We start from the raw sequence: 71,677 nt of genomic DNA on the forward strand, positions 1-71,677 counted from the left end.
AATGACCAATGTTCTTTTTTGCTACAGTATGATGCAGTGCGAATAAACCAGATATATGAACAAGCCCGTTGGGCCATCCTGTTAGAAGAAATCGACTGCACGGAGGAAGAAATGCTGATCTTTGCGGCACTACAGGCACGTACTTGATCCAAGTTGCAAAACCTGTTTCCACAAGAGGCAGGCACAAGCTAGGACAAGACTAGGATAGAGCACAGGCCAAGAGCTCTGCTTGGATTGGGGGTCTGCTATTTGAGTACAAAACAATAAGCAGCATCCATCAACTAAATTCAGTAGCAGCACACTATTATTCAAACTGACACATACAGTTATGGAACCATTTACTACCATTATCTAAAGCAAACCCTACCCAGCATGTAACTTTGATACCAGTCTATTCCAAAGGGGATTACTCTGAAGTGTTCCTTCCCATACCAGCTACCATCCTTTCACATACTCTTCCTGAAAATTTCTCTAATACGTGAATACGTACATTCACAACAGACCAAAAAAAGCTACAGCACAATGTGAAGGTACGGACAGTATGGAGTACGTAGAAATTTTAACATGACCTAGCGTGGCTTAGTCCCTGACTGTAGGTAGTAAGGCACAAATGTTTATTAATAATAAGTTCCTTCCTTTTAAATGTAAATGGAATTGCCAAAAAATTCACAGCCTGCCACTGTGGAACACCACAGAACCTTGCTGCCAAGTTTCCACCTGGTACGGACAGCACTTACAGCTGACAGTACTAGGGATGCAAATGTTAGTACTAAGTCAGCCTCACAGAACAGGGACAATTATACAGGGAAGGAATAAAAACACTGGCAATTAAAACAGGAAACTGTTATCAGTAATTGCACTGGAGATCATAGTGGACATACCTGCTTCCTTGTGAAAAACACATGGTTCTGTGCTGCAGCACTTTATGCAAGACCAAGAAGACCAAATGGCCTATTTTCATATGCTGTGATTGTGTGTTGCTAATTGATATATTGACTATTTGATATTGATGTTTTATTTTAGTATCATGTAAGCAAGTTATCGTTATCATCAGAGGCGCAAGATTTCACCTGTGAATCAGAAGTAGATGAAGTAGAAGCTGCACTTTCTAATCTGGAAGTGACACTAGAAGGTGGAAACGCAAATAACATTTTGGTATGTCCTTTCGGATCCCAGAATTGCTTTCACTGTGTCAAATGCGTTGACTCTGATGAGCCTGCCTGGTTCCTGATTTTTTAACAGAGTTAACAGATGACATTGTACTAAAATTATTCCTAATTATTCCTGATAGGAGGACATCACAGACATCCCGAAACTTGCTGATAATCTCAGGCTAGTTAGGTGAGTTATTAAAACTAATAGTAAAACATACAAAACACAAAGCTTAACCATACAAGACACCCCTTGAGTTTTTCATTCGAATCTAACGGTAGATCCTACGGTTATAAATTAACAGATGCACCAGATAGGTCTAACTAGCCTAATATCCTCTTCAAATCTTTCTCTTACTGCTTCTGAGCAAGATTCTTAGCAAATCTTTCTAGCTCTTGAGGTGCTGGGGTAGCTGTATTTATGCTTATTAAGAGATCAGGCTCTTTTTTCCTAGTATTCTATACTAATATCCTAGTATTTCCTAGTGCTCATCAATCCTCAACTCTAAGCAAAAGAGTCTACAGTTTTGATTTCAATATTTTACTGTTTTTTGCCAATGAAAAACTAGAAAAAAATTTCATCTCTCCTTGAGAATAATTTCAGAAATCAACCCTGGGGATTTATGTATTTTTTTAAACACAAGAAACAAACAAGTTACCCCTTTGTAACCAAACATGGAGTCTGTCTGTTTCTAATACGGGTTTCTAATGACTGCAGTGACCTCAAGTCTGTAATGCCTTCTATCACAAAACAGTCTTTGTGTTTTAGAAATATAAAGATTTCTATTGCACAAATATTTACCAGATTCCTTCTGATGACAAATCATATTGTAGTCAGTGAACTGAGAACTGCACCTGAAAATTGTTAACTGTTGTTAACTGTTACGAATTGTTAATTATTAATATCCAATTAGGAATTTATTTGACATTCAAATTACTACGGTGGCTTAAGATGAAAGGGAATGTAAGCCTTTTAAGTTCTGTCAGTTACTTACCTCTAACAATGGATTGTTTATTTTGCCCCAGCAGTAGAGCTGTTTGCTTTTAAAAGCATTCAGCGGTTATTTTTCATTATGAAAAATTTCCTATATACATGATAAATCACCTACTAAACCTAAGATATTGTAGAAAGTAGGTAAAGTGTAGAACATTTCTTTAAAGGAACAACAACATTTTGTTACAATAATTATTTGCTTAATTGTAAACCTAAATGCAAACTCTGCATGTCATACTGCTGACTCTATTCATATAGCAAACTTTTATTCACTTTTATTCACAGTGTGCACTACATTAGCACACTGGTAAATACTACTTTCAGGTGGGTGATGATATTGTGGAGAATTGCAATATTTTTGTCAAAAACAAGAACAAAAAGCTTTCAGCAACTTTTTTTGGGTAGAAAAATAACTGTTAGTCTAAAAAAATTATAGTCCCTTATTTTTGAAGAATGTCACTGTATTGGAAAATTAAAAGCCAACATACTTGGCAGCTTTGAAAATCCAAGCTTGGGTTTTTTTAATGTAAACATAAAAATCACCATTTTCTAGAAAGGATTCTAAACTAGGATTTCTAGAAAGGCTTTGGAGAACACGAGAGTGGGCATAATAATTTACTGTTTTCCAGCTAGCTGTATACTCTTTGTACCGTCATCTTAGATTTAAAGGGAATTACTAAATAGGCAGTGGAATTTTTTTCTTCTTTTTAACTTCATTGTTGACCTTTGTAGCTAGTTGTTAGGTATTTCTCTACTAGAGCACTGCTAATACCTCTGGCTTTCTCTCCTGAAATATATTGAGCCTAGGATTTTATTTCCCTGCCCTGCCTGTTGTGGCTTTGTATTCTTAGTAGAATTAATTATGATTTTTATCTCTTACTGATAAAGAGAGGTGGGGCTGGCACAATGATTGTGTTTGACCATTAGTAGCTATCAGTTAATTCTGAACTCCAGAGTAGATATTTTAAAATTTACTCTATGAAAGAAATCGGTTTCCATTAGCAAAGTGCTGAAGTTAAGTAAAATAATTAAAATGAGGATTATGTCCATCTATATACATGTGTGAGGAGCTAAGGTAACACTGCCCTAGTGGAAGAAGATGGTTTAAGCTACCACCTTTTCTTGGAGTGCTACAAAACCTCTATAAACGTAGTGAAGGAATAGAATTTTGTTGTGTTAGATACTATTCAGATAAAGCCAAAAAGGTGGTGTCTACTCCTTTACAATGTAATGAATACAAGTTAGTTTTACGGGTGCGAATTTTTTAGATAAGGAGCTATGAAAAACTGAAGCTAATTCTAGTGCGTGTGAACAAACTAGTAGGTTACATTAGCATTACTGAGTTAATGTAAAAACCAGAATTAGTCTGCTAGAAGGGAATGGCTTTGATTAGGAAGGAAAGGGAAAAAAAAAAGTAAGAAAAACCTCATAGAAGAGAAAGAAAAAAACCCCAAGAGAAATCATAGATGGGATTTAGCTAGAATCTGGGGTGAAAACCACATCCATACCTGGAACAACTTGAGTGCAGTGTTGGTTACAGGCACTTGCCAGCCCCCTCACTGACACAAGTATGACTAACCCAACTGAAGCCATGCGTATGACCTCAAAGCAATTTGAGATCCACAATAATACTTGTGAGTGACTTAGCAATTTCTACATTTCAATATAAACAAATGTGATTTCTTTTTTTCTTTTAGGCCCAGGAAACTGTCGCTCAAAGCTATCAAGCCATATTGGTTTGTCTTTAAAGACACTTCAGTATCTTATTTTAAAAACAAGGAATCTGCACAGGGAGAACCTATTGAGAAACTAAACCTAAAAGGTAGGTATTTCGTGTTCCTTTCTTTCCTTTTTCTGTTGCATTTGTGAACTGAATAAATCATGATAATCCCTGCAAGACTTGGGAAGGCAAGCATGGTAGCATTTAGCCCTGGAACTTTTTCAGTTACTGAGACTCCTAAGCAGGCAGACCGCAACTGCAGAAGAGGCCTAAACAAAGAGGATTCAGTAGCTCAGCCCAAACCAAGATTATCTGGACCTGACTTATAAAATGCCATGTATTGCTGAATTCACTTAAAGATGAGTCAGATAAAGAATGCGATCTGTGTGACACTTATTTCCAAATATATTTACTCTATGTTAAATAGCAGTACTCACCTCTGTCCTTGGCAAATGTATACTGGTGGTAGAGGATTATAGATGATGCAGTCCACAAGAATGCCAGAGGTTGCACCTACATCCTGCTGTGCCAGGACAGCTCCAAGGCCTTCTCTGGACTATGGTTTTCGTGCATGGGGATTTGCGTAGCTACAACCAGCTTTAGGTACTTCTGGAGGAGAAACCCTGGGTGTACACACAGTGAACACCAGCACCACAGTAAACACCAGCCTCCATCTACATCTACTCCTGCAGGGACATCATTTGTTCAGTGACAGGGAACCACTGATGCCCAGGATTCATCCTAGAAGGAACCTTTGAAATAGAAGATTGACCCTTGTGAACAAATGGCTCTGCAAACCAATCTGCATATCCTCAGTAGGTCAGATAAATGCATGGTAAAACTAGGTTCCAGGGTGGCTGGAATCTCACCAAGTAGCCCACAGCCTTGGTGTCCCTTGACAGAAAGGGGAACTGTAGGCATCCTCGACTCCAGCTGAATCCAGAAGGCCTCTAATAGCACCATCAACATGAAATACTAGGTCTTCAGAGTTCTCTGGGATCTCTGTGCTGGCCAGCTCTGTTGTAGATGTCATCTACATCTGATTGTCAGTACTAAGTTGCTTCTGAAAATATAATGCAGGCTTTCACGTCGTTTAGGGGAAAATTTCCAAAAGCGCCTATCTCACTGGTTCCTCTCCATTTTTAAGTGTTGAGCATTTCCTGAGATCAGGCTGAGGTTTTGAGAGCACTTGCATCCTTTCCCTTCCACATTGACTAACATGCTCTTTGAGCTCAGCGCACACATCACTCTGGCAAGCCAGACTAGGCAGTGAGCTAGGACAGAGACCTTTCATTAAACCTAAGCTTCAAAAGTCTTGGCCCTTGATCTCAAAGAAAAACAACCATTAAGTACTGTTCCTTAGTATTAATCAGTACTTAAAGTTACTGAAGTGGTAATTAAATAAATTAATTTCTTTCTGATTCTCTGTTATCTAGGATGTGAAGTTGTACCAGATGTAAATGTTGCAGCGAAGAAGTTTGGAATCAAATTACTAATTCCTGTTGCTGATGGCATGAATGAAGTATATTTGAGATGCGATAACGTGAGTAATAAGACAAGGGAAAGTTTGTATTCCAGATTTATTGGCAGACTGTCTAAAAGGCCTGTTCTAGAATTTGTATACAAAAATAAAGATGCTGCAGAGAGTTTATAATATACATGTTTAGTAAAATTAAAGAATGATGTGGTAGTCTAACAAATACTTAATGCTTGAGGGGACAAAAGGACAATAATTCTGTGTTTATCATCAGTTTCCAAGTAAAGCCGCTGGAAAGAAAAAAAGAACGAACTATCAAAAAAGTAAAAAGAGGTTACAATATTTTATTCCAGTGTTTTCAGAGGGTGGAGGTTTGGGTTTTGTTCTCTTCTTTTTTCTTAATTAGAACTCTCCCCATCCAGATGAGGGTAGTGTGATAAGGATCTTACAGTAGTTTTCAATTTCGGTTTGTTTATTTATTTATTTATTTTAATTCAATTAATATTGAAATGTATCAATCCAAATTCTGTAAAAATGTTCATTAGCTGGAAAATAGTCATGCAATAAAATTTCCCAGATAATCTCTTCCAAAATACTGGATTTCTCTGAAAATTTAAAACCTAACTATTCTGCAAAAGCAGTCCTCTAGGTGGAACTAGCCCAATCAGGGAAGAACAACAGTACTATGGTAACTACACATCCACGCAAATTAAGCGGAATAACTCCAGAGTGGTTTTACTGCACAGTGGAAGATGCGTGAGCAGTAGCCATCTTCATAAATGGTTTGTCCAAAAATATAAAACAATTATCTTTGTTGCAGGAGAATCAATATGCTCGGTGGATGGCTGCTTGCATTTTAGCCTCAAAAGGCAAAACAATGGCTGATAGCTCTTACCATCCTGAGGTCCACAAGATCCTTTCATTTCTAAAGATGAAGAACTGGACCATGTCTCCCCAGGGTGTCTCTGATCCAGAAAGCATAGATATGAAACCAGAATGCTTTGTCTCACTGCGTTATACCAAAAAATACAAGTCCAAGCAGGTATCCTGAGCATGGCTTGATGGGTTGGGGATGGGGCATTCAAATGATTGCTTGGGGTGAGGCTGGATCGAAGCAGTATTTGGAAACCATACAGTAGAATCATCTAGCAATACTCATTTGTCCCTTTGATATTTAGCAAGAGGCCTTTTCTTTAAAATGAACACAGAGGTGGGTCTCTCAGCACTTGTTCAGAGTACTCCTCCTACATCCACACCACCTCCTAAGTCACTCACCATGTTCTCCTGATAATGCTGTCCCCGAAAGTCTCTTCAGAGTAAGAAAGGAAGGTGTTTAAGGACAGGAAGTTACTGTCTGCATCTTAAACAACAGTGTCTTCCTGCTCTCTTGGACTACATGCCTCTCCTTCCTCTCCACCTAATTCTTTTGCTGCAGAAGAATTCAGCCTACCATCCTCAGGACACAGTCTCCAGAGCAGTATGCTGGAGCTAGACCCAGTGCAGCACAAACCCACACACTGAGACCTTCCTGCACTGTTCTGCCCCTCATAGCTCAGGATCTGTCCCCAGGTGCTCTCGACAATGAATGGTGACCATTAAGTGTCTGAACATGGCATCAGAGCTAATGATGTTTGATTTAGTGAAAGTAAGGGTATTTTTGTTCTCCAGTTTACGGAAACCTTTCTCTCTTCCTGTGTTTCCCAGTTGGCTGCTCGTATTCTGGAAGCCCACCAAAATCTATCCCAGATGCCCCTCGTGGAGGCCAAGCTACATTTTATTCAAGCATGGCAGTCTCTCCCTGAGTTTGGCTTATCCTACTACATCGTAAGGTAATCGCACTACTACAGTGACGTCAAGCTGCCATAACATGTTCACGCTCAGTGATTTGCAGGAATTTCTTTGACTCCCTGTTCTGGAAACATTCTCCATGTTTTTCCCCACAGACCTTTTTTAATTCCAGTAACTTCCATACTGCTGGGTTTTTCTATAGCAGTAGCAGTCAGTAGCTCCATTCCTGGCATGAGGCTCTCCATTATGTCTGCCTTCATAGAAACCTGTCGGGTTTTGCCTGAAGTAACATATCACTAGGATTAAGCCCATACTGACATAAACTCACTAAAATGTAAAAAATACACGTCTTTGGTGGCATTCTCAGGTTTGCGATATATTTATTCACTCCAGCTCTTGCTCATTGGATTGATCAGATTTTATTATTAGATTTTATGTTAAATTTTATGATAAATTTGATCAGATTTTATTATAAGATGCTTTTTGTTGAGCATAATTTCTTTGGCATTTCATAAAGAAAGCAGCAAACACGATCGCTTTTTTAGGTGAATCTAGAAGAGCAGTCAGCACAAGAAAGGTCCTGTTGTGTTCACAGCGGTTTCCCTGGACTCTTGAATATGGCAGGGTTCTGACCTGCATTCTTCCTTCTTGACAAAACACCAAAAAACTGAAAAGTGCTGGCACAACCATACGTGGAGTTACCTTCCTCTAAGTGTTGTGCTTAACACCTCTTCCAGGGCTGTTTGGGAATCATCTGCGGTATAAACTGAACCAGCTGGGAACCATTCTCTGGCACAGAGGCCAGCTGGCTTAGAAGAGCCCACATCTGTACTATTAAACTCTCTGACTTTCCAAAACCCAGTAGCCTCATGTGAACTACCAGATCATGTTGGTCCTTGGATGTTCCAGCTCCTGAGCCATACCTGGGAGTCATTTGAGAGAGTGCTGCCTGGTTGCAGCCGGAATTCTGCCTGGGACCCCTCTAGCAATTAAAGAGGACATGAGTTCAGTGCCTGGGAATGTTCCCTGTCACTATTTAATTTACTAACATAGATATAGATGTTTTGCCCTATCTGGCAGCACTAATTCTGTTAAACAAACAAACCCAACACCTAAACTGCATTTTGTAAGCATGAGTAAAACACCTTGTGGTGAATTACTACAGACTGATGGGCGGTATCTCAGTGGGGGCTTTAAGTAAGGCACTAATTGTGGTCCAGGTCCCATTCTTTCCGTAAGGGCCAGCTTCATCTAAGGAGAGCAGGTTCAGAAACAGGATCAAAAATATTGAAAATATTAACAGCAGACAGATGAGATTTCTTTCAGCTTTCAACATGAAGGTAGTTTCTTTACCAGAGTAATCTTTTCCTAGCTATTCCCAGCTCAGGAATTTCTGTCCCCCAAAAGTTCTGATACTTTTGTATTTATTTTTCATCTCTAATCAGAAGTTGAAATGTTAAAATGGCTTAATATTTTTGTAATGTGATTTATACTCAGAAATATGCATCTATTGCTAACAGAGTTGTTTCAATAAGTTAATGTGATATATAATTTAAAATATTAAATCTATTTTGATATGCTTCTATAATTTAGGTGACTATCACTAGAAGAACATGTTTCAACATTAGTGAAATGAAGCAAGGAAAAAGATTGTTGACACTTTTCCAGTAAAAATATAATCAAATTCATGCATTTTGGCAGAACAGTATTTTTTAGCAGAAAACAATGAATTGGAAAGATTTCAGCCCAATTATTTTACATCTTACCATGGTTCACCAGCCTACATTTTTGTTTTATAATAAATGCTACTCTAAAGAAGGGTCCAAGCTCTCCTGAATCCCAGGCTGTTGTGACTTTTCCCATGTTTTTTGCACTTTCAGAGGAGGGCAGGTGAAATACTTCTCTAGACAGAAATCACTGCAAACCAGATCTTCTCAAAGGCTTTGTTGGTTGTTTGGGTTTTTTTAGGTTTAAAGGAAGCAAAAAGGATGATGTGCTTGGGGTGTCCTATAACAGGCTGATACGAATAGATATAGCCACAGGAGATCCTATCACAACATGGAGGTTCTCCAACATGAAGCAGTGGAATGTGAACTGGGAAATACGCCAGGTAAAACTGGAACGGCTCTCTGCATTCAGTCATTACATTTCAAACACTGGAGGATGCTTTCAGAAAATCTTTTTAAACCTCAGAGTGAAAAGATTTCGAATGTGTTGTGACATGTTATAAAATAATGTGTCTAAATTTTTTCTTAACGGAGTCTAGTCACAATTCAGAAACTAAAAGTTCTCCAGTTTAAAAGGTTCCTACCAAGATTATTCTGTATAAGTTGCCCATGATTTTGATGGGGTGAAATACAGAGACTCAAAGGGAAATTCCAACTCATTATGTTTACTACTCTGTCACAGTAAAAATCTCATTTTAACTCTCTGTATAGTCTAGCTCATGCATCATCCTCTAAATTGTGGTGATTCAGTCTCTGTTATAGACTGAGGATACAGGAACCCAGTTTGCCTTTCAAATCCCAAACTGAGATTGCAAGGCCACGGAGTGAGTTCCTCTGTGCCAGTGTGCGGTGCTGAGGAGGAAGCTCTGTTGTGTGATTTATACGGGGGCACTCCTGACCCTGAAGCAGGCTGCTCAGTGGGGCCAGCTCTTGCCCAGCAGTCCACCGGAGAGTTTGGGTTTGAAAGCTTGAAGCCAGCTTTGTAAATTGTAGATTTCTGGGCTGAAACTAGTGTGACCTGATATAAATTCAAGCAGCCTGGAAACTGTTCCCGCTTACATGGTTTTCCACATCCATCTGTAGGAGCCAGGAGAGATCAGATACAATCCCTAATATTCTCCTGCAGTACTCCCTATGCCAGAACCTGTAATGCTGGGTAAAGCTGTTGGGTTTGCTTTAAATCCCTCCCAAAAAAGGCATAATCCAGTCAGCAATTAACCCTAGTTTGCTGGGTTTTAGAACTGACTGTAGCTGGAAATCAAAACCTGGCCCCCAAAAGCAGATTTAAGGTCGGCACGTAACAATGAACAGTATTAGACATTATTGGTTAAGTGCACAAAGAGTCAGGAGTGCCATTCCTGCTCTTCTCACTGTTAACTTTATATGCCATTAGAAAAAAATAGTTAAAAGCATGTTTTTGTTGCCTGCTTAGACAAGCAACAAGATTTTGACCACAAGAGGGCCCTGCCATAGCAGAAAATCAAGAAACAAGCAGCTAAACACTCTCTACATCCAGCAGACCCAGAAATCTTTACAGCTCTTGGTTAGCAGAGACAGGTACTGCTTTATCACAATGTCTGTGGTCCAGCTGTGCTCTCACACTTCCTCTTTTTTCCTAAATGCAGCTTATCTCTGTTCCTGATTTTGCCATATATATTTTCTTTAGGTTGCAATCGAGTTTGATCAGAATGTATCTATTGCTTTCACGTGTCTGAGCGCAGACTGCAAAATCATCCATGAGTATATTGGGGGCTACATCTTCTTGTCAACCCGCTCCAAAGACCAGAATGAAACACTGGACGAAGATCTATTCCATAAATTAACTGGAGGTCAGGAATGAGGTGAAGTAAACTCTTCCCTCTGCCTGCTTCTCCCCACTGCTAAGAGGACCAGAGATTGGACAAAAATCTCTCTGATTATTAATTGATGGCTAATAAATATATTGTACATGTCAATCCATCTTGTAATATGATGACTATTTACAGTTGTTGTTAAATATTGAAGCCAAAGTCACTGGATGCGGTATGGCAACTCCATCTATCAATACTAGGAAAATTAAGTTTTCTTTGTTTTCCTTTTGTACAGCTAGCATTTTTTAAATAAACAGTGTCTAGCCACTGGACATTTTTGAACCTAGTATTTTTAATTGCAACAGTCTGTTTCAGCATCCAGAACAAGTAAATTGAGGATACCATACAGCGAATTTTCTTCTCTGTTACAGCCATGCAACTCCCACTGTTAAAAAGGCCAGGATTTAACTGAACTAAAGCTGAACAAATACATATTTTAAAGCTACAGTACTTGTCTAACACTTGCAGTGGGAACAGAAAACATTCCATCAATCCAACAGTCCTGCAGGCTGAGCTATCACAACCCAAGTAGCAATTACACAGTTGTTCAAAAATGCAGCACCCGTGTCTACCTTCATCCACGTACGTAGTTCCCTTAAAGCCAGAGGAGCTACCAGATACCTAAAACAAAGCATTAATCTTGGCAAAACTGGATTCAAAATATTGATCTTTTGAGGAACTTTGTTAATTTCCAGATTGAAAAAAAATGCTTTAGGTACTATTTAAAATTATCTGCTTGTTAAAAAAGCCTCTTGAGGGTAGGCCTTTCTATTTTCTGCCCCTGTTACTCTGTTTCACTGTGAGATCTAACTAAACTAAACTTGTTCATGGGTTAAGAGCTGAAATGCCTGTAGAAATTATCTTACTCATGGATCTAATGCAAAGAGATTACTCAGGGATACTGTGTCCGAGGAGCCAGCTCTGTAGCGGCCAGCTCTGCCTGCTGGAGGGAGCCACACACATCCACCCAGCTGAAAGCAATTTGGTTCTACCCTGCAATGCACAGTGATCAGTAAAGCCAGGAGAGGATGAAGCTAGGAGGATTCATGAAACTGCTGGACAAACCAAAACTGGTTTCACGTGTCTAAAGAAATACAATGGACAGGTCTTATCAGCAGGAGATGTTGCAGAAATGGCTGCATAATTCCTAACTGTCACTGGGACTGGGTAGCCCGGACTTTTCTCTCACGTCCTCTGCTTTTCTCCAGTGCCTGTCAGTACGCTGCAGTGAAATCACTGGCAATTTGTGCCAGTTGAAACAAACAACAGCTTTTCATTTTGCAAAAGAAAGAGCCAATACAGCCTGCTTCACAGCCCTCTGTACTTCCCTCTCCTCAGCACTTCTTACACAGGAGCTGAGGGACCATCCAGTTTGCCTTCAGTCGAGGACTTACCCACTTCTCACTTGCTTAACACAGGCCAAGTATTTTCCTTAGAGTGTGAAAAACACCTATAACAGATAGTCGAAGTCCAAACACTTGCAATATTTAAAACCAGCTCATGGGTGCTGTGGGAGAGCTGAATGCACATCTTCGTGCCAGCACTTCTTCCACAGGCAGCCCCTCTTCCAGACTCGGGCTCCGCTTAGCCTTCGCAGTTGGGATCGTGACCAGGCCTGCATTAAAGCCATTCATTTGGCAATGACAGACTCCCATGAATTGTTCAGCAGGCAGCACAGCCCCGTGCTTGCCACTCCCCGAGCAGAGACTCTTCCAAGGAAGCCCTGTAGTCGCCACCAGTTGTCTAAATGATCTGAACACATGAATGCAGCGATTTAGGAACTTTGCACATAGTTCTCATTAGCAGAGTGTGCGGCTCATTTTACTGCTAAGCAAACACGCCTACTTACAGTCCAAGTTGCCTGGGATGGGATTTCAGAGAAACTACCAAATATTTCCGTTTTCTTTCCTGCCCCTCCCTCAGTCTCACTCCATGTGTCACTGCCTTTCAAGTAAAGACTCCTGCTGCTCTGCAAGGAGGAGATCTGCCAGCTCATCCTGGCTGGCTGTAAGCCCCATCCTTTGTCATTTTAGCTTTAAGGGAATAATCTCTTGCTGCTGTCCTCTCTCAATGTTTATTTAGCTCATTAGCCAGCTTCCTCCTCCACTCACCTTGCAAGGCTTTTCCATGATAGGTAAGGAACACTTAGGAAAGGAATCTGATTTTATCCAGCTGCTTTCAGTGCTGCATGTGACTGTAGCTCCACTTCCTACAAGCAGCCCCTGCAGAGGTCAGAGCACGAAGGCACAACCCAGGGCACTCCTGCACCTCCGTAATTCCAGGCTGTATATGGTGGGCAGCTCTTGAGAGGAGGCCTGTACCAGCCTGCTCCACCTTGCACCTGCACTAGCCCAGCTCAGGGCCAGCCACAGCATTGAGTCATCTTTCATCCCACCACACGTCACCGTCACCGAGCGTGTCCCAGCCAGACTCCAGACGTTCCCCTTCATGCCCATGGGGTACCACACCCTCCCTTACTCATGCAATAACCCCGTTAGACTTGGCTTTCACTTCTTTATACCACCTGATTTATACACAGAGTTAATGACCACAGCCTCAGTGGTCTGTTGTAACCAAGTTATTAATTGCACAGTTCCAGATGTGTGAGATGTGTTTTACAGAGAGAATGAAAGCAGGACAAGGGCGCCTGCCCTGAAATTTCTCAATGCAAAGACAAAATCCCAGACAGGAATGTTGTTTAGATTAAAACAAAAACCTTTAGAAAGCCAATACCTTGGCTCAGCTGCAACCCTATTCTGTGCATGATGCTTAATTAAACCAAAGTCAGGTCAGGGTAAAACACTACCAATGTCAGACGGCTGCTGTCTGCTCTTACCAGAAAATCCCCCAACATTCTGTAGGGGATTTCACCGCTGCCTTCAGCATGCATTACTGAAGCGGACAACATACACACCCCATAGTTTTATGAAACCCCGGGCTACATAGTCCTGTTCTTGCATTCTCTTCCTGTTCTCTGTAGGAAAACGTCTTGCTTGCGCTTGCTCTGTGAACTGACCTGCAAAATTCTTCTTTTCTTTCATTGGCCTTAAAAGCCATTCTCCAGATTTTTTCAGGATAGTTTCATTCTATAACCATCACTTGGATCACGGCCAGCGAGAAACATTCATCTCTCAAACTTTACAGCCTGGTACCATCCTCGCCTTCTCCTGCTCTCCCCGTGGTTCTGCTTATCTTGGTGTCACTAAAGAATGCAGGGCTCATCCCTAGCATTCCTGCAGGCAGAGGGGTTTTGTGCAGCACTGAATCAGCCCCGGGGAGGGGGCGCCTGGTTCAGCTCTTTGTGCATCATCCATGTGAAAAGGCTGACAAAAATGCCTGCCTTTTTCTAAACGTTGCCCCAGGTCGCCACTGAACCTCTTAGAAAGCTAGAAAAAAGGAGAAGAATTACCTGAAGAAACACATTGACATGAGAACGAGCCAAAGTGACTCACAAAGGGGAAATATCTGCCTTCTGCGACCAGATGATTTCAAAGAAACTGGTGAGAGCGGACTGCTGTCTGCCCTGGAAAACCTTCACCAATACCTGGGCAGTAATATTCAAGATGGTTAGAGTTTGCAGCTAGGCAAAGAGCTGGGAAAATGCATTGCCTGCCTCAAAAACTGGGCATCCAAAAAGCAGATACAAAGAGGGGAAAATAAAAATAACGGCTCGTTTTCCAAGGGTGCTCTGCTTCTTGCAAAAGGTTCTCCGTATCACTCGGAAATCAAGTGCCTCTGGGCAAAGACTCCACCTTCGTTCCACCTTCACTGAAATGAGTGGCCCACTTGCTGGGCCACTTTTCCAGTCTTACAAGGCTGCTTGTCTCAGTCTCCAAAATAAAGTCAGTAAGGCTGATGTGTTCACATTAAAAGTAAGGCAGCATTTGTCTCACCAGGTTTCGTGGAGTAGTTTAAGAGATTAAAAACAATACAGTAACCAATGAAAAATTCAGTGTCTGTAAATACTGTGCTCACGGCAGCAAACACAACCCAGGTACTTAATAGCCCAAGGCAAAGCGAGGCCACCTCCCTGCTCCCCAGCTTCTTAAAGGGAAGCTTTGCGGCCAGCAGGTCTGCAAAGCCAAAGGGAAGGCAGGATTTCCACTGGCCTGGCTGGAGCTGGACTTTCCTCCTATTATACCAAATTCTTCAGATTTTTCTAACCTGCTCCAATTTGCCCTTTGAACCCAGGAGAGTGCAGATCTCTGAAGGTACCTGTTGGTGCGCACGTGCAGGGCCTGCATGCTGCCCTAAGCGCAGGCCTGCAAGCTGCTCCACTGAGGTTAATCTGTGGGATTAGTCCCTCCTTTAGGAAACTATTTGTCTTGCCTTAGAGCCATTCCACACGGGAACAATATGTACATCTCACCCAGCCTCCAAGGGAACCGCAATGGCTCCAGAAAAAGACGGTATCTTTTTCTGTGGATGTTCTGGTGTTTTTCAAGGCTCTCTCCCCCTGGAGATAATAAATGACATGGTCAATAGATAAGTCTACGTACATGCAGATTCAATGTTTTTGGGAAAGCAAGACCTTTATCTGCACTTTAGCACCAAAGCATACAGGTCTGCATTGCCTTCATTGCATGGATCTGTTTTGTTGTCCTGACAAATGAAAAACACTAACTACAGTTCTCCCTGGAAATTTTAATCATTGTCTCGTAGTAACAACTGAACAACCATCCTTTTGCTTTTACTTTGGAACCATCTCTATCAATTCATCCCTTTCCAGTTCCTGGCTTTACTCTCAGCTCTTGACCAGCCTAATTATTATTTGAATTGTGGGAATGCTGAGAAATCCAGCTCAGGGCAGGTCCCTTGGTGGGAAATGTTTTACATTGTCAGGATGAGAGAAGGAGTTGAATGGGAATTCTCCCAAGTCACAGAGTATAGCAGATGCAGAAGAGAACACAACCCACGCACACCGGGACTGGGAGCTGCCTCCCAAGTCTATCACGCACAGCGTGAGATGCCGCAGACCCTCTCCATCGACCGAGAGAATTCCTCTTCACAGGAGTGGCAGGTGAGAGCTTTGCTTTTGACGTTTCCCAAGGGCCCCCTTAGAAAAGTCATTTGTCCTGCATGAACATTTCCAGGACTTACCCTCAAGTGCAAGAGTCTTAGAAATAAAAAACACTTGAAGCCTTTTATTGGCACCTAGAGAGAAACCAAAGCCTATGTCAGCAGAAGGAGCCTTAGCTTTACGTCATCATGACCTGTCAGCAAAGAAACACAGTAACTCCTCTCCCTTCCCTGCTGTCAGTGGCAGACGTGAGAGTTGGGACTACAGACACTGATCTTTTCCCTTTACCCCGCTCTGCTTAGACAAAGACAGAAGGAGCAGCCCTGCTTTGAGTGTTGGGAAATAAGAGCGCTCCCGCCCACCTCCTGCTAGGGCCCAGGGAGCAGGGAAAGCTGCCTGCAGCCACCCCCTCTCCAGGCAGGGGAAAGCTGGATGCGGGGGAGCGAGCCTGGAACAAACCTCGCCTGCATTTGTGGGCAGAGCCGTGAGCAGGGAGAGCTGGGAACAGAAAAGAGGCATTTCACGCTCTCGGCTGAGTCACCGAAGTGTATAAAATCAAGGCCAGGCAATTGGAGCCACGCAGAGCGGAGGCACGAGGCATCGGGACTTCTGGACAGGTATGTGCAAGCGGATGCGGTTTAGAGCCAGGGACTAAGATTCAATCTAAGATCAGGATCCAGCAGTCCCATTCCTCCCATCCTCTCCCTGCCATGTGCTGCGAATCCAGCAACTCCGGAGACCAGGAAGCCCTGAGGCTGCTCAGCTCTTCCCTGGCTCCAGACGACAAAAGGACACAGGCAACCAAATTATACTATTTTGCTGGTCCCTACTTAAAACCTGGGATGGCAGCAACAGCTGACCGTCTCGGTGAGACCTGGCACTATTCAGGGAACAGCAAGTAGCTATTAAAGTTTGGAATAAGTCTGAGATCTTTCATGCTACCTGGGGCTTCAGTCACCTCTCTGCGCTATAATATACATATGGATGAGGAATGATCATTATGATGCCTGGCAGCACAAAAGACAGCTCAGTCAGAAAAGCACTAGTTTGGGGCTGTGGTTAATTCCCTCCTCTGACACAGATTACCTGCGCAGCCTTGGACAAGTCATTTAGGACTTGTTTTCTCTTTTTTTTTTTTTTTTAAAATGACAAAGACAAAGCTGGGGTGGAACAAGGAGGGAGCACAGAGGGAACTAACACTGAATAACATGCTTCCTGGTACCCAGGCCTTTGGGGCCCTGATCCAGAAGCACACTCTCCGTTTCTGACCCCTTTGACTGAAATGTGGTTCAGGAGCTGCATTTTCAGCACATCCTTTCCCCAGCAGCTGGAGTGCATACCGAGGCACACACCTACAGCAGGGACTCAGTACCTTTGGGGTCCCCACCCAGGCTGTCATTCAGAAACGGGGCAGAACTGCCCTGGCAAAGCCCATGCAAGCCCTGGGCTTTTGCTGTTTCAGCTTCTGCTAAGGGAAGGTAAGCCCTTCCTAACATAGAAAAAGCACTTTTAACTGCCCACCCCATTGCAACTCAGCCCAGTTAGGGCTCCTATGACCTTTAATGTTTGACAATTCTCCCCTGCCGTTGGATCCATACATTTGCTTTGTACAGACAACCTCACAGAAAAAAAAAAAAAATCCTTTGCCACGGTCACACCTGACCCTAGCCCTATTGCTTGGGTATCATCCCATTAGATGGGATGGCCAAACTGGACATTATGCAGCAGGACAGCCCTGTAGAGAGCAATAGACAATCAGGTATAAAAGTCAAGTCCCATAACATGGCAATATCCCTCTCCTGCAGTTTGTCCACTATAGCACCAACTGGTATTTTCATACCGGAGTAGCACTGGCACTCCTTCGTACCCCTGTACCACACAGAGGCAGCCGAGCAGAGAGACCGGGGAGCCCACCTCCTACGCTGCTGCTGTTCCGGGTGCCAGCCTGGTACCGATGGTACTAGCGTGGGAACCAGACACATGATACCACTTGGTTGCTTTCTGCGTGAAGAACTGTAGGTATGCTTAGAATGATGCTTCTGTCCCCAAAGGTTTGTGTTTACTTAGGCTTAGTAACAGAAGAGACATTACTTATCATTTCCGCTGACTGGATGCAATAGGAAAGGACTTAGAAATGTTTTACTTTTAAATAGCTTGTAGCTGCCTGGAGGGATTTAATTTAGCTCTTAATGATGATGTTTTCTTTTCCTTTTCTGAAACAAAAGCCAAACAGATCTTGCAAGTTAATTGCAAGCCACTTAGAGGAAAGATGTTTCCATGCTTGCTCATCCTCTCTCTGCTGGTGGGGAACACAGCATCGGGTCCGGTGAGCAGAGCAGAGCCTGCAGCATCCAGGGATGTCACCACCTTTTTCCAGCTGGCTCAGGAAGACTCTTGGGAGAATGTTAATCTCACCAGCATGTCCTGTGAGGATTGGAAGAACAGGACCTGGATCACCCTGCAGCTGACCAACAGCAGCCTGACAGCTTTCCCTGTCTGCCTTCCGGAGGCCCTGGAGACCTTGGATCTCAGCAACAACCTCTTAGAAGAGGTGAATGGTACGGAGATAGCAAACCTCCCACGGCTGCACGTCCTCTTACTGAGGCAGAACCATCTCCAGACAGTTAGATGGGGATCTGAAGCCCTCAGCAGTCTCCTCTCCCTGGACTTAAGCTTTAATAAGCTGTCATCTGTGCCATCATGCCACAGATCTGCCCTGCCTAACTTGAGGTGGTTGTCCCTGGCTGGAAATCCACTGATTGAAATCCAGCCCCTGGCTTTTTCCTGTTACCCTCAGCTACAGTTCCTAAATCTCTCTGCAACGCTGCTCGGGCAGGATGACAGCAGAGGAATTAGGGAATCTGCTTTTGCCATCAGTACATCTCCCAGTGAAGCCATCGACAGGCCTGGAAACACCATCAACATGCTTGATCTGAGCGGCACCTTTCTTGAGAAAAGTAAGTTTCTGGATTTCCCACTGTAAACAGGGGTTGGTCAGGCCAGGGGGAGCAGAAGCCTTGCTGGGACGATGGCTCCCATCCTGGCCGAGCCCAGGGTGGAGGGGGAACACCCCACGCTGAAAGCTGCAAACAGCTGGTCCAAGCGTGCAATGCACTTTCCAGCTGTGATGCAACTGCTGGGGGGAAACCCTCACACAGATCAGCCTCCTGAAGGAAGGGCAGAGAACAGATGCCACCAAACAGGACAACTTGTCCCACTGTAGTCCCCCAGCTCTATCCTAATTCCACTGTCAGACCCGAGGTTAGCTCTGGGACACGCAGGAGGAAATTAATTTCTCTTTCCAGACAAACTGCTGAAACCTTTCTTTGTCTATCGCCACAGTTACACTCCGCTTTATACCCCTGTATTGAAGTAGCACAGAGAGGGGCTTTTTGTATCAACCGCAACTGGCCAAATACTTCCGCACAGGGAGATAATCCCTGCCCTGAGCAATTTAAAGCATGATTTTTTTTTCTTTTGTCTGCCTCCCCTGCCAGCCTCAGTTTATAAGTGAGGTGCTGAGGCAGACAGATGTTAAGACATCTTGCCTGCTTGCAGCCTGCGGCAGAGCCAGGACCTTAGCGACTCCTCAAGCTAGGGGTTTCACCTCAACTCACATTTAACAGATACACCACCAAATTTTCTCAATTAATTTGCCTAATCCCTCTTGTGGTAGTGAGTTACAGAATTCAGCCGTGGGATGGAAAGGCACTTTTGTGTAAGACCTATTCTTTCAATTTCATGCCTCTCTGCTCTTTTTCCTCTGCCAGGAGAAATAAGAAGTTATTTGCCGTTCTCACACCAGTCAGGACTTTGTAGACCTCTCTAATCTCCCCCCACCCACCACTCCTCTAAGCAGAGAAATCCTTGTACATTTAATCTCACCTAACAGGAAAGCTATTCCATCTCTCTTATCAGCTTTATGGCCCTTCTATCTTCCCTTCTTTTCCCCTGCCCTATGACAGTATGACCTGCAGGTAATATTACAAAAATGTGATTGCATGGGTGTTTATACACTGGTGTATTGATTTTTGTTCTATTTCTTTCCCAAAGAGAAAAACTGCAGAAGACCAGAGAAATATAAAATACCTCTACAAATTCAAAACTTTTTTCTAGACAGAAATCCACAGGAATGCTCTATTTAGGCAACAGTTATAAATATTTTTTCTGCTTCAGTTCAACCAGAGTGGACCAGAGACTTGCCCAACCTCAGATCACTTCACCTGACAAAGATGCCACGATTAAGAAGCCTCAATACTGACTTCTTCAAGTCCATGCCTGGTCTCCGAGAGCTGAACTGTCAAGACTCCCACTCACTGGGTTTCGTGAGGACAGAGATGTTTGACAGTGCTCCTCATCTGAGCCATCTCTCATTTGAGAAGTGAGTTGTTTTCTTCCTCACATAACCTTGCCTTTGCCTCACAGCACTATGGTGCCCGGGAGCTGATTTTTGTGCAGAGTTTGCTTATTATAAAATATTTAGGAAGGAGCTATGGGCTTGCGTACCATGCAGAAACACGCTGTCTTATGCTCAGATATGCCGTGTAAAGCCTGTGATGTAGACCTGATACAGCAGAAGAGCTGATACAGCCCAAAGAGGTGGCATAAGACTCATAGCACAGTTACTGGTTGCTTGAGATTGCATCCGTCATGCTCCCACTCTTCCACCTTAATTGCCAGTCCAATGGATTAATTAATCTAGCACTGTTAAGATTAGCATAGATCCACCGAAGCCCACTTGTGATACAGACCATGTTTCCAACATCTACAATGGCAACGTCTCACCAGAGAAGAGGGTCACTGAGGATTCCTTGCTCTACAAAGGATGAATACTGACAGTTTCCTAAAATCTGCACCTTGGTAGCAATAAAAAATCCTGTCCCTCCCACCTTTAGTGTGAGAGATTAATATAGTTCCTTGTTCAGCATTAGTAAAAGCAATGGTTTGGTCCTTACTGTAGAGGTAACACCTCAGTGTGATTTGCTTGGTATGTCACACACCTGCTGAAATACTAAGGGAAACAAAAGCCTGAAAGTGATTTATCAAAATAAGAGTGGGTAAACTGCACACAGAGCAGTCAGCATAAAGGAAAATATTTGTCGAGCACCTTAAAAGATTTCTATAAGATAGGCCCAGATTATAAGCATATCAGAAAACAAACACTAGAGCACTGATTGTGCTCTAGGAACCAGTTTCAGGAAAATAAATGCATTTAAGCAAAAAAACCCAATGGATTCCATCCCCCACTAGATTTCCACACTGAATTTACACAGCACTTTGCAATACCTGCAGGAATACCAGTTCAAAGTGCTAAAAATCATGACCAGAACTTAAAAACCAAAGAAGTAGCAGTTAAAGTCATAGACAAAAGAGAGCATCTTCTGAGCACTCAGACTGCAGGGAGGTCACGTTGTCATGCTTTCTGCAGCTAGGACAGCTTAAAAATAAAGGCAAGCAAGGTCTTCCTGTATTAGTCACTTGACTTTGGTAGGTGAGAGTAGGTGTCATGAGAAAGACAATTAACATGAAGAGGCTGACTGGCATAGAGAAAGTCAAGCCATTACAAGCAGACTAAGAAAGAAGCTAGAGAAATGGTCTACTATAAAAGAAAAGTGTAGCTGAATGCACGATGGCAGAGAGGAGATCATCATTCACAGAAGACCCTTGCCAAATGATAGGTCCTTTCCCTTCCAGGTGCCATCTCTAAAGGTGTAAACCCCTTACGATGCTTTTGTTAGGCCTTAACACACAGCAGCTACACTGTGCAAATTAGAGAGATGGGCAGGTATTAGCCTGGACTTGAAAGCGCAGAATGGTGGTGTTGATAACTGGCTACTTCCAAGGAAACTGGGAATATTGCTTTGTGTCTTACATGTGCTGGGATACTAAGCACATTCCAGCCCTTGGAAGGTAGCTCAGCATTTGCTAATTATTGCATTTGTCATCTTGTAGCTGTAACCTGAGTTCCTTTAATCCTTGGAACATCAATTCATCGGATAGCATCATCATCAACTTGTACGGAAATCCTCTCTTATGCGACTGCCAGCTCTCCTGGCTGCTCTCTGAGCCCAAGAAAGTTGTGCTGCAAAAGTAAGTGAATTCAAGGAGATAAAGTAATGCTCTTCAGACACAACTTAAATGTCTAAGTTATTTGGGGACCAAACATTCATTGTCATCCAAGTTATTGAAATTCCTTGTGTGCTCTTCCCTTCCACAAAAGGTAAAAATGTAAAATTAAGTCCCCTTCAGGGACAAAGCATGGCTGAATTATTCTTGAATGTAGACAAATGTGATGGGCACATGCAGAACCATACAAAGTGTTATTAGCTGTGGATTCTACTGTAAGGTGATAATACCTTATTTTCTCTATTTCGGTTCATATTTCTCTATTAATTGGAGATGAAAAATGAGCTGGCTTGGAGGCCTTGATGGGGCAGCACTGGGAACAGAAACTGGAAGACTTTGAAAGAGCTTTAGAAAATTATTTCCTCTTTGCCCTTGCATTCCCAAGCCTAGATCAACAAAACCCCTTGCAAATAGCCCCGTTTGTCACCTGTTGTTTCCATGCTCTCCTACAGTTTTACCGACTAATTACAATAAGCTGTAGTTAAAAGAAGTACTTTGCTTATGTGTGGTCTCTCTTCCTTTTGAAAGGCCACCAAGTAGATTAGTCATCCGTAGTGGAAAGAGCAGGGAAGTAGATTGTTAAAATTAGATTGTTTCTCATCAGGATGGGCTTAGCATTTGCATTCTTTACAAAAACATGCAATGTCTGAGTAAAGAAGGAACTCAAGCTTAGTCATTTAAAAGCATATCCCGTGTCAGCACAGCTCCAGCTGCCTAAACCAGCTGGCTTAAGGATCTTGGGGACCCTGTTACATCTCGCTGCATGTGTTCCCCTCCTAGTCTGGCATTAAAGTCTGACCCTTTATGACAAGTTGCCTTGAACCCTGACACTCTTGCTAAGGTTCACAGTCCTTGTACCAAAGGATGCTTCTTCTCAGGCAAAAGATATTCCTGCCCCTTACAGAAAAAAAAAGCCAGTCAGCTAAGTTCTCAGTGCTGTATAAAGCCATCTGCCAAGCACAGGACTATCATTAAGACAACCTAGCTTTGGTTTAGGTTTCTTGTCTTTAATGTAAAGACTGGTTTTGGATAGTAGGTTGCCAATTCCAATCCAAGCAGCCTTACAGGAGCCTGTAACATTTCTGTGGCTCTTATCTATTCTAACTTGTCGCCTCTGCAGGGCTTGGAAGACTTTTTGCAACACATCCCAGGAAGATTGGGACAGACCTTCAACATCTTTTTCACTGCTGGAGCTCTACGATAAATGCCAGTCTGAGAGAAATGTTATGCTGCTCGATTCAAACACACCCTCTCCCGAGCACAATGCTTTCAGCCTTACCAGTTACGATGCCACTGCTGTAGTAACAACAACAGACTCTGCTCCGCTAACCAAAGACACTTATACCAGCTCCCTAATTCAGAGGAATGTAATGAGCACAACAGCAGCCAACTCAACTGAGCCAATGCTCGCAAAAGCCAACAGTTCCTCCCACGAGGAGGCGGCAGTTTCCGAATCCACGAGCAATCCCCCTCCCTTCGTGTCTGTAACCACCTCCCCGGGTTTTCTCAAAGAGCTCTACAGTCAGTCCTCAGATTATGGCTCCACGAGTCAAACTGGAACAGATCAGCTGAAGAGAGAGCTCAGAACAACCAATGCAACATTTCCCCAGGAAGGCCCATTCAACCAGCCCACTAATGATTATTCTACTGGAGCAACAGGAAACCCTGATGCCACTGACCATTACTATATTCATTCCTTTGCCACTCGTGCTGAAGAAGGTACACCACAAATGAGCCTACCACAGCTGAACTCCACAAGGACAAATGCTCAGTCACAGCCTGCATCCACCAGATCACTGATACACTATGTAGATGACTACGATTACGACGAACAGTCGACGGAAACCCCAGTACAACTGGCATACACCTCCTGTGACTACAACCCTTGCAGACACCTTCAAAAGCCGTGCAGTGAACTTCAGAGTGCATCCCGATGCTTATGTCCTGGCATGTCGAGGGAAGATGAAGTTCCAGATCCACCGAGGCTCAGAGAGGTGTCTGAAGTTACAGACAGCTCTGCACAGATACGCTGGTGCGCCCCAAATTCAGTTGTTCACACCTATGAGCTGATGCTTCATGCCCAAGGCAATGAGGACAGACAGTTTGTCCTGGACAATATTTATTCCACAGCAAGGCAGTACACTCTGTACAATCTACTACCATACACCACTTACCACATTTGTGTGACTGCTTCGAACAAAGCAGGGTCAAGCCAGCCAGCAAGCCAGGGAATTCCAGGTAACTCGTGCACCAGATTTAAAACAAAACCCAGCTATAAGTCTGTCTTTGCTGCTCTGTCTGCAGCAAGCGGACTCTTTCTTATTTCCACAATTGTTTTGTCTGTATGTCTGTGTAAGGCATGTAAAAAGCCTCAGAGTGAGCAATACGGTACACACTTAGTCTCTTACAAGAACCCAGCATTTGATTATCCATTAAAACTACAAACCACTAATTAGCTCTAGGTGATTGTTCTACACATGCAAAGCCCATTGTCTCTATCACCTTGGTATGTTTTCTTGAGACCCTCAAAAAGTCCTTCAGCAAAACTATGAAACATCAGACTTCATAGCCCTCATGTTTCTAAGGGAGAGAAAAACACAAAAGACGACAAAATAATAATGAAGATAGCCAAAGAGAAGAAAGTCTTTGGACTTTTCATGTGCTAAGCAGCAGCAAACCTGGTCACTAACCTTGAAAAATTGTTTTTATAATCACCTAGCTGTCTGCCTCCAGTGTCTCTCATGGATACAGTCCACTGAGAGCCAAGATCCAAGATGCATCTAGCTAAGCAAGATAGACACGGCTTTTATTCACATAAGTGAAGTTGGGTTTTCAGCTTCTTCTAGTATCTGTATAAAGGTAATATAAAAAGAGAGTATTACTGGAAGGAGTGTGAGAAGCGTCTCCTTGGGCTCAGTGGCAAGGTGCTGTGCACATTAACACCATTAAAAAACTCCGGTGACTGCAACTGCTCAGCCCAAGTCCAGATCAGCAAAAAGAAACATGAAGATTTATTATAAAAAAGGAAAGCAAGACACTGCAGGATCCTTAGGGCAGGGATAATTGTTTTGTTCTGATTTCAAATGATGTTTTCCACAACTGAGCCTCACGAGTACTACCACAATACCAATTTACAGGCAGTGAGGAGTTTGCACTACAGCAAGTAACTGTACAGGGGTGAGGGGGGGAGTACATCAGCATTTGCTTCACAATTGATTTTAAGCAGATTTTTAAGATCAGTCCCATCTACAGATTTAGCAGGCTGATGATTTACCTCATAGAGAGGCAAAGAGCCAAGTAAGGAAACAATTTAATGCATATGTTGCTGAGACTTTGAAAAACTGAAATACCATCCGCTAGCAGCAGGCAGTTATGCAGTATTTTTCAAATGTACTTTGGGGTGCTAATTTCTGCTGCAAAAATAATAAGAGATGCTGAGAATCCCAAATCTTCAGCAACTTTGAGAGAGTTTGCCATAAAAATTCAAAGAGACTTTTTTGTAAAAGGAGGCTTTTGTCCCTTTTGATCAAATACTTCCTATTCAGAGACCCATAGGTTTATGTTCCAGTAGTTGTGTGTTTCTGCTGCTGTATACTGCTGTATAGCTACAATATGTAAAATCCCCCAGATCTCAGACAATGAAAGGTGTACGGTATAAAAAAGTTTCTATTCTGTTCATTTGTTTTTTTTAATGCTTCCAGTATTAGTGGAAATAAAAGCTTCAGAGTTGAGTTCTGGTTCTTTGTGAAAGATCTAGACCTTTGTGTTGTCTTTACCATCTACAGTGTTTAGCCTGAGAAATTAACTCAAACATTTTGTTATTTTGGAACAAACTTTCAGCATATAGTAATGTTTTTATTACAGTAAATATGTGTTATCCAATGTCATTTTGTATGCGCATAAGGTGGCCTGTGCCATCCTCATCACTACGGTCTTGCAGCCCTTTCATGCAAGCTTGTTCTCTCGCCTATAGCAGTGCTGGGAATGACACCATCATGGGACAGACGCTCATTGCAAATTCCAGTCATGCCTGTCCGGAGCTTGGCTGAGCCCCGTGACTCAAAACTCACAATAGAGGCGAACTGCAAATGAAAAAGCTCGGATGGCATCACCTATCACTTCGAAAATCTCTGTTATTTTCACATCCTGGTGTTTCTTCCTGCATTTTCTGGAAGGTCTAGTCAATGGGCCCAGATGATACTTTTAAGTTCATTTGAAGTGAGCAGGAGCATTCAGTCTTTGACTTGTATTATTCCAAACTGGGGCAGGGATCATATACTCCCCTTGTGTTTGTACAAACATAGCTCTAAGAGACCTTGACTGAGGTCTTTGGTATTACCAGAAACAGAAACTAAGTGGAACAAAATAAGAGATTTGTGAATAGCAGTTTATACAGCCTTGAAAATTAGCTCTAGAGGAGGAGAACAAAAGAGATACTGCAACTGAAAATAAAGATTGTTCCAGTTTAACTATGAGTTAGACCAAAGCAACAGGGCATCATTTAAAATGAGATATTGAGAGGATATGTCTAACTACCCTTTACAACATTGCAACTCAGAATCACTGCAACAACTAGAAAGCCACAAATCTCAGCAGAAGACGACCTGCCAGTGACAGGATTTGACTTCCCTGAGGGTCAGTGACCAGGGGACGCCCCCAACCTGACACTACCCAGAAGCGCAACCTCGTACCAACCTCAGTCTCTTGACCCTTTCCCCACTGTGAGCTGCTGGTTTATCACAACTGATTTCTCCAACCAGTTCTGACTCCAGCCTTTCCTGACTTTTCACAAGCCTTCACTCCCTTTAAGACACGGCAAGACACCTGAGCCTCCCATTCTTTACAAGTGCTCTTCCTGGGAGCCAAACAAAAAATATACCTAGTCCCACTACCACTTGCTCCAACTTAAAGTAACCTTCAACAGGCCACTTTCATCTGGGCTGATGAACCACCCTGAAGCACAGAGCCCCCAGTCAGGGGTTAGAGCCTCTCTACCCTTTCACAAGTGGGATGTAAATGATTTACCAGCAGGATTCAAAACATAGGATTTTTATTTATTGCCAACTATGGTAAGTATCAGTGCTTTGGGGGCAGAAGTTCTTTTTTTTCCCCCAACTACCACCTTATAGTTTCACCAGAGTTTGTTTTAGTAATGAGCAGCTCTACTCTCTACTTTATCTTTTTTCTCTGTTTGAATCAGTGCTTCTCTTATTTTGCTTTTTCCTGTTATTTGTGCTAAGCTACAACCACTCTTCCTTCGATGTATTATATATACATACTCTGAAATAATTTTCACGTTAAGAAAGCTAATGGCTTTATTTTGCGGTATCTCAAAAATTCCAGCTTGTATTAAAAAGTACCCTCTGTATTCCTACTCAGAACTCAAGTGTCTTTTCAATAGCTGCTGCAGCCCAAGAACAGGTAAAATGGCAATTAACCAAAAGTGCAACTTTTGGAGTAAGTCACAATATTTTCAAAGTATTAAGGTATAAAACCTTTCTTTGAAAGCACTGCTTATTGCTGGTTCTTAAAACCGATGTATACTTCCAGAAAAACTGAATCACCACATTATCCATTCCAGATTTTTTATTGTAGCTGCACCTACCAATTTCAAAAGGAAACCCAAAAATGAAAGCAGTATTTTAACCAATAGGGTAAAGTTATCTTGAAGGCCACTTGCTGGCTTCTACATAATCCCGATGTAAATGCAGGAAAAAAATTGTCAGCTCCACTCCTCAACCTCAAAACCCAGAGCTGCCATTCTTGTAGACACAACTAATAACCAGTTTGGATGTTTCCTGTATTTTCATTACTGTGGATCGACACAAGAAGCGGAGCCGGCTCTCACGGTGCTGCTTGGGACTGGGGCAGTGAGGGGAGCAACCAGGGAGCTAAACAGAAACTCTCCCACCCACACGTAAAGCCCTGTTAGAAGCTGCCCAGCTTTGCTCCTCCTGGTTGTTCCTCCCCCTCTTCCTGTTTGCACCCAACAGCTAATCCTGTTTGTACCTCAAACTCCAAAGACATAGACCTTTGGCGGCATGACTGGGATACCCACACATCTCTGAGACAATTTTAAAAGCTAACAAAAGCCAACCTATTAAAAAAATATAACCAGTAATCCACTTACCGTTTCACTGTGCAACTTGTCCTGTTTCTCTGTGAGAGGAAGATTACTTGGACGAAGTGCAGAGAGAATTTAAATATGTTTTTTGAAGAGCTTGTGTAATTTTTTTCCTGCCTTTTCTTCCTAAGAAGAAATTGTTATCTGCATTCCTAAGAACCTTCTCCATTCATTTTTCAGTGTTTTTCCTACAGGACCAAGTTGAAGCAAAAGTCATCCAAAATAGCCAACGGTGGATGTGGGTGCATCCTCTGGGTGTCATGGCAGAAGTGCATGCTGCTCCGTCTCTAAGTCAGCCTTTGAAAATCAGTCGCTGAGTCTCACAGAGTCTCGCAGAAAGCAGAAACTCTGGGAAAGTGGCCTCCATACAGAGAAAAAGCAGCTTTCTGTAAGGGCCAGAACCCACACAGGCAAAGGCCTTGCTGGCTGCAAGGGAACACAGAGGAACTACCTTGTCTTTGGTGCAACAAGTGCCAGTTAGAGAAGGAGTCAGCAAGAGCCCTGTCCTGGGTGGTAGAAGCGGGTGGGTGGCACAGCCCAGAGCAGCAGGCCTGATCCGCCTCGGTGACAGAAGGGAGACTGCTTTTGAGAGTTGCCCCTGGCCAGAGGCGTGAGAGGCATTTAATGTGCCAGCTGGGAGACGATGCAGCCCAAGGCGGGGAGCTCACATCAGCTCTCTTTGTGGAAGGATGCAAAAATCAAGCCACCACACTCATTTGGCAAGCCCTGCTCTGGCACAGACGTAGTCTTCCACAGTGGTCTCCAGAAAAACGCATTCATGTGGTGTTAGAAACGAGGATGCCTCTGGGGGTTCAGGATCTTGCTCGTCAAGAAGCATCAGATTCGCACTTTACCTGTGAAATACAGAGATATTTATCACAGGTGCGAACATGTTTCGTGTTTGCAGAAACAGATATTCATAAAAGAACGTGTTTAAACTCCTGGAGCTTTTTCTTTTTATCAGCTGTCCAAAGTATGCAGGGTTTGTTCTGAAGCAGGGCAATATATTACAACGGTAATTCCGACCTCTTAAAAAAGTTATCAAGCAGGACAACAAGTAACAATATCCTTTTGAAATACATTCAGGAAGCAAACCCTTACAGCAAGGCTGGTGTTCTGCTGTCATCTAGAGGGAGAGGGTAGAATCATCTCCCCGGGCACTAACCCACATGGAAACACTCTTTCAGCAAAGAACTTCAGCCAGCACCCTGCAGACCAAGCTCTGTAACTTACACTACCCATGTGCCTGCCTGCGTGCATCTCTGTCTCCTTACCTATTAACATTGGAAGGGAAAGAAAGCAGAAGTGCTAAGAATTAACAGTAGCAACAGTCCCAGTCCCATAGACTGTTATCTGTCCCTGTCTGTAATACTTTTTGTAGCCTTATGACCAGGAGGTTCTCTGCCAACTTGACACTGGGAAGGGAAAATGTAAACGAAACTATTAATTTCTTAAGAGCAAGGAGGGGAATACTGTGTGAGAAAACCAAAACTGCTAAATCAGCCTACAAGTGCAATGAGATTTTTTTAAAATATTGAAAATTTTGGAAACAGAGATCAGATGACATTCATTGCACTTACAGGGAAAAAAAAAAGGCAAGACTTAAATATGTTACTTAAATAAGTAACACTTAAATATGTTTATGTTATCTGATATCTTGAATTTCACTTTGCGTATAGTATTGCTGTGGAATATTACAATAATTGGATGGGGATCTTCTAAGCAACTCTTATTTGCTTCAAAAAACACCAATGATTCAACTGATGCTTATGGATTTTGTAGGTCCTGGGCACAGCAGCAACTTGTATAGCCCTGGGCAAACAGTGGGGCCACGCAGAGAGCTACTCCTTAGTACATGTGCGGTATGACCAGCCAGACACAGCATCCCTGCAGTATCTGGTTACTCGGCACACAAGCAGGTCAGTGCTCTGAGCCCACTGATACATATCATTAATCTGCCCATATGCAAAATATAGGTTTTTGCATGCCCCAGCCTCTGAAGAGTCAGGGGCTGCCAAGAAAACATGAAATAAATCATCTCCATTTTCACTGCTAGAGTTGACCAACCCATGACTTCAAGCTGACATTTCCCATGCCACAACATGTTTTTAAGAGTACTTTGACTATGTAGCTACCTTTAAAGTACAGGCTTCAAAAAAAAATAAAAGGTCTGAATCCGCAGGATTCCCTTATAGCAATTTTTTCACAGGATTAGCAATGTTTACCCTAGTGTCTTAGCAGAATAAGATCACCCTAAATAGGGTATTTTTCTTCTCTTCCAAACCACAGTGCAGCATTGTATTTTGTGCTGCTACCTAATCCTCACTCTTCAGTGCTGGGTGTCATTACCTACTACTACATGTAAGAATGTAATACTCCTATGACACTTTGTGTACTTCCCGACATACTACCACACTATATATCCTCATTTTTGCAACCTCCTTTAATGGGTGAGCAGCCTTTTCAACTGCTTACCACGACTCTCAGATCATATTTTTTTAAATGAAACATAAGGGAGAAAAAAAATCAAAAAATACTAACAAGAAATGGATGGACTGTGAGAAAAGGGACAAAAAGTCTTCACAATACATTGTCCATTGGATTCACCCAGAGCAGGAGAGAACCAAAGAAAATAAAAAGAAATCAAGTAAAAGAATCCCAAGAAAAATCCATAAAAACCAGGATCCCTCATTCACTGTCTCCTCCGGAAGGTGGAAGCAGCGATGCAGCTATCCCTGACATGCAGGCAGACACAGGGCTGGCAGCTCCTGCGGGGCTCAGACACCGAGAGCGATAACCTCTGAGATTAAACTCCAGATAGAAGGAAAAAAAAAAAAAATAATACACTCAGCAGTAGGTAGAGGCTTTCTTCCTTTGAAAAGCTAAAATCTACTTGCTGTGCAAAACATTTGGTGCTGGGAAGGCATGAGTTTAAATTGCATTTATTAAATGTTTAGAAGCTACTTGCTTTTATCAGAGCATGATTAAACTTAATAATTTATCTAAGGTCATTAGGTGAAATGATGTCACCCTCTCTTTGGCAATCATTTGTTATGCTGTCATCACTACTACGAGAATACTCAGCAAGTTATCTCCATGGAAAAAAAAAAAAAAAAAAGACCCTACATGAGACTAGCATTGATATCCAACCTGACATAAGTGCAGTAAGTAGTAAAGATACACATCCCAGGTATTTTTCACTCCGTAAAAAGGACAGAGACGCAAATATTCCCAGAGACCCATTTTGTCCTAATCACATGATTAGGTGTCCACTGACGATATTTATGCTGTCAAGGTTGTTCATGTTGTTCATTTTGCAGTAGAACTAGCAAGGTCTGCTTGGTACTAGGACTCCATTTGACAAGATGCTGCATAAACAGCTAGTAAAAAGTTTATCATCTGGCTGCACCGGACTAGAAATAGTTGGGGAAGAAAAATCAAGAGTCAGAGAGGTGACATGATCTGCCTAGGATCACAAGCACCTTGTACAGCAGTGGCTATCAGAAAAACTTTCATGTTGCTAGCAGTTTATTGCCTCTGCCTGAGTAAAATACAACTTTGAAAGACACAGAAACATTGTGCCACTGATGACCATCCCAAAAGGACTGAGCTCTGTCCTCGGTGTGCCATTAATTAAAAAATATCTCTTCTTGTGCAGCTGCATATTTACACAAAGCCAGAAAACATAGTATTTCTACAATGTTTAGTCAAAATTGGCTATAGGTACAAGTCCTGTTTGAAGGACAGAGCACTAAGTGAACAAATCTCATTGTTTCCCAAAATTAAGCTAAAAAAAAAAAAATTACAACCCCAGAACCATGTGTGTGGGTGTTTTCTGTATGAGTTGTTATTGCCTCACTGCTCTTTGGAAATGCTGGAAAAGGTCAGAACAGCGAGAAATTATGATAAGAGGATAAGAAAAACAATGTAATGTGTAGGCAACTCCAAGCCTAAATCCAGCTCTAAAACAAGTCTGGAAGGCTTCTGTGAGTGCTGGCTCTAACCATGACCTAACAACAAATTTGTTCTTTTGGGTCTGCTGTCTGAAATCTCAACCTTCACCCTGACATGACGCTGAACTTCAACAACAAGTCTGATGTTAAGCCATCTCAGATAACTCTCCCACAAGCAACACCAAATCACGACCACCTAAGAAATGTCTGTCCACATTGCATAGATGTCTATCCACATCCCTCTGCCTGGATCAACATTAACAACCGACACTCATGTCAATGGGACGTTGCAGGAGGAAGCCTACCCATAACACTGCCCCTATATATGCACTAGTAAAAAGAAACAAGTAATCTCTGTTTCACATGGAATAAAGCAGAAAACTCAGTAGTAGCCAAAGCCCTAAACAAAACTCAACAACCTGATAGCCCTACATATCTGCTCATCTAGATTACAGATAGCAGACACAAAACAAGTAATAAAACACAATGCATGCTCCCAGTCAGTATCCAACCGATGACACCTTCAAACCTGCAGTGACCTAAGATAAAACCAAACCCTACCCAAGGAGTTTCTGCTGGGCACAGACCGAGGCAGACAAAGACAACAGCAGATGACAACCACCTTTATATTAGCCAGACAACTACTTTTAAATCCAGTACAAACCTGATCGCACAGACTAACGCTCGCAAAATCCTTAATCCTAACTCTGCCCTGAAGCCCAGCTCTAGAGAAGCAACCCTGCCAGACCAAAATTATTAGTAAGAAGGTAGCCACTAACCACAGCAGCCCTAAACTTAGCTCAGCAGCTTGTTGTGTCCCAAGTAAAAATCCAGGCTCTCCACCCAAGCAATGGAACCAACTACAACCCCAAATTATTCTCAACACTAGAGGGGCTGTTTTTGCCAAACACAGAGCTATGTATAACAAGGTGGCTGTGACAGCATCAGTTCTAACTTTCATTTCCATCAAAATCCTGAAAAAAACTTCCTCCTAACCCTAGCGCAACACTGAGCTGTACATGCTCGCTGATGGTAATAGCACACAATCTATCTGTGTTTTCCTGTCAGAAAACCAGGTCCTTTATGCCACTCTGCGGCATAACCAAACACAAAGCCCAGTTCAGCACCAGAGAAGCAACATCTGCCACTGCCCAAATTTACACAATACCCTTAAATGTAGCTATACCACTCATTATATATATCCAGGAGAATTCAGGAACCTCCTGTGATACCACAACAAACTCTAAAGGATTCCTAACCTGAGGCAACAAGGAGGTGGCCAGCTATAACCACCTCAACATACCTCAATAGCTCTTTTAAAAGCTTGGCTCTCTACTGATTCTAGTTTTAACATTGCATTAGTGTTAAATGTCCAGGATTTAGTACTGTTGCCATCGCTGCTTGATGTACTTTAAGATCGGGGTCAGAGTCCAATGATCTCGGTCATTTAGGATGTGTTTGTGATGATTTCGAAGGTGATGTAAATCCAGATCAAGACTTTTACTGGTAGACCTTTCCTTTGTCTATGACCTGGATGTATCTCTATCTTTATACTTAAAACTCTTTCTCTGCCTGTTAAAAATTCCATATAAAAAGGCAAAGACCATTCACTTCCAAAACTTTTTCTCTATAAACAGTCTCCAACAGACAAAGAGCAGTTACTGATGTTTCAATGGTGCATAAATCCAGCAAAAAAAAAAAAAATATCAAAAGCAACTGTTAAAAACAGTTGAAAGATGATGAAATCATGTGACTACAGTCTTCTTTCCTTTTTTTTTTCCTGACAACAGAACTGTCCAAATGCTTGATTTTAATGTATCATCATGCAAAGCTGTTGCTGGCACTAGAAAACTGCGCACCAAGACGATATGTTTCACTTGCAAGGAGCTCCTGATACAGATGCAGATACTTGGAAACAGAAAACAAGCTCAAGAGCTCGCATCCTTTGCCTGTTTCTTACAACATACTGTCTTATGTCAGCAGCACGTTACTAGCACAGGGACACATTTCTTTTATAACTAACACTTTACTGGCACTGCCATATTATAAACCCTGACTTTTCACATCCAGTCAGAAAGAGATATGCAATTAAAAAATTATATGGTTTAGATATTAGTTGGGCATTTTTCTTTTGGTCAGCCCTCTTTTGAGCTGCTGTGCCTTACTTTGAACACAGTACAAAATTAATTAACTTTGTGGATTCAGGTATGTGCTTTGCATCTAAATGATATTATCTTTGTATTATATTCAAGGTGAAGAAAATAATTTAAATAGCTATTCAGAAATCCCAAAAAAAGACAAGCATACAGAAGCTTCTTATACCAATACAGTAGTTGAGGCAACGTCATCCTAAGAAGTATAAGCTATCTTTCAACTCAATTTTTATTGATAGAAAAGCCTACCTTTTTACAATAGCGATACAAGCCGAAGTTAAGAGTCCCTCAGATACATGGGAAGATCAGGGTGTTACAAGAAAATATACATTGTTTCTGCTCTTTTCCTGTGATTCAAGTCTGTCTAACTTCATTTGCAACCAAGCTGCTGCTTAAAATCCTTTTTGGTAACAGGTTCTGCAAAACATAAGAAAACAGGTGCTCAAAACCTATGTAAAACAGCTGGGGAGGCACAGCAGGTCTTGGCAGGAAAAAACCTGCAAGATGCCACGGCAGGACAAATAAAGGCAAAAGACTAGACCTGCCCAGACCAGAAAGGACAACAAGTTACAGCCATACTCCCCATCACCACTAGTGGTTTATGTGGCACTAATATTAATTGCTTTGTAACAGTCACCTGCAAACGCTTCCAGCCTCGCTGTGCAGCTGAGCTTCATGCACTTGGACAGCTCAGGCCAGCCGAGTGATTTCGTGGCCGTAACACAAGGCAAGATTATCCCTCCTTGTAACCCCAGATGTCCTCCAGGAACACCTTCCCTCAGAGTCCACCTCACCAGTGGGACCCTCTCAGCAGCCATGAGGAAACCCACGTACCCTCCGCTCCTCCGCCCTCCACAGCCGGCACCTCTGTGCCCCAGCTCCCCCTGAGGGGCAGCTGGAGGGGAGGCCGCCCAGCCTGGGGGACCCCGGGCGGACACCAACCCCGCAGGCCTCGGCAGTTCCTCACAGACCACAACCCGACACCCACGCACCGCTTTCCACGTTAACGCTTCGCCGCGGCCGCGCCCCTCTGCCCCCCAGCGGCGGCCATTGGCGCCGCGCCGCTGGGCGGGAAACCTCCCGAGACCCCCCCGCGGCTCCTTCTAGAATCAGCCGCGCGGGCCTTTAGGTGTCCGAGCCGTTCGCCGGCAGGCAGGGGAGTCTCTCGCTGGTTACCAGGGCGCAGGCGCGCAGCGGGCAGTCCTCGCGTGACGTCACGCCTGGCGCCGGCCGCAAGGACCCGCGCGCGTCCCGCTGGTGGCTGAGAGAGGCGGCGCGTTCTGGAAGGTTCCCCGTGGGGTGGCCGGTACCGCGGGGCCCATCCGTGTCCATCGGTGGCGAGCGACAATGCCGGAGAACACAGGGGCCAAAGCCCACGCCGGCGCGGGGAACCGGGCCAAGGGCACCTACCAGGACCGCGATAAGCCTTCCCAGATCCGCTTCAGCAACATCTCCGCCGGCAAAGGTGAGGTGAGGCCCAGCGGCCGCGCTCCGCGCCGCCTTTGTGCTGAGGGGAGGCGGGCGACCCGCCGGTCGCCCGGGGCTGGGCCGGGCGCAGCGGCAGCCATGGCGGAGCGGCGCCCCTTCCCACCCCGAGAGGAGGGGAGGAGAGCGGCGCGGGTCCCCATCTCCCCGTTGTGAGGAGGCCCCGGGGAGAGTCCGGCCTTGGTGTGCACCCATTGGGGTAGAGGGGAGACGGGGCGGGCGACGCCTTGCAGTGCTGAGGGGTGACAGCTAAACATGCCTCGCCGCGCTCCGGTACCGCGGCTCGGGGGCAGGACGTTCCCGTTGTTTCCCCCGACGGTGGGACCTCGGTTTTGTGTTAGCGGGGGGTGGTCTTGTGGTTTTTAACGGCAGGACTAGAGCAGCTGCCTGTGAGGGGAGGCTATGTTCGGCGTTTGACACAAGCCTTGGTCGGATTACTTGGTATATGATATGCGCACGTTATTACTCAATTTTAAAATGGCTGTAACCAAGCGTACAGAAGACGTTAATTGTTTAAAAAAAGAGCTATGGAGACTGGTCCTGATATCGCAACGTCTTCTATCATCCTACTATTAAGGATGATTTAGTGCTGCCAAAATAAGTGGGAGCTGCTTTCTTTTCAGAAGGTGTGTTTGGAATGGTGGAGTGAGTGCTTGTAGTTCTTTAGATCAACTTGGAAACTACTTTTTTCTCTTCCTAGCTGTTGCCGATGCAATTAGAACAAGCCTTGGACCAAAGGGAATGGATAAAATGGTAAACCTCATACTTAAATTTTTAAAATATTAAGCTTACTGAAGAGACTGTAGCGTCACTGTGGTTTATATAGGATGACATTTTTTGCCTTCAAATTGTTTTCCAAGTTTCATTTATTTAAGGGGAAGCATGAACTAAATGCACATCTCTGAGTATTTCTCAAACGGAGAATGTTGTTACGAAAAATATTTTATGTGGCGTATCAAACGAAATTACAGATTTGTAGTGACTGATCAGAACTTGCTTTTTTGCTCTTCCTTCTCAGATTCAGGATGCTAAAGGAGATGTGACAATCACGAATGATGGTGCTACTATTCTGAAACAAATGCAGGTTCTGCACCCTGCAGCCAAAATGGTAAGTGTTTTTTTCCATTGCTCAGACGATGATACATGTTAGAGCTTAATTTCTGGGACAAAAAACCATAGTGACATTTCATGTGGATTTGAGGAGCGTTACCTGCTGGTGATAGAGCAAGACATTTTGCACAGCATGCTCCATTTTGATTGTAAGATGTGCTGAAGAGTTCCAAGTCCTTATTTCCTATCTGGTATTCCTTATGCATAACCTCTCTGGACACATTTTAAAAGGTAAAGAATCTAGCCCAAACCTGCTTCTCTCATCTCAGAAAGAAAAGTCAGTGGTGTTCTAAACTGCTAGGACAGAAGAGAATGAAAGAAGACAACAAATTACCTTACGGTCAGGTGGTCTGCGGATACAGTAGCCTGGTCTTTTGAGAAGTTAAATGTAGACCTCTTAGATTTAGTTGCGGTTGGAGGTGGAAATGAACTTCCTGTGACCCTCCTACAGGAGAGGAAAAGGTTAGATAGCTCTGATCACTTCTAAGCTTGGGAGAAAAGCTTCCTGACTCCTGTAAGGGATCTGCTTCACAGTAGTTGTACTTTGCCAAATAGGTGTACAAGTACTGAAAGCGAAGTGCAAAAGGTACTAACTTCAAGTGAGAAAAGGCATGATTCGTCCTAATGCTAAGGTTGATTTCAGTAGTGCTGCGTTCTTGAATATTTTTTTTTTTTTTTTGTAATTGTCAGTGTTTGCAATTAAGTAACTTTATATATAAAGTTTGGGCGTAATTTGTTGTTTAGTTGGTAGAGCTGTCAAAAGCACAAGATATTGAAGCTGGGGATGGCACTACATCTGTTGTGGTTATTGCTGGAGCTCTTCTGGATGCCTGTTCCAGACTTCTTCAGAAAGGTAAATACGTGTGTGTATATATACATATATATTTTTTTTTTTTTTAATACAAAAACATGACTGGACGTAGTTAAATCCTCTTATCTGCTTGCATGTGTGTAATGAAGCTTAAAGTGGCTATTTCCAGTTGAAACATGAAAGGTGACTCAAGTCTTCACATTCAGGTTTCTCATGCATCCCATTTTTGATTAAAACTCTGTTTAGCTTTTTATTTTTAATTGAACACATTACTGTTGGTACGGGAAATAGTGCCTCGGTGATGTGACACATGTTCGCTCGTAAAACCTCACCTCAATTATACATGTACTTCTCTCATGGACAGAGAGATAGTGTAAGAAGGTATGAATAAAATTTGGGACTGGTGATTCTACAGGGTTTTTTTATACTTGGCAAATTTATCACCTTCCATCACTTAAAATATAGGGACCTTGGGAAAGTCTTGTCAGGCAAAGACAGGAATTATGGAGAGCAATAGTTAGTGTAGGTTCTGTTCCATTACATCAGGATGTTCTCTTGCAGCCTGCTTCTGTGCAGTTCCGGAGCTTCTTTAGCTGTCCAGCCAGCTAACAGTTAGGCTTCTGTGGGCACTGGAAATAGAGCAAGGATGGTTGGACCTGCAGAGTTCCTGCTTGTCTTGGATCTGGACTTTTTAGTGGTTTACTTACACTAGCCTCATCTCAATATGCACCATTTTGCTTGTTGTCCTCTTTCTGGCCCTTACCAAGGGTTCGCTTACATTTACTTCCTCTCGTGGTACTGGTGGTGCTGCTGGGCCTGCAGCCTGGCATCCCCTGCCATCAGAGCTGGGTAGAAGCTGCCTGCTTTGAAAAGGTAAATCACTGCTCCTCCAGGTAAATCGAGGAACTTCATGCACAGCTATGGGAAAACTTTGCAAATCTGAAATAAAATCACTGTCGGGCTCCTTGCAGGTATTACCTGAAGAGCAGCAGTAAGGATGCCAAGGAAAAACAAAGCTTTGAGAAAGTATGTTTCTGGGACGTCCGACATCGCAGGGAAATGCACTGTACTTGTCTGTGAGGACAAATTATTAGGAACATTATAGCTTTTTGTCCCTTCAGCTTTAACAGTGGAAAGTAATAAGGGAGGTAATATACTCCTGAAGAATACATTTTGCTAAAATGTCTTCCAGTTTACTCTGGCATGAGAGTCTCTTTAAATTAATCTTAAAATGGAGGGGGTGAGGAAAAAAACCTCCAAAAACATTGTTTTAACAAACAACCTTTTTATACCATCCACAGGAATTCACCCCACCATCATTTCAGAGTCATTCCAGAAAGCTTTGGATAAAGGCATCGAAGTACTGACCAACATGGCGCAGCCGGTTGAACTGAGTGATAGGGAAACCTTGCTAAATAGTGCAACCACTTCGCTGAATTCGAAGGTATGGCCGATACTTGAACTTTGTACCCCCAGACTAGCTGAGCCTTCAGCTTTTCCCAGTCCGTGCTGTTCTTTGCTTATTAAGAACATCCTGTGCACTGTAAATCTAGTTGGGGTTTTCAGACATTGGCTACCTTCTCTTAGACTTTTCAGAAAACCGTGGTTGATTCAGATTAAATCGAAGCGCTCATATTGAATTTCAGTCTGCAGTGTTTAGCGGTCTTAGATGTTAACTGTAAGCTAAAATAAACAAGCTCCAACTGAAAAGAGCAACAGAAAAATGAGATGGGATACGGAGAGCTTTTGCCAACTTTTTCTCTAGACATGTGTTCCTGTGGCAGAAACTCTTAAACCAGCATTGAAATCTGGAGAAAGGTGCTAGTCTCCCTTCCAGCAAAATAATCTAGGGAGCTCCCCAAAGTCCTATCTAAAGATTCAAGGAAATTCAAGTTTCTTCCATAAGCCATTCAGCATAGGTTTTGCCACCCATCTAGCTGCTCCTTCCTTTAAACGGAGTAACCCTTAAGAAGATGCTATATTAAGACATCTGGCTAATGGACAGGGAGGGGAAAGAGCTTCTTTTCAAAGTTTAGAAGTCAAATGCTAAAATACAATGATAATAGTATTTTGAAAATGCTGTTTATCAGTGTTAAATGTCACCATTTTTTTCTCTCAATACTGTTAAATCCCTTAGGTTGTGTGTCAGTATTCTAGTTTACTTTCTCCAATGAGTGTGGATGCGGTGATGAAGGTGATTGACCCAACAACAGCTAGTAGTGTCGACCTCAGAGACATTAAAATTGTTAAGAAGTTGGGGTAAGAAACAATTTGTAACTAGATGGATTCTGTCTCTCTGAAATCATCTTCCCAAAGCGCCGGAGTCATGGATTGTTTCTGTTTCCAGAGGCACAATTGATGACTGCGAACTGGTTGAAGGACTAGTTCTGACTCAGAAGGTGGCAAATACTGGTGTAACCAGAGTGGAAAAAGCCAAAATTGGCCTAATTCAGTTCTGCCTGTCTGCTCCAAAGACAGATGTAAGTGAAACAGTGACTATGGCAAAACCTTTTGTTGTGGTACTTGGCAGATGCAAATGTAATGATAACACTTTTTTTTTAAGATGTTGTGATGTCAGCTCTATAATACAGCTGTAATGAGTGAAGGTCTGCTGGGTAATGCTTAGCTACTCATAACTTAAAGAACTTACAGTTGGTATAAGACAGAAAATAGTTTAGAAGTCCAGTACTTCTCATCATTTATGATCTCTAAGACATCATATTTTACTGTAATGCTTGTTTGCTCTGAATCACAGTCTTTAATCCTAAATTAAAAGAGCATGGAATATCTTGACACTTGCTTTTAAAGTCAGCAGTTGTTCACAGTACTTTTATCTTTATTATTTTCTTTTTAATAGATGGACAACCAAATCGTGGTTTCTGATTATGCTCAAATGGACAGAGTACTGCGTGAAGAGAGAGCCTATATTCTAAATTTAGTTAAGCAAATTAAGAAGGCTGGATGCAATGTGCTGCTGATTCAGAAATCTATTCTACGGTATGTTAATACCGATTTAGTGCCTTACTGTGTGTGCTTGGGGGAACAATGGGAATTGTTTGGAATTCCTGGAAAATTGAAGCCAAATGCTAAGTCACACTTGGCAGAGTGTCAGACTGGCTGTAACAGTGACTGTACCTTTAGAAAGCACTAGTGTGGTCTATATTTTTAATTTAATGACATCCCTACTTTGTAGTCTGAAGAATTTCAGCGCTGCTGTACGAAGCTCGCAGCTTATGACCCGGTTACTGCAATAGCACTGTGAACTGACTGGTTCCCTCTTGTTTTTAGGGATGCTCTTAGTGACCTAGCCCTTCATTTTCTGAACAAAATGAAGATCATGGTGGTTAAAGACATTGAAAGAGAAGACATTGAGTTTATATGTAAGGTAAAGTGAGTTATGTAAATGGCTGTTGAAGTAGCAGCGGTGTTTAAAGTCCACTCCAAAACTTACGTACCCAGCCAGTGTCAGTTTATTGTGACACTTTCACAAGTTTCGTGCTCTGACTATAGTGTAAGAGCAGGCATTTCCCTAAAAAACGTTCCTGTTCTGTTGAGCAGTTGCGTTTCTGGAAGATTCCAGACAGATGTAAAAGCCGTAGGCCCTAACTGCATTTTACCGTAATACGCAGGAGAACATTATGCAGTATGCTTGCTAACTCTGCAGTTCAGGTTCTGGATTATTTTTTACTTCTTTTCCCATTATTTTTTCAGACAATTGGAACTAAGCCTGTTGCTCATATTGACCAGTTTACTTCTGATATGCTGGGGTCTGCTGAGCTGGCGGAGGAGGTCAACTTGAACGGTTCTGGGAAGCTAATAAAGGTGAGTGAGTGACAAAATGTTAATAACCTACTTAACATCTGCCAATTACCTTTAATGTTTTTTTGCTACTGCAGTTACTGCATTTAAGTATGTACCTCTAATCCCTGACTAGCTCCCGACTTGCGCAGTGTAGCGCCTTTGCTTAGCCAGATGTTAGCACTGCTACAGAACTTGCAGCTACCAACTGAGGTCTCTTTTTGTCCAGAACCCCATGCCCGCCCTGGTTTTTTTTTTTCTGCAGTCCTGTTATTTGGCTTTATGTTTCAGATTACGGGCTGCACAAACCCTGGAAAAACTGTAACCATTGTGGTACGTGGATCCAACAAACTTGTTCTAGAAGAAGCTGAGCGTTCAATTCATGATGCCCTATGTGTCATAAGATGCTTAGTTAAGAAAAGGTAATGTCGCAGTTCAGTTAGAATAGCTTAATAATAATACAGAAAGCTAGTCACTTATGCATTTATGTAAAATGAGTTTTTATTTTTAATCTCTATCCTCAGAGCTTTAATTGCAGGAGGTGGAGCACCGGAGATAGAGTTGGCACTGCGCTTGAATGAGTACGCTCGCACCTTGAGGGGTATGGACTCATATTGCGTCCGTGCCTACGGAGACGCGCTGGAAGTCATACCATCTACGCTGGCTGAAAACGCAGGTCTCAATCCTATTTCGACGGTAACAGAGCTGAGAAACAGACACGCTCAAGGAGAGAAAACAGCTGGCATTAATGTCAGAAAGGTAACAACGACTTGGGTGTGCATAGCATAGCTTGAAAAATGTTTGGGTGTTCACAGGAGAGTGCTTTGCATTAGGGCTAAACTAAGGAGAGGGCAAGTTTGTGTCTCAGAACGGTATTCTCCCTAAAATGAGCGTCGAGGTAGATTACAGCTCATCCTCTGAGGCTTTAACAACTTATCTCGAGTATTTACAACAGCAGCTACTTAAAAGCCCTATCCACAGGACAAGGAACTTCATCTGTCTCTTCAGCTACAAAATAGGTGCACTTTGAAATTACCTGCAGCGGAAGGTGCTGATGGCTTAGAGTGGCACGGTGGGGCAGCTCCTCTTAAATGGTCACCATGTTTAAGCTTACTCCTGCTTGTAGGGTGGCATTTCCAACATCTTGGAGGAGTTGGTTGTCCAGCCCCTGCTAGTGTCTTTGAGTGCGTTGACTCTCGCAACAGAAACTGTGCGCAGTATTCTGAAGATTGATGATGTGGTGAGTAGTGTTTGCAACATGTTTTGTTTAACTTTTTTCACAAGCATCGGGATAGTTACTAATGTCTAATTGGCTGTGCTGCAAAATAATAATTATTGTGTAGCATTGTCGGTTCATGTGCTACTTGGACCATTTGGCTGTCTAACAACTGCAATTAGAGTAAAATGGAATGCGTTATAAATACTGTACCCCAGACTAAGGAGTTAAAATGACTAAAAACCCAGGCTCTTTAAGCAGAGATGTAAATGCTACGTAGCCCGTGGACTTCCTGTGCCTGATAGCGTGAACTCTTTTTTTGCAGGTGAACACGCGGTAAGCTGAAGAAAGGATGTTGGGACTGTGCCCTAGAGCTCCTTTCCTCTAGTCTGGAATATGGTTTCCTCACCAAAAGCGCCTGCGTGAATTGTCTTAAAGTCCACAAAGGCATATCTACTTCTGTCATGTTAATTTAATAAAATTTCTGGTTTCAAAAAGGAAGTGCTGTTTATCAATAAACATGCTATAGTCTACCTGCGTTTTTGCTTTGAGGTAAACTTTTTAATGTTATGGTTGCTTTTCTGTGTCACATGCTCTTCTACTTAACTTTTTGGAGTAAACAGCAAATAATTAGCTCTTGTATGCTAAAAATAACAGGGTAACAGGTACAACTGTTCTTTTTGTTACCCTCATCATGGTGGCAGTCAAGTCCCCAAAAGCCCAGGAAGGAAACTTTAGGACAGCTTAAATAATCCCCTCTCACCCCCCCCCGAGGAGTTGTTTTTCCCAAAACTGATTGAGAAGTGAAAATTATACTATTTTATAATAATGCAAATCACACCTTTCTAAAATGAGTCATAGACTACACCTTAAGATCGATCTGGAGCCACAAGAATGGTTCATGTTGCTGGGGTTCACAGCCACCAGGAAAAGCCTTGGCTGCCCGAGGATCCATCCAGTTTAGAGTTAATTTAATTTGTTCCTAATGTTACATGCCATAGCTTATTCTAAACTTCTTTCTACTTCCAATTTTTAGCCTGAAATTTTGAATTAACCCTTTCATCTTCGCTATTGCTGTACCGCGATGACCACATTCCTCTCTCTGTTGAGAGTAGTATTTCTTTCATGCCTCTCTAACTTGCCTTTCTATTTACGATGGGATTTAGTTTCGAATAAGCTTCCGCTACTTTGTTAAGCAGCTATTGCTGAAATACCTTCCTGTGACTTCTATAGCTAAGCAGAACGGTGAGAATAATTCAAATTCTGAAAAATAAATGAGACAATTGATTTTGGCATTAATGCTGTGCGTGCATTATTTATTGGCTCTTTACAATTACAAGTGGTGCCTTACCCCACAGCATTACATCCAGCAACGTTCGCTCTCTCTTAGTTTAGGCAGTTGCTTAAACCTTTCCTTCGTGAGCTTCCACTTCTTCACAAGACCTAAAACAGCGATTGTGCGTGATTTAATCTTTTCGTCTGTCTCTTAGCATAGAGTATCTGCCCTTCCGGCGCAGCCGCCGGGTCCCGCTGATCCGGGCTTGCCCTCCTTCTGTAATCGCAGCAACCGCCTTGGAGCCGGGAGAGGATCCGTCCGTAACTTGGGGGAGCGGAAGCTGGGGGGTTACCGGGGCGAGACGGGCGGCGCTGGGGCAGGACCGGGCCCGCCTCTTCCGCTCCCCGCGGGGGCGGAGCGGGGTCCGGGCGCCATGGCGGCGACGCGGCGGGCCCCGTGCTGCCTCCACAGCCCGCTCCGCCCGCGCAGCCGGGCGCCCGCCGCCGCGCAGGTAGCGCCGGGGTGGGAGTGGGGGCCTCCCGGGGCCGGTAGGGAGCGGTCGGGCAAGGGGGGGACGCACGGGAGGCCCGAGGCTGGGTGAGGGGCGCGCGGTTCGGCACCTCGGGCCAGCGGCCCGGGGGAGAAGCCGCTGGCAGATGGCTCTGCGGCAGCGCGCGTGCACGCCGGGCTCTTAATGGGGATCCCGTAATGAGGATCTTGTAATGATGGCAGAGCAGGTGTAAGAATGGGCGATGCCCCAGGCAGAGGGGGTGGATGGCGCCTCTGGCCGCTTTAAATTTGCTTCTCTCCCGTAGGACTCTCTTGGGCGTTGGGGCACTGCGCTGTGGGGCGAAAGGAGCGGGAGCTTTTTGGCGAGGATAACCTGACAAAACGTAAACAAGACGTTTTGTTGGAATGTCAAAGCTTATTAAAATACCTCTGTGTGGAAAAGTATTCTCCTAGTTTTTGGATACAGGCACTAGTCCTGTAATTTTTTAAAACACGGTGCTTAAAAATAACACAAAGGAAGGCTTTGTAATGCAGACTAACCTGGCGTTATTAACCTCTCTAACTTGAAATATACTTTAAAAATACTTAAAAACTTAAAAAATACTTTAAAACTTTAAAAATATGTAAAGACTGCGCTTACCTGCACACAGCTGCAAGCTGCCAGACAGCATCACAAGTATAAGCTGTGCAGAATCCATGCCATTTCACAGTAAGTTATGGAAATGGGAATAAGTGTTTATACACAAGGTATCTTAGTGACTTATTTCTAGAATGCTTATGGAAATGGGAAGCAGAGCAAGTTCTGTTGTGTTTTTCTTTGCTTTTAAATACAGGCTTTTTTAGAGCTGCGTAGTAATCGAGGAAAAATTACACTTTACAAAATAGTTAAAACTTTTTTCTCTCGGTAAGTCCCTTTGCTCATATTTCCTGGTATAAGTATATTGATTACGGGGACAGGCTTAGGAATTTTACGTGCTTGAAATAGGACCTTAGGATATCATTTATTATGCAATAAGATTATTTCATGTAACTCTGCATTAACCTTTGTATACAGATATCTCCATTCGCTGTTACTGTACATTCACTAGACCTGATTAGGATAAAGCAGTATTAAGAACCTTGTTCCCCTTTCTTCTAAGAGACCATTTTAAACATCTCTCCTAGGATGGTTTTGATTTGGATACAAATCCTGACAGAGAGCAGACCCTCTCTCTAAATAGAGACTCTGACAAGCAGATAGACTTCTCAAAAATGTGCAATTCAAATCAAGAGTATTACTTGAAGCTAGAAGAGTTGAAGAATGCCCACTTGGAGACCATGGCAAAATTAGAAAGTATGTATCAGAATCAACTATATTTAAAAGGAGTACAACCCTTAGACAAGAAAAATGCTGCTTGTAACATGGGTTGTAGGTAAGTTTCTTGGTACCTTTTATCTGAAGATTCTCAAATGCTTTGCAGACATCGGTGAAACAGCAGGGTTTTTTTCTGGGGCTGGGAAGTGTTACTCTCCCCATTTCCTGTAAGCAGATAATCCCAAGAATTAGTTTTAATAATAAAAATGCTTATTCACCTTGCTAACGGACTGCGAGATTTCCAAGTGTGTGTGCAGCAGAGACTGGGCAACATGTTTAGTAAAGCATGGTGCCTTTCCTTAAGAAGTGCTGACTTGTTCACGATCAGCACTTAAAACTGTGATCGGGTGTGAGTGCCCAATGTGCTCCTCTTTTCCCTTCTCCTCCTGCTCTCTTCTTCCCTACCAGTGCTGCTCTTTTTTTTCTTTTTATGCTGTATACCCTAAAGCAGAAGTTACTGGCTTTGCAGCAATGTTGGACTGGACTCAAACCAACTTTTTTTTTTTCTTTTTCCTTTTTTTAAAGGCCAACTTGGGAGAAGAGCCCATATCAGCCTCTAAATTTGCACAAGTCCTTCTCAGACTCTGACTTAAGTGATCCCTCAGGCTCAATATCTAACCGTCATAATCTATCTGTCTCAATATCGAATGGGTCTGACAGAGAATTAGCGTTGGAAGAAAACAGTAGTGAAACTGAATCATCTGCATTTGCTAAGCAACGGATTGAAAAAATGTGGGACGGGTTCTCTGTGGCAGACTACATCTCCCGCACCAAACATATCTTACCAAGCTCACCAGCCTTTAGAATGATACGGAAGAAACAGAAAGCGTGGTCACCAAAAGTTACAGTGCCCAAGCCTTTCCAGATGACTATCAGAGAAGCTAGAAAAAAAGAACAGAACATCAAATCAAAGTCGCAGATTGAAATGGAAAATAACTTACTGAAGAAGCAACTAGAGGAAGAAGCAGAGTGTCAGAAAAAATTCCGAGCCAATCCAGTGCCCGCTGCTGTTTTCCTTCCACTCTACCACGAAATCGTGCAACGAGACGAAGAACGCAGGAGGTCCGTGAAAGAGAGACGCAAACTCAAACTCTTGGCTTCTCAGAAGCCATTTAAATTCATTGAACGAGAGAAGCAAAGGAATGAAATTAGAAAAAGGCAATTAAGAGACCTTTCCGCCCCTGAAAAGAAGACAAAACTGTTCAAAGCAAGACCAGTTCCTAAATGTGTGTATAGTCCAGCTGTTAATGACAAGCTAAAGGAAGAAGAGCTCTACAGAGAAATCAGGATCAGAATGCGAGCTGAAGACTTGCTACGTAATTCAGCTCTACCGAACAGTAGACTGGCTTTAACAAATACCAATAAAAAGAAGAAACACAAGTGCATTGAACCAAAGGAAACAGAACATAAACCCAAGATCAAATCAAACGTTCCAGATTTTGAACTACTACACCAGAAATTTCAGAAGCGGCTCCTGCAACAAAAACAAGTGAAACACCTTACAGTCTGTGAACCTTTCGATCTTCGTACTCCATATATTCCCTCAAACAAGGGGAAGATTTTGAAGGACATTCAAGAGGATGAAGAAAAGTTGAAAGAAACACGCTGGCCATATGCCTCTCCAAGACGTAAGCCTCAGATGAGACATGCAAGTGCAAATCCACATCTCTCAGGATTTGGAGAATCTAAATCGCCCAAAATCACAGAATCCACAAGACGACGGCTACAAGCCATAAGGTGACTACCGTAGTGGTGCTCTACTTTATATATATATACTTGAAGAGTAGATTTCTTTTGTATTTCTACATATGTAGTCAGTTCTTTCATGCAGGGAATATAGGACTTAATATGAGGACTTAATTATAATAGAAAACTTAAAATATTTAAATATAGGATTTAATTAGTATTTATGATTGTTAAAGAAATATAGCGCATTTTTGTGAGAACATCCATAGGAAAGGGACAAATGACTGCTGTTTCCCAGGATATGCCCGAGTCCCTTGAAATGGCACACACCTTGTATCCTTTTATGCCAACCCCGTTTTCACCCTGCTTTTCTCTTTTGACTCTCCTTTGCCAAAGCTTCCTTTGCAGTCTTGCTCTTGATTTAAAATTAATTCAGCCTTAGTTTATTTTTCCACCCAGGAACTCACTTGAGGAAAAGAGAAAGCTGGAAGAACAACAAAAAAGGAACAGAGCAAAGCAGAAACAAAGAACGAAAAAACTCCAGAAAATCGTAACAACTCGGGCTGAGGCCAATGACCCACATCAGAGCCTAGCTCAGATGTCTAAATCCAAATTAAAAACATTCAGGTATTTTGTTGCATTCCCCCAAATCCTGAACCTCTTACTCTACGTTGTATGTTAAACATACAATGTAAAAAACAGCATAGTCTAGGTTTTCATAATTACGCATTTGATAAATTATACACTGTACAAGCAGCTAGTAGAAAAAAGTGGCCAAGTCCACTATTTCAACTGCGAAACTGTCGCCTCTTATAATGATTTCGATCTATATGTTCTGCATTATAGATTAGCTAACAGGAGACTCCTGTGTTTTCTCAAATTACATAATCAACTAAAGAAAAGTTTAAAAAAAATCAAGATGAAAAGGAACCTGTAAGCGTAGTTGCAGAATAACCTTGCACTGCTGGATTGATAGGTGTTGGTACAACTTGGGTGCTAGCTGTCTCCTACAGTAGCAAACATTTCACAATCCACTTCTTTGTCCCAGCAGGTCCCAACTTAGGAGGGAAAATGAGAGCAGGAATATTATTTTAACTTGGCAGCTACCCAGGAAGCTACTGGTGCTTAGGAGGAATGGGGTCCAAAGTTACTTTTAGTGAAGATACAAATTCAAAGACTGTTTCTATACAACTGAGAAAAGTAGAGCACAGGGAAAAACATCAGGCCTTCTCAGTGTGCTGTAAGCTAGCAGTGCAGATGGCTCCAGCTCTCTGATGCTGGTCTAACTCCAGAATTGCTGCTTGACCTTGTGTTTGTGGCTAATTTAACCATTTCTGCTTCCTGTTCTTTTTAATCCTAGGGAAAAAAAAAAGTCAGTCCTGTTTGAATGAGTCTTTAGTGAGGTTTATAATCTGTCTTGGCATGATGGCAGTGCAGCAGTATCATCCATTTAAGGCGCTGCTACGTGGAGACAGTGAGAGGTACCAACTGCTCTGCCCCTGTTGCTTCATGCATAGGCAGGATTCTTGGGCAGCAACTATGAATCCTAATCTCCAGTAACCAGGCAAATTGTCAGTAACTGACAGTAGTAGGGCAAAACAATACAAGGGTGAATGATCATGAGAGATGCCCGATTACAAGATTTGTAGGTTGGGGTAGCAACTTTTAAGGTGTTTAGAATATGGTCCAGGATAGAGATCTTTCTGAAATGAGGGTGGAGACGAGGGCTACCTTTATGTCTGAGTTGAAAGGTAACAGATGTTTCCCCATTCGTTTTGCTTTACATGGGTCTCTTCTTTCTTTATAGCTAAAATAGAAAACTGGATTTATTCTTAATAGACTTTAAACTCTGGGCTGTTACAAGCAAAAAGTAAAAGCAGTGCAGCACCATCTGCTAGACAGCACTGCACACTGCTCCGCCAGCAAACTTTGTAATGGTTGTTCACCCCCAGTGTTGCTGCACTGTGACCAGAAAGAGAAAATGCAGCAGAAACTGAAGCGCGTGCATTCTCACGTGCCGAAATCATGAAGTGCAGTGGCTCAGCAACGTAAGCCAGGACAGACCAGAAGCAGCAAACAAACATTTTGCTTGGCCACGTGGGCAAGTGACCAACCAGCGTACGTCTAGGCCCACGTACCAACCCCCGCCCCCCCCCCCCAAGACAGCTGAAGCCCAAGCACACACAGGAAGAAGCAGTGGTCTAGGAGAAGCAGGGTTTACACTGGGTCCTGGAGAGCAGAGATGCAGGTCAGAGGGCAGTCCCTTCTAATTCTCTTGTTAAGAGTCAGAGCTCAAGTGCAGTTGCTTTTGCAACACAACCAGCAGGTGCCGTTAATAACAGGAGCTTTATAATGTAAGTGTCCTCAGGCAGATGATCTGCTGACTCTAGGACAGAAGTGGAAAACAGTTTGAATTACAGAAGCAAGGTGGAGAATTAAGGGGGGGGTTGTTTACAGATTTGATTTGAGTTCACTCAACAGCAAACGTCACATTACATTTAGCTTAATCAGATTTCAGGAGTACTGTAAAACACTCATGCTTAATTCTTGTCTGCACAGAAAATTATGCTATTACAAAGCAAGATTACTTCCCTAGTGCTGATGCATTAAGGCTGGTACAAGTGCTTAACTTGATAATGCTTATTTCAGCATAGGCTGGGTAATAAGGTATATTAATGTAAGTGCTCTTCTAACAGATAATTAGGCTGTAGAAAGCTGCTTGAGAGAGCAAGCAAGTAGCAACAATGAAGTTGACTCCCTGAAAACGGTGAATAACTTGCCTTAATGCACAGCCATATTGCAGAAATTCAGAGGTAAGGGAAAGAGGCAGGAGGAGACAGAAGTGTAAAATGCTCCCTAGCTCTCATATTTGCCCTTAAGTGTCTGACTTAGTAATGCTAGAGCTGGCCCAGCACAGAGGCAGCATCACAGAGGCATCTGTCACACACCGAGGATTACAACCCATGCTACCTGCATCATCTAGTGCTTGCTATGATCCGAGATATCACTTCAGTTGATGAATCAACAGTTTCATCATCCTGCTATATTGACTGGGCCCTTGACAAACCAACTAAGGGAAAAAAAAGTGTACTGTGACCCAGAATGTGGCCACCCCTCTTGTGAGAGAGACTGGTAAAATAGCAAGATTCTTATTGTCAAACGTTACTTTAAAGTACTGTTTTTTATTTAACGATACTAATTTCTTATGGTGTATTCTGATTTTATCAGCCATTTCAAAGTGTTTATTTTTGCTTAGAACAACTAGAATATCTGTATGAAATCAGCATTTAAAAACCCTAGGTATCCAAACTTAAAAAAACAAACCCTTCTAAGTATCCAAAAAACTTAAGAATCCAAACTCAGCCCCTGTTTAACCTCACTAGCCAGGACCCCTCTGCTTATCCAAAGTGACCATTTCAGAGACAGTTTTGTTCAGTACTTACAGGCAAGCAATTGCTGTGAAAATGAAACCATATAGCTCAGACCCTGTAGCCACCATAAAATAATTTACCTCTTATGTATCTTTAAGTAGGACAATATTTAGTTTGTTATGAGCAATTTAACTTTCAGCTGCTGTAGTACTTCTTGTATTATAAATTAATAATAATTTCTCTTGTACTCTGTTTCCCTCAGGAATTATGAAAAGCAGAGAATGCAAGAATATTTGCAAGAGTTGCAAGAAATGGAAGAAAGAGTAAATCAAAGGCCACTGCTTTTTGAAAGAGTCACTCAGGTTGTCTTATTTCTGTATAACTTCTTAATCTTACCTTCAAATACCGTGTAAGGCATTGATAGTCATAGTCAAACATTTTTAGAAGATATTTGAAAACTACTTTTGAGACCAGTATTTGTCCATTTTAATCTCTGTTGCCCCATCTCCATATAAATGTCACTAATTTTCATGACTAAGCATTCACGGCTTGCTTGCGTAGGGAACAGAGATGGCTGTTCTAAACGTGTTGTCCGATTCAGTTACAACACGAGTAACTCTAAACACAACAAAAATCTACAGCAAAAATGTGAGAGGTTTAAGTTGGGAAAGAAGTGATAAGAAAGTTTGAGTATTCTTAGTATTTACCTTAAAGCTCAGATACAGTATTTTTATCCCTCCGTTTCAGTACAACCACGTGCTGCTAGTGTGGTCCTTGACCTGTTTCCAAACCCAGAGAAGCAGCAAGGTGTGGATCACTGCTTCCCTCGTCCCTTCTGTCCGCATGGGTTTCCTGGTCTGCCATTGCAGCGGGGCAGGAGCATCTGGGTAGACTGGAGGACAAGTCCTCCTCACTCATCACCTGGAGGAACAGAATTTACACCCTCAGTTTCAGAGGCAGAGATGCACATCTCTCTAATTTGTTAAACAGCATTGTGAATCAATACTACTTTTTAGGGCAGCAGCTCCCAAAGAGAAGACAGAGGAGCTCTGGAAAGACTACATCTGATTTTATGCAGGTCCATATCTTCCCCCTCCTCCCTCAATAGCTATATATATCTATATGTATGTATATCTATATATATAGATATGTATATATCTATTAAGAATATATAGGCCTTCATTAGCCAGGGGGCGCAGGGAGCCAACCAGATTTAAACTAGCACAGAAAAGGAAAACCTGCTGTAAAATTTTTGAGTATTGTTTTGCCAATCTTGCCTGCAGTGAATAGTGATTCAACTTATCAGACACAATTCATGAAACAGAGTACTAATATAAGTATCAAAAGACAGGCATTTAATGCATTTAACACGTAACTGTTGTGTTTTTCCTACAGAAAAATGCCAGAATAGCTGCAGAAAAGCATTATTTTAAGAGACTGAGAGCACTGGGGATATGCCCAGAGTTTCTTTCAAATAAAGGACAAACCACTAAATTGCTCCAGTGTGTCAGTGCTGAAGATTTTAATAACACCACTGATGCCAGAGAAAGGTAGAGATTACTGAAGGCTGCTTTTTTTTTTTTTCCACTACACACCTAGTAATTAGAAAGCAATTTTTAACATGAGGGTTTTTTTGTTGGGTTTTGTTTGTTTTTGTAGTACTTCCCAGCTAAATATTTGACTTTACATAGTTAGCATTACTAATGTTTAGCATTAGTATATTTCTTTATTGTTTTTCCTGAATTAAATATTACTTCATAGAACAGAGGACAACCCTAGATACATATGTTATGCACTTCAAAGAAAAATGAAGAAAAACTTTATTTTCTTTGTTCCTTTCACCAAAAATTCTGGGAGGTTGTTAGTAAGTCACTTCATTCTGTCTTACTTTTACTGAATTCTTAAAAAAAACCTTAAAAATAATTTTCAATATCCATTAGGTTTTATTATATAATAGTACGTGGAAATGAAAAAAATATATATATAAGCTATATATTGTGAGTGACTTTCTAGCATAAAAGGAGACTCTAGTGTCCCTCCTTCCCTTTTTCTTCACCAGTTCTATACCAGCCAAGTCTACAGGGATTTGTCCTAGATTACCTGAAGGTAGTATTCCTTTTAAAACCTACTGGAAAGCATCTTACCTGAAAATAAAATCACACTTGCAAATTGTCTTTTCAGAGTCATCAAGGATAAAGTGAAAGAAAGGGAAACCTTTGAGGAAGCAGCTGACAGCAGTCCTCAGTCTGAGCAGTCCTGCGAGGAAAAGGGAGAGAAGAGAAAAGGTATCAAAACCTCCACCCGGGATGGCCAGTCCAGTGAGCTGGAGGATGAGGAAGAGGCAGGAGCCAGCCCTCATACTCATCGGCCTTGCCATACAGGGGAGGCTGGGTCCAGTCCCACCTCTGACCAGCACCGTGAAGAGGATAAGGAGGAGGAGGAGGAAGAGGAAGAGGAGGCAAAGGCAGGCCCATCACTTGGCTGTTCCCAGGAGGAGGAGCAGTCAAGACCTAGCTCTTGCTCTGACCAGTCCTATGAGCATGAAGAGGAGGGTCAGTCTGACCCTGAAGCTGAGGGTGCCTTCAGATATGAGGATGAGGAATATGAAAATGATGATTCAGAAGAGAAACCCAGCGATGAAGAAGCTGACTGAAAGGAAAGCAGACAGAATGGCCTGGGGCTCAGGAACCTATTTCATTGCTGGCAGTGAAATAAACACCAAAGAAAAACATGGCTTTTTGCTCTTGATACAAAATTCTGTGAATGTAAAGCTCTTAGCACAACGGTTTTTCCAGCACAGGAATGTTGTCTATTTTCCAGTACAAGGCAATAATTGAATTTTATATTAATCTTCTTTTTTCTAGTCTTTGGTGACATTAGTGCACCTTTGTTCATAAAATGAACCGCAACCACTGTTTAATAATGTCTTGCATGCTGTGTTACAAGTACTGAGGTCTTATCACACCCAGCTCTTTCTGTGTGCTGGCAAAACCAGATGAGATTTTTGGAGTAGTAATTTGCCATTGGCAGTGTCTCCCAGTCTCAAACATTTCAGTACTTCTGGGGTCTGTTCCTGCAACATCTTCTAGGATGGCAATGAATAGACAAAGGTTTGTTGTGCAAGACCTCTGAGTGTTTTTAGCAGAGCAGCTGCTAGGAAGACAACGTGTTGTGCAGTTAGACAATATGGCCAAATTAATCTGTTCGATTCCCCCCCTCTTCCTCCCCTGGGGTTTGTGAGCTGAACTGGCTCCGTGATGGGTCAGATGAGTGCCAGGGCCAGAAAACATTACTGCTTTTGGAGGAAACAAGCTGTTACATCAAAAAAAAAAAAATTATCTTGGAATAATATGGTTATGCTGCAGATCTTGTATTACTGTCTAACCAAGCCCCAAAACTGTTCTTTCAACTCCATTTTCTTTTGAAGAGCTCTTCCCATGATCGTGTAAAATTATGCTTCATAACGTAGTAACAAATGCTGACATAAATCTTCAAATTTCTTTATTGAGACAGTAAACATGCACTGTAAAGAGAGAATGTTACTATGTCAGATAAAAATGTATCCCACCAACTCTAGGTGCATGAAAGTATAGCAAGAAGTTCTTTAGTACCTTTTCTTACACATTTTGCTACTCGGGACTTCAGCTACTTCATAACAAGAATGGAAATGGGAGGTTTCAGTTTGGTTGGTTGGGGTTTTTTTTTTCCTTCTTTATAGCAGTAGTACCTTCTCCTGTTACTACTAGCTGTCTTGCTAATCTGTCATATGCAATGTTAGGAAAGATAATAAAAGAATGCATACACATAATAACAGACCACAGACAAGGATTTCAAACAAGCTTTGTCAGGGTATAATGCAACACTGCACAGGTGCTAAAAACATGTTCATTGATTAGTAAATACGTTGGGTAAAACTACCAGGTTTGCAAAGGCATCTGCAATGACTAACAATAAGGGTTGGGTTTTTTTCTTCCATGCTTAATGCAAGGGCACTAACTAAATCTGTTATTACTTCTTCCTTCTGATTTTCAGAAACTGTAACAATATTTGGAAGTTTTTTATCATTATTACTTTTATTTATTTTTGAAGTGTGAGCATAACTAATATGAATTGGAAATTTATTTTTTTACTTAAAAAATCCATTGTATATATGTCATACATGAAAATATGAATCATTACTTCACAAGAAAAATCACAGTTTACAATCTCTAGTTACACCTGACAACCTCACAATACAAACTCAAGGTTAGTTTGCTTGTGCTTGTCAGTATTCTATAATTCTGAAGAATTGTACAATACGTTATTGAATTCATAGTCACTTATTACTGATACTTGTCTCTAGTAAATAAAATTTTTTGAAAGAAGGCAGAGAAGCTCTAAATTATGTTTTTCTCATAAACGTTATTTGAAGAAGTTTCAAATCAGAGAAAGTTCCAATCTGTTTAAGATCTGAGAGCACTCAACTAAGTGTTGTAAAAGAATATAAATCTGTAGTTGTTGAACTATTAAGACTAAAAATATTACTAAAACTCCTTTGAACTGGAAGGAGGTAGCAAAAAGCAATGCTTTTTAATCTTTAAGGTTTTAGAAGGAGGAGTTGAGGACCTGTATATAACTTAGATGGAGTTTTTCACTGAATTTTTACTGTATTATTAATATCAGAATTAATGAACATGGATAAATATAACAAGGAAGAGTTAGTACAGCTTTTGGAGGTTATGCCTCAACTTTCTTAGCATTTCTGAAAAAGTCAGAATCCTGTGGACTGAGGGGTTCCAATTGATACAGTTTATCTAGATACCCAGGAAGCACTTGACCCAAGTTACTACCAAAGGATCTTAAAAGAAACCAGCTTTATTGCAGGAAAAGAGAGGTCTTCATGAAGTAAGTAACCAATTAAAAGTTCAGGACAGAAAAGGTCTATTTTCACCGTGTATATGCAGTTCTCTGCAGACATTCAATGAAATTAAAACTGCTCAGCATACTCAGAAGGGATCTGTAGTATCGACTCCAAACTGAGGCCACAGAGTTACTCAGTGCTGTTGCAAAACCAAAGCTGACTGCAAAGAACATGCTGAAGGATCTTGTGACAGTGATGGAAGAACAGATCAGTTTTAATAAGTGCAAATAAATGCATGTGAGGGTAAAAAAAATACTCCTAAACTATACAATACTATACACTGAATAAAGGCAATTCCATCTTCAGTACTGTATGCAATCCCGGTCCTGCCACCTTCAAAGGGATTTATTATGTAACTGGAAGAAGGCAACAAAAATGATCAAAGATAAAGAATGGTTTTCGTATGACAAGAAGGTAGTTTGGTTTTCATATGACAATATATACTAGGGTTCTTAAATTTAGAAAAGATATGAGAGCTCAAACTTTGAGATACTAAAGGAACCACTTATGGAAACCACTTTGAGCACCACAGATTTTCAAAGTGGAAGAATAATGAAATTTAAGTCAAAAAAACTGTTCAGAAATTGCATTGCAAACAAGAAAGGGATAAGCATTCCAATAAGGAATTAAAGAGGAAATCGCAAAGAAAAATCACAGATGACAGAACAAAAATGGGGAGAGACAGTTCAGGATGAATTAAACCTCATGAAGCAAAGTACAGCAGTGAAAAATGCTTCAAAGAAAGAATTAGAGGCATGGACACCATGCTGTCATGAGATGAACAATAGGCTGGCCTAAAAAACAAGTCATTATTTGAGGGTGGCTTTTTGGTTTTGTTTTTGGTTTTGTTTTTTGTTTTTTCGGGGTTTTTTTTTGTTTTTTTTGGTCAGGAGGATGATTTAAAATGTAGACAAAACAGGAAGAAACTAGTAAGATGATGGCACTGAAATGAAAATTAAAGAAAAAAACCCCAATAACCTCAACATGAAAATCCAAGTCCAGGTGAAAGGTTTTGATAAATTACCAAGATGCAGAGTAGTACCACAGGAAAGGAGAACATAATATGTAGTACTTTGTCAAAACTCAACACATTTTGATGCAATTAACATGGAGGGGAAAAAAAAAGTAATTTGCTTCAAAAAAAATGATACAATAGAAGCATTTTAAGGTAAGAAGCTCATCAAAGGAGAACTGGTGATCAGTTATGCTTTCAGGGAAGCTACCTAGCAGGAGGGAGATGAATAGAAAAGTTTCTCACAGATTATTGAATATTCTGTCTTTAATGTTTTAATTAATGGCCAAAGCACAAAAGTAGAAACATGTTCAAAAATTTGCAAAGAAAATGAGGAAGGCGTATCCAAAAAAAGGATTAAAAATACCACATGGGAAGAAGAGGATAACTTTGCGTGTAGACTGTAGTTTTAAATAAGAATTTAAAAGTGCAAGAATAATATTTCTTTAATGGGAATTCATTACCTGAAGCTGTAAGGAGAGAGACATAGATGACTTGTTGAGCAACAGATACTGACCCACAAAATGTGATCATAAAAAAGGCGACGGAATCAAAGGTTGCGCCAGGCAGAATATTTCCAGCAGGACTGGAAGAACAGTACTTGTAAGTCCACAAACACTACAGATCCCGTTCTGCGTTTCTAAGTGATTCTTACGGCACTGAATGCAAGCGATGGCCTTGGCTGGAAATTCTGTGCTGAACTTCCCCTGGTGTGTATCTGCTCAGATGCACCACAGGTTCCCACCAAGATAAGCTGTAGCCATATCCACCATGCTGGAGAAGGTTGATGTTACAGGCAGTCTGAAGAGTCAGCATTATCGCTCGGCTGCAAGGCACTGGCTTGCAAGCGTATATAATTTGTAGGGGATACACGTCCCAGGAAAGGAATACAGGTTCTGGAAGTGTACTGCTCACAGGCAGCGTAGTTGCTATGGAAAGGCTCTAACATCTGGGGAGCCCAGGCTGAAAATGGTCATGAGGTCGTGGGACCTGCACTGTCATAAGCCAGCTGCGTTTACTGAAGTTTAGAGACATCGGAAATTATATGTTTTTAGCAGTAGCAAATTCCACAGGAAAAGGAATATCGCTGCCAAGTAAACCAAATAGAAGTACAAGGCCCACAGAGAAATAAAAATTACAAGTTACAGCCAGACGCAGTGCCCCATATGACTGTTCAGCACCCATGCCCATCTAACTTGCACTGAATGCAGTCCTAAAATGTTAAAATATTGACAGGTTGTACATAAAACCTATTTATCTATATTTCTAACTCTCGCTCTATATATTTATATATACATAAATATATATATTTCTATGTTTTGAAGCCAGAAGTTTTGGATATTGTGCTTTTTTCTGGGTGCAATGCAATGTTGTGCTATTGTTCTCAGGGAAGTCAATAACAATTTTGAAATCTAACATAAAAGTGCCAGTGAACACTTCTAAAAACAAAGCATCCAACTTTGAAAAACAGGCTCCAAAAGCACGATACCCAGCTGGACTCCAGTGAGGTTATAGGAACAAGAAGAGTTGCTCCTATGGACTGTTACACATCGTCTTAAGCTTTGGCCAGACAACTACCCCTCTTCAGGGGGTGTTTCTGTCTTTTGGGTCGCCTTCCCATTTTACCTGCATTTCTCAAATATTCCTTGTATATACGATACCACTTCCTCTAGAAACCATTTTCTTGTGTACATAATTATCATAACATCAAGCAGGAGGTTGTGTTCTCTTTTCCTTTGAGGAAAAAAATTATTACATCATTACCTTTTACAGCTGCTCCAAATGAAGAGGAAAACAAAATAATTTGACTTTTTGAAGAAAGTGTTTAGTCATCACTATTTTGAAATTATTTAATTATAGTCTCATTTAGAATCCTCAGGCTTCTAGAATGGCAAAAAGCAAAGTATCCCCCTGAGCTTGGCAGATAATAGGTACTCTAAAGATCAAAATATATATGAAAAATTATTTCTGAAAGTATGTCTATACAGTTGCCTGCAAATTTAAGTCAAACATCAGTTCTGTATGCAGAACACAGACCAGGATTACTAACTAGTCCATTATTACAAGATATGGCAGCTGCATGCTTACAAATGTTAACATGCAGGTAAAATTAGAAACAGCTTGATGTCTGTTCTCCTCACCCTTCAGTGGAATTTCAGTCTTGCATCTCTGCTTGCATAATATTGGATAATTGCTTGGCTTAAAAAAAAAAAGGCATTTGCATACTCCAGCAAAGCTCAAAATTGCTTCTTTCTTCAATAGGAATTTCAGGCATTTGAGGAATGCCAAATCAGAAATAAGACTTACAATAGTATCAGAAAAATCCCTGTCCCTACTGTATACTAAAAAAGACATAGGAGTCAGATGAAGCAGCAGAGAAATCAGGGATCACATGAATAAGGCAAACTGTAGATACAAAGAAAGTTGCAGGGCCTGATGTAATGCTTATTATTAGGTATTAGTTTTGTATTAAGGAATAACAGCATTAAGAGGCTTCCACTGTGCTAAGTGTGCACAAACACAGAAATAAATCCCCAATCCAGTCTTACTGGGCATCTCTGCGTACTTCAGAGGAAGTACATCATATGTATTCAGAGTAAATCCTTTCACAGACAGCTGAGCATATAAAACAGCTTGCTTCTGTACAAAGAGCACAAGCTCTGTCCTCCCCTATCCTTTCTTTTCCTCCTCCTTTTTCCAGAGCCTTCCATTGAGTCAAATTAAATCACTAAAGTAGCCCAGCCAAAAGGAGGAGGTGAGGTTAGGAGGTGACAGGGACAAGCAGGACTTCACCCCTTTTAGAGCTGGCCAGTTATGGTCAGTATCTCACAGAACTGCATCCCAGGATTAGCCACATGAGAAAATCCCCCACATGCTTAAGTGGCTGTAGTACAGTGAAGATAGATGTTTACGGGCAGGAAATACTGTTATTTTCTGATAATTAAGACTGTAAATGAGACCATGTTTAATTTCACAAACACAAATGGTACTATGGAAGCCAGTTGTCAACAGGACTAAAGAAATATTTGCATTTTCACAGCTCAAAACTTACTACTAATAGTTAGGGCTTACTAACAATAAGCTGATTACTAACAATAGTGAGGCAGGTTAACAATAAGAAGGTTAGTAAGATTAAGCAGGTTACCGATTAACAATAAGTAACCATACTACTAACACAGCTAGGAAATTCCAGTTGCCACCATAATGAATTGTTACAAACCATGCTGTTGCCCCATTATTTTGCTCATCACTCTGTTTTCAAACATAGCCTTCCACACTTACAGATGTACATGGCTCTCACGAAGGACTTCTGTTGACTTGCTATACTTTTTAATGCATATTTCATGCCATCCTACATTTTCTAAAATGGATAAAAGATACACAAATGACATTTGTAATAAATAGTAAAAGCAAACAAACAAAAATGCGCTCTTAGAGCTGTTAATGTGTGTCTCGTTCTGATTAAGTTCTGCTCGGGAGAGCTCAGTCCAGTAACACCTTTATCCCCGAAGGTACTGGAATTGCCAAGCGCACTACCCCAATGAGGTCTCAGATCTAATACTGAAGGGGCCACACAACAGCTGGGTGCGAGTTAACACATTCCTCGATGACAAGCAATTTGGGGTTTTGAACTCAAAGAGTTTTCTGAGGAAAAAAAAAAAAGCATCTCCGAATACTACACAGCAGAATCTCAGCACGAAGTGCTAAGGCTAGGCTGACACAAAGGGCCTGCTTGTCATGCCACTGCAAAACATTCGTTATTAAGAAATGTCTATCAATGGGTTCATAAAGTTAATGATATTGCAGAACTGTGATACTGCCTGAGGCACTCAGACCAGAAGCACGTGAATATCAGAGCTGAGATATGAAGCAATCAAGACTTAAAATAAAAACTAGAAAATAATTTGCGGAGTTGTCCACTTTGAAGACTAGAAAAAACTATCACTTCCTGCAAACTCCTGTCCATTTCAGTGAGAATTTCCCATATCCCTTGCACGTTAACTAGATTCATAGTTTATTCCTGGATAAAACTTCCTTCTCCTCATACTCTGTTAATGCTGATTTAATTCAGGCCTAGCAAGCTGAGACTGAGTTCAACTCTCCCTGTGTAGCTGGTTGGGTACCTGTTTGCCTGCTCCAGCTTGTTTCTAACCCTGAGAACTAGCATGCTACCTGTGTAGCAAGCAGGCCCTCCTGGTCACACAGCTCCCTTTCCCACTGAAAGGCAGCTCAATGTTGCACAGAAATAGCCTTCAGCTTCAAACCAGCCATGCAACTTCAGTCACGGGGCTGAGCAGCTTCTGAAAGGAGTATCTAAGACTTTCCGAACTGATCGTAATAGCTAGAGCTATTGTGTACACTTATTCCTCACTGGATAATGTAAGTGCATGCATAAAATAATGAAAATAAAATAATGAAACAGTTGAAAACAGAAGGAGCCAAGTTGCACTGCTCCTTTCAGAAGCCAATAATCACCAACCACATCGCCCTCAGTTTTGAGTCTGGGGAAGAATGAAGCTATTTCAGTGACTGTACATGTTTCTGAACACAGGTAATGATGCCTCTACAATTTGCATACCTGACCCAACAGCCACTGGTCTCTTCTGGGAAGTTGGTAACCCTGCTGCGTTCTTGTGAACAGCTGAAGCCACGTGAGGCGAGACTTTCTCGAGGGCTTTCTGTAGCTCTTCCACCTTCTTCAGAAGCAAACTCTTCTCTGCTTATCGAGCAAAATAGAAGTGCTAATACATTAACACATTAAAGAAAACACTATCCACCAAGCTTGTTATGTTTCTAAAGTTACTTGCAAAGCACAAGGATATCACACAATTATGCCACTTCTCCTTGGCTGGAGGCATCATTCTTTCAAAAGGGGATTAGCTGGAGAATACCCACAGTCAGCATTGGTGAGGCAGTAAATATACTGGGTAAATTAACTAGGAACAAGTTGCTCAGTTCTATTCCACAGCTAGTTCTCTTTTAGACAGCTCACAGACACTACAATACCAGTCTGCCCTCCTCACCCACGTGCGGAGGCAGCAACTCTAAAATGCAGGCCAAACTCCATTTGGGGCCACACAGCTGAGCTCAGCGCTGTTTACCCATGAAACACGCTCAGTTTAACACTAAATGAAAAGAAAATCCACCCTGGAAGATGCCTCTGTGAAATGAATCCCTGCATAACTCCTCTCTCCAGGACAAAATTGCCACATCCCAAAGGACTTTCCATCCCTGCTATGGCTGGCAGCTGAAGGGGCAGGAAACCCAAGTGGGGAATGTCCAGGTACACTCAGGGCCTTCCAGCATGCAACGTACAGAGCGCTTGCCACACCGTTCTCACAAGGACTGTCTCTCGACACAGAAAATTCCTACAATAGCTGCAAAAAGCTTTGAATACCTCAGGCAGAAGAAATTCTGGTAGGGCCAAATATTAGGAAAAAAGAGCAAAGTCTGTCTTCATGGCAATTAACCTGCAGGTGAGACTCCTAACGGTTTCTCAAAAGGGGCTGCAAAACAGTCCAAAGAAACTGCACAGCAGATTTTTTCATCTACATTTGGAAATGACCTTGCAGGAAACCAAGTAGTTTCTATGATGTGCTAAGATTATTATTTTTTTTAATTTTTTTTACTAATACTTTTATCAAAACTTCACTAAAACACATTACCTAAACAGCATAGAGATGCTGAAAATATGCTTCCCTTTTCTACTGCGAGTTGTATTCCAAACTAACTCACCACCATGAGTGTCCCTTTCATACGTTACCCATTCAACACAGTCCTTCAGCTCTTCTATTTCCTTCAGGCAGGCATCCTGTAAAATAATGGAAGTTATCATAACTTGATAAATTATTTGTTATTTGTGCATATGTGTCTGTGGATAACATTCACTTGCCATAAATAAGAACAAAGGGCTAAGGCAGCATGACATACTTGAAGTACTTGTGAATTTTTTTTTTTTTCTTAACCAAGCTGTGGTTTCACAGAACAGTTTGAAATGAATTAGAAGTTTGCTTCAGGTGAAAAGGAACAGTCCCTTTCCTCTCTCCTGGCCACTTACTATTGAACAGGGTCCTAGGCTTGTAAAGTCCAGATCAAAAAGTCCTTCTGAGCACCCAGTAAGCTTATTCAACTCGCTAAAATAGTAGAAATTATCTCAGCAAAACACTCCATGCCGCAACAAAAGCCCTTTCCAGCCATTTTGGTGAGCATCAGTTCAAGCACAAGGGGAGGGAAGATCAGATGACTGCTAGTAAAGGCAAGGGAAGTAAACAACAAGAAGAGCTGATAATTTGTCTCAGCCGTAATGCACAAGGACATCCCGAGTGTGTTTCCTATTTTTTGTTTACTGTACAAAAATCACCTCTCAAATACACTGAGGGATCTGACTACTGTTTTTCCCAGACTTCTGATATAGCGTAGCACAGGTATTCTTTAAAGTCCTTTTGAAAATCCCACCTTTGGTGTTCATGAGAGACTCCTCCCTTATACATGGATCAGCTGGGAGGCGTGGGCCAAAATAGAATCTGTTGCTCACATGACTGTGCACACAGAAACAACTTTTTCACCAGCAACACTGTGTTGCTGGAAGACATATTTGGTTATAACTTTTTGTTTGTTTGTTTTTTTTACTAGTCTAGTGTGAAATGCAAAATTTTCCAGCAGCCACATAAGGTACACTGTGCTATACCAGCGTGCCCCTGGAATTCCTCATCCAGATGCAGCCTTAGGATCCATGAAAAGAGGCTGAACAGACAATATATTTTGTGTTTCTGCAACATTTACAGTACATCATCTCATCTACGGTAGAACTGCAACCTCCTCACATTGTCCTGCCACAAAGCCTTGAATGAAGTGATTTTTGAGGTGCAAGTCCAGCCTCTCCTCTAGTATTGGTTAAAACCCTTTGAAATTTGGAGAGAAGGAGACAACAAGCCCCCCCCCCCCCCCCAACACACCCTGGCTCCCCAGAAAGGTGGGGGAGATGAGGCTGACAAGAGAATGAGAGATTTTCTATTTCTTCCCACTCCTCAAATCAGTTTAATTCTTTCAAATTTCTATAAACTTCCACTCAGTTTAGTTTCCTGATTTGTTCCCTTGCCAGCCATGCTGCTTGTGCCATCACAAGGGAGAAAGGATAATGGCAGAGAGGAAAAAAACCCCAACCTTTTCCAGCAGCAGTACCAGCCTAACATGTGCATGAAAGCCTCCCTGAAGACTAGGATGCTGTGCAGTCACAGGGGTCTGTTTGGGTCCACTGGCTGTAGAGGAGGAGCAGGAGAACTGACTGAAACAGAAACACCACCAACCACTCACAACTCAAAAAGCAAAAAACATTCCCAATGGCAATTTTTCTTTCATGTCTTTTAGCAATCAAAATCTATACCCTTAATTCTGGAGCAAATCTGATTTTCCAAAAAGAAGGTATCCCTTGTAAAAATAATCCTAACAGAATAGATACACAAACTACATTCCAAAGGATATAATAGTTTTCCACATGTTTGTTTTGGGGGTTTTTTTTCTTTTGTTTTTCTTTTAGGTTTTTCTTTGTTTGTTTTGTTTGGGTTTGAGGTTTTTGGGGAGGTAAGAGAGGGATGTGTGTCTTTTTTTAGAATTTCCTGCAGCACAAGCTTTTTGGACTCTGTATCCCAGACATTTTGCTGCAGAATGTCTGCTTATGTTCTTTGTGTGACTGGGACAATCACAGCAAGAAGTATTGTACTTTGTACTATAAACAGTGGTAGACTGAAAATGGAAGGATTAAGGAAAAAATAGTTAAAAATAGAACTGTTTTCTTTCCAAAGGAAATAACATTATTTTTACCCCAGAGTCTTTTTTTATTATTATAACAAAGGTTCATTTTAGGCCGTATCTCACTGCACTTAGAATCAGGAAACCCTGGTACAAAGGTACGACAGCAACTTGTGCTTTGTTTGCACTGTATGTCTGGGACAGCACCACAGATTTCAAGCAACTTAACATAGCTCTTTCAGGGGCCATGTTTTCCTAGAGCACAACTCTGACAATGCCTGCAGCACTGGAGAGCTCTGCAGGTTATGAGAGTGAAGGTGACTTGTTGGAACATGTCAACTCTCTGGATAAAAGTAATCCATTTTGCAATGGGGCAGCTTCAGCAGCTGACCGCCGATCAGGCCCGGATCCCAGCTTAATAAGAGAGGGATACGTGGCAGAAAAGCACTCAGCACACATTTCCAGGCACTCTTACTCCCAGGAAGACCCCTACCTTTGACTTTAGAGGAACTACAAGAATTCAGTTTGCAGGTTTTGACTTGCTAGAGGGAAAAAAAAAAAATTGTCCCACTCCCCTTAGTCACAGAGCAATGTTGTGACCTGCAAACTCACAGCCCTGGAAAACGTGGAAGTGTTAAGATGTCTTAACTGCTTCCTCCAGTGTTTTGCCAGGAAGAATACATCTTCACTACCAACAACATAGTGTTTCTTTTCACACTGTAGCAAATACAAAGTTCACACTGATGTTGCATGCTTCTTTCCTAACAGAAACGCCAAAAGACCACGTTAGTGATTTTTTACTGTACAAAGCTAAAAAGCTGTTTCTCTCTATTCAAAACCAACGGACATTAAGGGAAACCCTCTACCCCCGCCCCCCCGACTTCAACAGTGCAAAACCTGTCCCCTCTTCTTTTGTCATCTCTCCCAATACAAGAAACAAGCAACAAGCCGCCTTTCTTTTATATATTTCAAAAATCAAGACACTTCAGAGTAAGCAGAGGAACTAGAAAGAAAACTGCTGTGCACTGACATATATACGTCAACACATACACATTTCCTCTGATAAGCACCCTCTCATTTACCAGAATCAGCGTTTTTCCTTTTTGGCTTTGTCCTTTTGAGCTTGGATTTTAACTCTTTCATTTCAAAAAACAGTTTGCTGTGCTTCATGTTGGCCCTCTGGGTTTACACCTCCTCTCCATGTTGAGTTCCTTCCAGAAAGGCTCTCGAGTCCTGCATTTTCACTAACAAGCTGCCCTCATTAGGGGGAAAAGATACCACATGCTCCATGTTCACTTTGAACAACAGCTTAAATATTCTCTGCTCAGCCTCAAGAGCCTTAGTACTTATTTGAAAAAGTGAGGTGGAAGGCCAGGTCCTAGTAAGAGTAGTGGGTGCTTTGACTGAAACAGGGACCAGGATTCCACCTGCATCTTCCTCAGAAGTCATTTTAAACATGGAAAAGAAATGTTATAGCTGGGCATTTTCCACAAGGAAGACACCAGAATCCCTGCCAGCTCTAGAAATTGGCTTTATTAAAGCTGCGCATTATCTTGTCAACACGTAGAACTCTAGCAAGTCTATTAATATTAATGAAATCATGTACATGTTCCCCCATTCCTGGACCTAAGTCCAATGCTAATTACATTCTGAAGGAGGAAGCTGTTGGCAGACACAGCATGCATCATGCCGTAAGGCTGAGTGCTTCCCCTCTTTTCCAGCTGTGCAGAATACAAGAGACACCAATCTTTCTCCAGATGTGCAGGACAGTTTCATAGCCAGGGTCTGCCACGTCTCTCAGCTGCAGGCCACTGGAGACTGTAACTCTTCACTAGCTCTCTTGCTCTCTCTCCATTAGGATTCCCTCTCAACTTCCCTATTCCCCAGCACTGTAGGGGAATACTGTGGCCAAGAGGTATACTCACTTCCTTTATCATCTTAAGACTACGATGCTGGGTCTTCCTTCTATGATGATTTAAAAGTATCTTCAAACATCTGATTTCCTTCAAAATAAAAACTTGTAAGCCTATGTTTAAAAATCCAAGCCTGACTTTACACTTGCTCAAATCACTCCCTTAAAAAGCAGCAGCAACATAAAGACTGGAGTTCACCTGTACTTATAGAATCATAGAATCATTAAGGTTGGAAAAGACCTCTAAGATCATCAAGTCCAACCATCAACTTGAATTCCTCCCAGCTGCTTAATGGCATTATCAGTTCTGGCAAACACTTCCTACATAAGGAGACCCTGGAGTTCACTCTGGTGTGTGGGTCACCACAAAGACATAAAGCTCATCAGCTTCTGAACAAATTAAATTTGTGGTCAGAAACAAAAATAACATTGGTGAATATCCAAGACAGACTGCCTTCATTTTCATAATATATTTGGCCCATGGAAAAAATAGAATATGGAGTGGTGTGCTATTTAAGTAAACAGATATCAGGGAACTTTTAGGATGATGAAAACACTTGGTTGTTTTAAAGCATCAATGTGCAGTGGCTGTACACTGACAGCATTGTGAACAAAACAGTTTTCTTCATCCCTTCTATCAAAGTTGTATGTCAGAGTCACCTTATCAGGAGGTGCAGGATAGTAGATGCATTAGCAGAAGAAGGAATCAATTCAGTCAATAAAGGAATTGATACCCGTCTCTAGTTAGAAAACGCCTTTTACAGAACAAGCTGTTCTGGATCATTGAGAAATAAAAGAGTTTTACTGAGTTTCTAAATACACAGATACATGTATAATTAATATTGTCTAACTGCCAAACATTAAGAGTGTTTTAGGATTTTAAATGTTCTCCTCTTTCGTTCTTTCCTTCTCAAGAGTGCATCTAACAGCTATACGGGGAAAAGAATAGACATGTAAAAGAATTATGAATTCCCTGTATAGTGGGCAGGGGGCTGGTATACAAAGCTTAAAGTAGTGAATACAGAGACTACTCGTTTACAGAATCTATTGAGCAGGAAAACAGGATTCAGTCTTCTCTTTCTGACCCAGTGATGGGTGGCAGGACAGTAGCTTTCTAGCTTCTTCATCCATAAAGTGCAAATAATATTCATCCATATTCCCAATACTCAGTGAGATTACTGGGCAGAAAGGCCTGGCACATGGAGAATGGAGAAGTACTAACTAGGACATTCTAGGGGAGAGACAGGGAGATTTTAATTGTCTCCCAGAAATCTAGCTTCTGCCCAGGACAAGCAGTGAGGCAACACTGCCCATATTCACAGGCAGGACTGCCTGCATCAGATCTCACTGGCAGTGTTAGCAGAGTCTCACTGGGCTGGAAGACTGGCTGCCTTCAGAGCTCAGAGCAGTCTTTAAGACAGGCCTGGCCACACTTGCAGGTCATGCACTGAACAATGGTCAGCAGGCATACTTCAGAAGAACTAAACTGACCTTCAAGTTTTTGAAGCATATAAAAGGAGTGAAACAAATCAAAGGGTACTTCTACATCACCATCTCCGTTTGGATGCAGAATGCACTTGATGCAAACCTTCCACTTCTTCATGCTTCTTGCACTGAGGTTCACATCACCAAGTAGTCTTGAAAAAAAATGCAAATTGGCTTCCTTTTGGATCAAATCAACCAAAGTATGCATCCCAGCCACTACTGGGCAGCTGGTCCCAAGGACTAAAGAGCTAGTCAAAAGTAAAACCCTTGAAACACAGGCAGATCAAACATCAGGTTGTTGCACTGAGAGTTCCCTTCTCCAGATTGCCACACCTGCTAGTGGAGATGCAGGTAAAACCTCCAAGTACAGCCCAAGGACACTGTGGAGGCCATCCAGCAGGTGGCAACCTGCTGATAGGAGTGACAGCAGGAGGTCCTACTTCTGGCAGAAGGCTCAAGGGCAAGAATGTGGAAAGAGTAAGATAGTGCAGGAAAAAAAAAAATGGTTAAGCTTTACATTATCTACTTATTATTCTCTTTTTAAGAAGTTCAAACAAAGCAGGCACCAGCTGTGCAGACAGATTTACTTGGTGTTATGGATAAAATATTTTCTTAATGATGTGAAAGCACACAATTGTTCCATGAAGGAACATCTCACTTTCACTTCACCTATTCATTGAAAAAATGTTTTATTAAGATTGGATTTACAGCATGAGACAAACTTAGTGGTATTATTCCAAGTAATCAGTTTTGTCAGCAGACCAAACAAATAATGAACCATGAGCCTTTTGTTACCACGAATGTCACTGAGAAGTGAAAACACTGACAAACAGCTGTGTTTAGTTCTTTGAAAGTATCCATTAAAAAGCAAACCAAAAAAACCCAGCAGACATAATCCATACTTAGCAATACTATAGGTTCTTATCCCTTCACCTTGTCTCAAAAAAAATTAGAAAAGATATGGTTGTCATAGGCTCGAGACATGACTGCCTATAGAAGGGATGAATGACTCCATATAGAACTGAATATAGCCATTTCTGTGTAGAATTCCCTGTCGTGAAACATACTCTAATGTACACCAACAACAAGCACAGGAAATTAAAAAGAAAAGGCACAATCCTCTACAGCTGAAAGGCAGAAGACTTACCTTTGGAAAGCAGACCTCTTCATTCTCTTGGTCTGGAGGTGTCTCATGTTCGCATCTTTTCAGTTCAGCTTCCAGTTCCACAATCCTTTTCTGCAAGGTCTCCTTGTCTCTTTTGGACTGCAAAACATATTTTTTGTACTTGTTCTGGATCCTCCTATCCTCTTTGCAGTTCGGACAGTCTGAAACTTCAAGTGCTTCAGCTGTGGGTCTTGAGAGGGTCTTTGAAGTAGGGAACTAACTTGGATTTGTTTTCCAGTTTACTCCCTCTAGTACTATCAAAAGTAAAACTGCTAAACACTGAATTTTACAGATATCCACCTAGATAGCAAACCTGTTTCTCTAAGAAGCATTCGCAGGGTAACAGAGAAAAGCCAACAACCTTCTTCCTTTTATATCCAGGGAAACAGACTTGGAAGCTGCATGGCTTCTGCAGTGTACAGAGTCATGATTTATACACAAAATCCATAGCTTAATCAGGCACAAAAGTCAGGGGCAGAGTTTTTAAAGCATTTAGAAGGCTAACAGTCTACAATCACCTACACGCTTTTCAGAACACCTCTCTAGCCTTCCACTAACGCTAACAGAAGTAGGTGCGTGTATAACTTTACTCTTTTCAGCACACCCTCAACATGATCCCTGCACCATTGCACTGTAAGTATCCCTTCTGAATTCTTGAAAAAAGAAAATACCACTATAGTCTAATGGGCAGAAAAGTCCACAAGGCAGGGAGTGCATTTCCCCTTCTAGGCAACTCAAATGTTCAAAATGCTTCCCTTAAGGGTGGACATTACTTACAGACACATAAGTGCAAATGCCTATATATCACAAAAAGCATTTGAGAACATGAGCAAAGGCCTCCAGAAACTAGTCCACACATAAAATAGAGTTCAAAGTACAGGCCTCCCTCTTTCCTTCTCCCTTCTCTGCCTGCTAGCCCCTCTATCAACTGTGCTCATTTCCAGAAAAATCAGCATCTTCCACATCAACAGATGACAGGTACAAGAGTTCTCTTTCCTTTTTTGCTTTTATTTTTGACAAGAAGGTGAAGGACACACTAGGATTTTTGTAACAGATGAAGATGGCCCATAGAAGAAAAACAAAATAAAATTAAGAAGCACCAACAGAATTAAGTTGATTTTTTTATATAGTCTTGCTCCTCATGACTAACAGCTGCAAATTTACCTTGGTCTTATGGAGCTTTTATAAATTTCAGTTTGTACCAGTAAAAGTCAGAAATAGCAGTTTGAAATGAACAGAATTACACTCTTCAAATGTAGCATGAGCAGCATGTCAGTGCATGTCCCTGCTTGCTATTTCTCAGAAGAGCACAAAGCATATTTACCAACCACAATTCAATTACAATTAGTCTAATGGCAAAAACTTTGGCTTTACCTTTCTTGCATTTGGATATTCAAGTAACCCCTCTTTTTATCTTGGATTCTTCTGAGCAGAAAGTGCACAGTTTCGATCAAAACAGAAATAGCAGAAGATCAATAAAGACTTTCATCAGAATAATAATAATAAAATCCAATATGTCTCATAGAACCATAATTTATACTTTCGACAGAGGTGATTTTCTACTGGTCAAGTCAGTAAAAGACTTTCTTCATAAATAACTTTCAGTTACAAATTGAAATACAGCCTGATGAAAGCATCTGTCTGTAGAATTGGCCACCTTTTACAGATTGGGTGACACTACAAAAGTATTACTCATTACACGGCAAGTTTTTTTCAGAAAGCTTCACGTCTGCTACAGAACCACAATGGATTTAACCTAAATAAAAAGTAGCCTACTACTATTTCCATCCACGCTGTCATAGGATTATCAGAATCAAAGAGTCTCTAGAATAACACCACTGCATTGCATCAGCGTTTTGCAACACTGTAAATCACCCTTTAAGGGCTTCAACTGATATTTAACAGAGTGAGAAATACTCAATGTTACTTCCAGTTTCTGTCTTTAGTCTAGTCACACTTGAAACATAACAGGGAAAAGACAGCATGTTATACCCTGTTCAACGTTATGCAATTACAATAACCTTTCTCTCATCTCCAACTCCTTAAAATGGCAACCTATTACTTCATAGCTATGGGCCAATTAAGAGATGAGATTGTGAAAAAGCAGTGTCTTAAAATAGCACTTAGGTGAGAGACCAAACTCCAGCCAGCTACAAGGAAAATGAATGATGCTAGCAGTCCTTCCGGCACACTGTTTTTTGCCTTCCTGGTGGCCCTATCAATTTTTTAAATCAACAGTGAGTTAGTAGTTGTATCATAAACAAACTCCTCTATAACGGATAATTTCCCATGGAGAAGGGTAAGACAGCTCTGATTTTTGCCACCTTTGCAGCTGCCTACACATACCACAAGGAAAAAAAATGGTAGCTTTAACTGTGTGGCATCATGTGAAAGCTCTAATTAACAGCAGAGGCTCTAAGGCTGCCCTTTTGCAGACTTGGGAAGAAACTACATCATATGCTTGCATACTGCCTACATTTACACACATGAGAAATTCATACCTAACTGACTTTTCACTTGTGTTATTTTACAATTAGAAATAAAGGTTGTATTTCTCAGGGATTAGAGAAAGTTGGGAGGAGTATTAATTTAAACCTATTCATTTAGACCTACTCATAAGAGAATCAGATATTTTAGATTCCACAGAAGCTGGATGAACCTACCCAGAAAAGCTACATATCCACCTCGCGTATATGGGTTTTCACAATATGCCACAAAAACGCTGCCAGGAATAGGAAAAGATATCTACATTAC

General features: G+C 41.8%; 4 protein-coding genes across 4 annotated transcripts in view; all 4 read left to right on the plus strand.

Moving 5' to 3' along the window:
- Positions 1-10,697, plus strand: part of FERMT1 (FERM domain containing kindlin 1) — a gene marked incomplete at its 3' end in the record, with an annotated part of 18,882 nt that extends 8,185 nt beyond the window's left edge. Inside the window, exons 6-14 of the mRNA XM_081998044.1 lie at positions 28-135; positions 1,024-1,155; positions 1,292-1,341; positions 3,843-3,967; positions 5,302-5,408; positions 6,163-6,384; positions 7,047-7,171; positions 9,099-9,240; positions 10,524-10,697. Coding sequence (XP_081854170.1) covers positions 28-135; positions 1,024-1,155; positions 1,292-1,341; positions 3,843-3,967; positions 5,302-5,408; positions 6,163-6,384; positions 7,047-7,171; positions 9,099-9,240; positions 10,524-10,697 — 1,185 coding nt within the window. The remainder of the gene's footprint in view (positions 1-27; positions 136-1,023; positions 1,156-1,291; positions 1,342-3,842; positions 3,968-5,301; positions 5,409-6,162; positions 6,385-7,046; positions 7,172-9,098; positions 9,241-10,523) is intronic.
- Positions 10,698-17,883: 7,186 nt separating this feature from the next.
- LRRN4 (leucine rich repeat neuronal 4) lies at positions 17,884-24,309 on the plus strand (the record flags this gene model as incomplete). The annotated part of the gene is made up of 4 exons (XM_081997072.1): positions 17,884-18,684; positions 19,904-20,108; positions 21,680-21,817; positions 22,974-24,309. Exons 1-4 carry the CDS (start codon positions 17,997-17,999, stop codon positions 24,307-24,309), a joined length of 2,367 nt encoding a protein of 788 aa, XP_081853198.1. The 5' UTR covers positions 17,884-17,996.
- Positions 24,310-35,430: 11,121 nt separating this feature from the next.
- Positions 35,431-42,968, plus strand: CCT4 (chaperonin containing TCP1 subunit 4; the record flags this gene model as incomplete). Its single annotated transcript, XM_081997073.1, has 14 exons — positions 35,431-35,548; positions 36,269-36,321; positions 36,587-36,676; positions 37,423-37,531; positions 38,791-38,933; positions 39,627-39,748; positions 39,837-39,969; positions 40,347-40,486; positions 40,778-40,874; positions 41,201-41,311; positions 41,579-41,709; positions 41,812-42,046; positions 42,414-42,527; positions 42,829-42,968. The coding sequence occupies 14 exons, from the start codon at positions 35,431-35,433 to the stop codon at positions 42,841-42,843; spliced, it is 1,611 nt and encodes a 536-aa protein (XP_081853199.1). The 3' UTR covers positions 42,844-42,968.
- A 619-nt stretch (positions 42,969-43,587) lies between these two features.
- FAM161A (FAM161 centrosomal protein A) lies at positions 43,588-53,353 on the plus strand (the record flags this gene model as incomplete). The annotated part of the gene is made up of 8 exons (XM_081998629.1): positions 43,588-43,614; positions 43,994-44,290; positions 45,454-45,701; positions 46,169-47,380; positions 47,789-47,956; positions 50,963-51,062; positions 52,096-52,250; positions 52,882-53,353. 8 exons carry the CDS (start codon positions 43,588-43,590, stop codon positions 53,351-53,353), a joined length of 2,679 nt encoding a protein of 892 aa, XP_081854755.1.
- Between the last annotated feature and the right edge of the window lie 18,324 nt (positions 53,354-71,677).

Source organism: Phaethon aethereus (assembly GCF_964289735.1).
Source record: "Phaethon aethereus genome assembly, chromosome: 3".
Classification (NCBI taxonomy): domain Eukaryota; kingdom Metazoa; phylum Chordata; class Aves; order Phaethontiformes; family Phaethontidae; genus Phaethon; species Phaethon aethereus.